At 39.3% G+C, this 72,089-nt stretch overlaps 2 protein-coding genes across 3 annotated transcripts; one reads left to right on the top strand and one right to left on the bottom strand.

Annotated features, from left to right (window-relative positions):
• Positions 1–27,590: 27,590 nt before the first annotated feature.
• PRD1 (putative recombination initiation defect 1) lies at positions 27,591–34,605 on the top strand. The gene is made up of 9 exons (XM_028236294.2): positions 27,591–28,141; positions 29,443–29,552; positions 29,652–29,827; positions 30,482–30,793; positions 31,052–32,015; positions 32,102–32,813; positions 32,892–33,172; positions 33,243–33,909; positions 34,098–34,605. Exons 1-9 carry the CDS (start codon positions 27,671–27,673, stop codon positions 34,323–34,325), a joined length of 3,921 nt encoding a protein of 1,306 aa, XP_028092095.2. The 5' UTR covers positions 27,591–27,670; the 3' UTR covers positions 34,326–34,605.
• A 2,432-nt stretch (positions 34,606–37,037) lies between these two features.
• Positions 37,038–43,315, bottom strand: LOC114292351 (uncharacterized). 2 transcript variants are annotated; one of them, XM_028236292.2, is made up of 5 exons: positions 42,858–43,315; positions 42,304–42,507; positions 42,016–42,210; positions 38,771–40,603; positions 37,038–37,862 (listed from the first exon to the last, which is right to left on the bottom strand). In XM_028236292.2, exons 1-5 carry the CDS (start codon positions 43,006–43,008, stop codon positions 37,294–37,296), a joined length of 2,952 nt encoding a protein of 983 aa, XP_028092093.2. In that variant the 5' UTR covers positions 43,009–43,315; the 3' UTR covers positions 37,038–37,293. The 2 variants fall into 2 exon arrangements, with proteins under 2 accessions (XP_028092093.2, XP_028092092.2); XM_028236291.2 differs by having other exon boundaries at positions 42,292–42,507; positions 42,858–43,099.
• Between the last annotated feature and the right edge of the window lie 28,774 nt (positions 43,316–72,089).

Here is a 72,089-nt window from a genome sequence, read left to right as displayed (position 1 = left end):
ATAAAACCATTCAAGATATTACCTATTACAATTGTGGTAAAAAGAGCCATTATTCTAATAAATGTAAAGTCAAAGAAAAACTTAAAGATAAGCTTAATCAACTACAAATTACTGAAGAACATCAACGTTAAATATTCGACATAGTTAAACTAACCACTACTCCAAATAAATCTCCTATTCATTCCAGTCATTCATCTAGCGATGATACTCCCTTTAATGATACTTCTACATATTATTCTCCTACTGATAATACTGACAATGAAGTTGAATTAGGATATAATGATACTTGTTGTAAACAAATTAATGTGCTTAGTAAAACCTAACAAGCAGAAGATTCCTTAATCAAATTAATCAGTAAATTAGACAATCCTGAATTAAAACGACAATATACTAATAAGTTAAAATCTTTAATCATCAATAAAAATAAAAAACCTTGTCATGAAAAACCAATTATTAGTTTAAATAAAACTTTAGAACGATTTAAAAAAGAAAAACGCAAAGAAATAACTTTACAAGACTTACAAAATGAAATTAATCAAATCAAAGTAACTATTCAAGAATTAAAAGACAAAGATAAATCTTTAGAAGATGAAATTGCAATATTAAAAATTAATAAAAGTCTTAATGATTTTCAAAATACTAATGATACATCTTCTGATGAATCTAGTTCTAGTTCTGAACAAAAACTTTATAAAGTTATTTTTGATACTAGATCAACCAAGTCTTCGAGTGACAAAGATAATCATTGATTAAATATAATTAATAGAATCCATATACAAAAGTGGCATTCGAAAGTGAAACTAGTCATTAATGACTTTGAAATAGAAGTTATCACTTTAATTGATACTGGGGCTGATTTAAATTGTATTCAAGAAGGACTAATCCCTACAAAATATTATCAAAAAAACTAGTGAACAATTAAGCTCTGCTAATGGAAGTCAAATGCATATTAAATATAAATTACCGAAAGTCCATATTTGTCAAACATCCTTTGTTTTAGTAAGAAATATGACAGATAAAGTTATTCTAGGAACTCCCTTTATCTTTTTATTATATCCATTTACTACCACTAATCATGGAATAACAACCCAAGCCTTTGGCCACCTGAAATTAAGAAATTAAATCAATTAAAAGATTGTTCTATATCCCAATCTATTAATCGATTAACCAAACAACTTAATTTTCTCAAAGAAGAAGTCAAATATAAAAGAATTGATAAATTTAAAACAAAGTTAGAAACCACAGTCTGTTCTATTTTACCTAGTGCATTCTGGCATAGGAAAAAACATGTAGTCACATTACCTTATATTAAAAATTTTAATGAACGCCAAATTCCTACTAAATCTCGTCCAATTCAAATGAATAATGAATTAATCGAAATGTGTAAAAAAGAAATTAATGAATTACTTCACAATAATATCATTAGTAAAAGTAAGTCACCTTGGTTTTGTCCTGTTTTTATGTTAATAAAAATGCCGAACTTGAACGTGGTGTTCCACGAATAGTTATTAATTATAAACCATTAAACAAAGTCTTAGAATGGATCAGATATCCAATCCCTAATAAAAAAGATTTGTTTTAAAAAACTTAGTCAAGCCGTTATTTTTAGTAAGTTTGATCTTAAAAGTAGATTTTGGCAAACCCAAATACACCCCAAAGATTGTTATAAAACTGTTTTTACCACCCCTTTTGGTCATTACGAATGAAATGTCATGCCTTTTGGATTAAAAAATACTCCTAGTGACTTCCAAAATATCATGAATGAAATATCCAATCCCTTTAGTCATTTTTCCATAGTCTACATCGATGACATTTTATAGACGCACCCCAAGGACCTCACGCTACAGATCGGACTCAAATTGTCACGGTTCTTAATCTGATCTTGCAATGTGCAATGCAAGACTGATAAATCACCAAAGAGACCAAATCCGGCAAATTGTTTTGGAAAACAATTTTTTGTAAAGAAGTGCCAAACATGGATTGCTTTGCCAGATACAGAGTCGCCACCTAAATATTTTATTATGGAAAAATTTAGGAAACCCTGACTCGTGCCTGAGGCCACGTGTCCGTCATCACCAAAGTTGCCTCAGCTCGGGAACTTGGGTACGATTGGGGAAGGTCAGCTATGAGCACCCCCGCTTGCTTGATCAAAGATCGGCCTGTACTAAACGTGATATCTAGTTTTTGAAAACACATACGTTCTTATTCCGGTTAATTAGCTAGAATTACTATGTGATGCGCACAACACACAAGTATAGACTAGATCGCCTAATTCGGAACAAAGCATCGCGTATCCGTTTGTTTGGAAAACAGTTTGAAAGTTTGTTATTCGCAAGTAGGCTAAATCACGGATTTCAATGAATTATCCCAATTCAAGCAACCCAACCTTCACCCACAGGCATTCAAGCAGTTTAAATCACGTAAGTAATTAGCCGCATGGCAAGCATGCTATCATGACAACACTTACACTCATGCAAGATGCTAAAGCATAAAAGCTTACCTAGTACTCTGAGCCAAAACAAGAAACTAGTTAGGAATCATGCATGATCCTAGTTCATGTTAAGATGGCTAATGCAACACATGCAAAATGCAACTAAAATAGGCTCGGCTATTCTAAGATGGCATATGAGATGCGACGATGCGATACATGTATTCAACTTGGAATTGAAATGCTATGCAATTAGTATGATGCGCCGAGCCCGGTGCGTGCAATACGAATGAATGTATGCAAACATGCTAACATAAGGCATGCTAATCGAAACATGACCTAAAACTAACCATCAAAAGCAGGTACGTAAAAGGGAGAAAGACGTGGGGTTAGAAGACATTCACACACGCACACACACACACTTATTACAAATTCGCTCTCTCGACAGAGGGTCCGAATAAATAATACAAACCGAATAATTAATCAACTACCCTAGTTAATTAAATATTACAAAACCCTTAATTAATTAACAAATTAATTACAAAACAGTCTAAGTATGAAACTAAAGAGGCCGCCGCAGCTCCGCCTCGGAATGATTGAATGATGCATGCTCGATCGCCTCACTCGGAAACCCGTTGCCATGCCATATGTTGCCTCTGTTTGCACTGCTTTGCACCTCTGAAAACTGTTCCAGCTTCTATGACGCTTCTGAACCACCTTGGGGACGTTCTGAGAGTCCACCGACCAAGATATAAGGCCACCGGCCATGGGAAAATGGTCATCGACCAGAAGCAAGGATCTCGGCCAGATATTGTTTGCCGGCCGGCACTGAATGTGGCCGACCGGCCATCCCTTCCTGCAGAATTCTGTTTTTTGATGCAGCAGAGGATAGACAGTGCATGGCAAGGAATTTACAAGACAATGTGTGCACGACCACCCTCTTTATCATGCTATGAACTCAAGGGAGTATGGCTCTCAACCCTCGGGCCACCAATCACGTATTTCGATGCATGATGGTCATAGAGGCCAAGTGTCCAATTTATATCAAATAAAATGCACACAAACACGTAAAGGGAACCCCAACCTCCATCATGGTTGATCAAGAGGCAAAGGATGAATGCTTAATGCTATGCAACCTAGGCATGCAAGCAAGCTAATGCAACATGAGCATGTAAACAAGCAATGTACAATAGACATACAACCTAGACGAATAAACATGTAAGGCATGTAACAACAATGCTAATGACAAATGTGCAACAACATGTAAGGCAAACATGTGACAACATATAAAGGGACAAGCATGCAACATGCTAGCATGCAACAATATGCAAGGTACTAAATACGCAACAAGCATGCAACAACATGCAAGGCAAGCATGCAACAACATGCAAAGGATGGACTTAAACCAAAATGGACGGCTCTCAAATAGGTCCAAATTAGTGGCCAAAATGGTAAGGACATGAGGGCCAATGCACATACAAACATGCATGCTAAATGGTCCAATACTTAAGCATAAAAGGGCAACTTTTAAGAACACTTAAAAGGAATGGAAAGTATGCAAATGTGACAACATTACATGCCCTGAAATGAGGCTAGGAGTGATGCCAAACCACATAAACAAGTCAAGAATGGCATGCTCAAGACTCAAGCCTAAGACTTGTCGAGGGACTTGAACCAAAGTTACACAAAACAAAGGGCATATGGCAAGTATGGCCCAAAACAGTCCTAAGTCATGCTAAAGTGAGCCTAAAACATGCGACGACCAATGCCAAAACGAGCTAAGATAAAGGGGGAAAATCATGAGGCATGCAAGGCTACCAAAGAGGTGTCACACTACACCTAATACAACCAAACATGACATGATTTAAGCAACCAAAATCAGAGTCATGGCATGTCAAAATGAGCCCCAAAATCCGCTTAGATGGCACCCCAAAGGCCTAAACATGGTGGCATACGCAATGGTCCAAACATGGAGCACAAAACAACAACTCTTCAAAGCATTAAAAGGATGGAAAATGCAAGCATACAAGCATAGAATATGGACTAAAATATCATGACAAGTGATGCCAAATCACTGAAATGGCCCAAATAAAGCATGCTAGTGACTCACATACCTGAAGCTAACAAGCTAGAATGCATGGAGGCTATACAAAGCATGTCAAGCATAACCAAAACAATGGAAAAATAGAGCTTAAGCAAGCTATAACAAGGCTAAAAGCTACCAGGAGTTGGGCCAAAATAATGCTAAAAACACATGTTACAACATGATGCATGTTAAGGCCAAATGATTGGATTACAAGATAAGTGTATGAAGCATACATAGCATGTCTAAACCAACTCAAAATAGAAGTGTATCATGGCAAAACAAAGTCTAATACATACTGAAATGAAGCTAAAACATGCTGAACACACATGCAACTACATAAGCCATTTATGCAAGCATTAAAGACAACAAGGAGAGGGGATGACCCTCTCCTATTTAGGGCCTCAAAACCACCTCTCCACTACTAAAAATCCTCTAAATTTCAGTGGTAGAGAGGTCATGCAAAGACTAAAACAATGGCCAAAAGGTATGGCCTAAAACAAGGCCTAACAAGGCCTTGGATAGGGGGGGGGGACAACCCCAAACCTCAAAGTGACCTTAAACAAAGTTCTAAAGCACACAAAATCAGAACTTTTTTCAGTTATAGTCGAAGCTTAAAACAATAAGCAAGAATGGCTAAAAGCTTAAGCAAGAAAGGGGTAACTAACGTAAGGATGCTCACCCTTGTAGACCTTCTTTAGGAACAAAGCTCCAGCACCTTTCTTTGGTCAAAACCAGTCCAAGAACCCTAACAACAACCTTCTAAGGCCTCAACAACCCAAGGATGGTGTAATGCTAGGTGTTCTAGTGCAAAAGTAAGACAAAACTCACTTTAGGTCACAAAACAAGACCAAACCAAAAAAAATAGATACAACACTGTATCTATCCTCTCAAGAACCAATTTTTCTGAACCCTTTAGGAGGGAGGAGGAGCTCCCTCTTTATAGAGGCTCAAATCCTAAAGCTTCTAAGATAAGCTAAACAAGAGACGAATCCCTCCATATACGTGTATGGAGGGGGTTAATTGTGGGTGCCAGCAGCTGGCACAAAATATCTGCGTAAAGTAGATGAACAGGGTTCGGCTAGCAATAATGGCCGATCGACCAACACAATGGCCGGTCGACTAAATATAGTGCTGATTGGCCAACACTTTTGGCCGATGGGAAGAAAATGGGGGCCGATGGCTTCAAGCCTCGGCCGGTGGGGTGTAGGGATGGTTGACAAGCCACCCTATTCCCCCAGAAGCAAAACACAAGTATTTGGTGTACAACCAAGCACAAAACGGGCAAGTCGAGAGGTCTTGAGGCAAGGCGCGCAACCGAAACCTCCGAGAACTCAAGACGAACACAAACATGAATGATCATCGAGTATTCAAACGATGACGCCCAAGTCTTGAGGACGGTCAAAAATGGGGTGTCTACAGTTGCCCCTCTTTGACAGAACTCGAAAGTCATAACAATGACGGGAGTGAGTGTCAAAGCCCAGAGACGTCCCATTTTTGACAAGGCCGAAGACTTAGACAAAGCATACAAGCTGGCAAGATATGTGCCTGAAGGCAGGGGCAAAATGCAAATAACATGCACGGTACCGAACATAACTTATGATCATGCAAAGAAAACTGTAACGAAGCAAAACATGCAACAGTTTTAAGCAAGTCAAAAACCAAACTACATTACAATGCAGAAAGGATGTAAAAGGATTATACAATTCTCACTATGTCTCACGCGGAGAATACAATACCTGTCCGGTTCATCTGGTCGCACCAACTTCAAATGAACCGTACATACAATATCGTGCTTGAAAAAGAAGAGAAACTTAATAGGTACAATATCGTTAGAAACATGCGTAACAACGCAAGTGAAAAGTGCGTGACAACGCGAGTGATGGTGGGTGCAAGACAATGCAACCTAAGTGTGACACATAACAATGCGATTCGAAACAAGCATAACAATGCAAGGAGGGCATGCGCGACAACGCAAGCCGAGTGGTGCATAACAATGCAAACCGAGTAGTGAATAAACACATGTAAGTAAAGCTTGCGCGACAACGCATACAATGTGTGTAACAAGAGAGGCATAAACACAAGTAAGTAAAGCATACGCGATAATGCATGCAATGTGTGTAACAATGCGGGAAGGTGTATAAACGCATGTAAGTAAAGCATACGTGAAAACGTATGCAATGTGTGTAACAATGCGAGAAGGGTGCATAAACACATGTAAGTAAAGCATACGCGAAAACGTATGCAATGTGTGTAACAATGCGAGAGGGGAGAAAGGTGCATAAACACATGTAAGTAAAGCATATGCGAAAACGTATGCGATGTGTGTAACAATGCGAGAAGGGTGCATAAACACATGTAAGTAAAGCATACGCGAAAACGTATGCAATGTGTGTAACAATGCGAGAGGGGAGAAAGGTGCATAAACACATGTAAGTAAAGCATATGCGAAAACGTATGCGATGTGTGTAACAATGCGAGAAGGGTGCATAAACACATGTAAGTAAAGCATACGCGAAAACGTATGCAATGTGTGTAACAACGCGAGAGGGGAAAAAGGTGCATAAATACATGTAAGTAAAGCATACGCAAAAACGTATGCAATGTGTGTAACAATGCGAGATGGGTGCATAAACACATATAAGTAAAGCATACGCAAAAATGTATGCAATGTGTGTAACAATGCGAGAGGGGAGAAAGGTGCATAAATACATGTAAGTAAATCATATGCAAAAACGTATGCAATGTGTGTAACAATGCGGGAAACGAAGAGAGGGGTTAGTAGGGGTTAGTTACGTCCATACGCGGCACGCGAGTGGAGAAAAGTTAGTTACATCCACATACGGCACGCGAGTGGAGAAAAGTTAGTTACGTCCACACGCGACAAGCGAGTGGAGAAAAGTTAGTTACGTCCACACGCGGCACGCGAGTGGAGAAAAGTTAGAGTGGTGCAAAACAATGCGCACGAATTATGCAACAATGCGAGGGATTGACATGCATGATAATGCAAATGGAAGATGCATGACAATGCGAGTTGTTCAGAATGCATGACAATGCAAACAAGAGATGCATGACAATGCACGTTGTTGAAATGCATGACAATGTGAATTATTGAAACGCATAATAATGCAAATGAGACGCGTATGATAATGCATGAACTGAAATGCATGACAATGCAAACTATTGGAATGCATGACAATGCAAATGAGACACGCATGACAATGCGTGAACTGAAATGCATGACAATGCATGTTTGTTTATTTTTTTTTTGAAATGCATGACAATGCAAATGAACTCAAATGCGTGACAACGCACGTTTTGAAATGCATGACAATGCAAATGAACTAAAATGGCGACAACGTACGTTTGTTTTTTTGAAATGCATGACAATGCAAATGAACTCAAATGTGCGACAACGCACGTTTGTTTGTTGAAATGCATGACAATGCAAATGAACTCAAATGCGCGACAACGCACGTTCATTTTTTTGAAATTAATGACAATGCAAATGAACTCAAATGCGCGATAACGCACGTTCGTTTGTTTGAAATGCATGACAATGCAAATGAACAGTGCATAACAATGCAAATTGTGCGTGTTACAACGCGTGTAGACGTGCATAACGATGCAACCTATGTATGTTTATCGTAAACAAGGCAAAACATTGTAATGCAACGCATTTTTTTGAAGCGGTTATTGAATCTCGCAAGATACCAAAGGATATGAAAAGGATACGCCTTGCGCGCACCGAGCATCGCATACAGAAAACACGGCTCGAGGTCAACACGAAGGTCTATTAAGGTTCAAAAGTGCACTTTCTTGCACTGCCTTGAGAAGTGAAGATTCCAAACCACATAACTGACCCAACCAAGGGTGTGAGAGGTTCACCGACCACAAGGGGAGGCCATCGGCCATCCATCAGCCACAAAAGGAGCTCATCGGCCAACTATTTAGCCGATCGGCTAACAATTGGCCGACCGGCCAAAAATGGCTGAGTCGGGGCAGTTTCGACATTTAGCCACGGGTCTTTAAATATAGGGTCTCAAACCCTATATTTTCACTTCCTCCAAGCTCGAAAAACCCTCCCCTCTCTCTCTAGGTGATTTTCCAACCTTCGATCCTCGTTTTTCTCGTGTTTTTGACACTTTTTCGTCGTTCGATTCGCGAAATCTTCACCGTTCGATTCGCGAAATCTTCACCGTTTCGCATATTTTGAACCGAACAAATCTTGATTTCGGTGCATTTTTCTTGGCTTCCACCATTTGGGGTTTGTTTTCCCCGAGTCATACCTTGATCTTCGTGCCTTTTCCATACGCCGACCATTTCCTCCCATTTTTCACGCTCTCGGGATTGACTTTTGGGTTGACTTTTGGCATTCTCGCCTATTTTCCACATTCTTGGACATTTTTGCAGTCTTTCTGAGATGGCAGACGACATACCACAGGGTGGGGCTCCTCCGGAGATGGACGTGGATTCCGAGGTTGAGCTACTACCTCTTCACATCCGGCCATTCGATTCGGCGACTTACAAGCCGGCGATACATGTGTTGCCTCCCGGCGGCATCCACCACTTCTGGAGCTATGCACGAGGCGCGCCACTAGAGCTTCTACTGCATGAGCCAGAGTCACATCTGTCCTTCGGCGCTTCTGAGGTACACTCTTCTCTGTTTCATTTTCTGCAATATAGAACATATAATTGTAATAGTCGATTCTGTTCTTTAACTGCTTAACTCCGACACACTAATACATCGCATGCTATAGTTCACTGCGAGCACACCCGCACCTGATACTTGTTTGAATCTGAACACGTGTACACACGTTGCATCCTCAACTGAACCACTCAAACACACTGATACATCATATGCTGTAGTTCACTGCGAGAACACCCGTACCCGATACCTGTTTGAATCTGAACACGTGTACACATGCTGTATCCTCAACTGAACCACTCAAACACACTGATACATCACATACTGTAGTTCACTGCGAGGACACCCACACCCGATATCTGTTTGAATCTGAACACGTGTACACACGCTGTATCCTCAACTGAACCACTCAAACACACTGATACATCACATACTGTAGTTCACTACGAGCACACCCGTACCCGACATCTGTTTGAATCTGAACACGTGTACACACGTTGTATTCTTAACTGAACCACTCAAACACACTGATACATCACATGCTGTAGTTCACTGCGAGCACACCCGCACCCGATATTTCTTTGAATCTGAACACGTGTACACACGCTGTATTTTCATCAATTCTGAGTGCATTCAACACTGTATTTGTAACACTGCTTCGCAACTGTTTATTTTGATCACAGGGAGATTCCCATGCCTTCCGGGGGTATGGGAACACTGCCGCCAGAGGTTGGTACATGGAGCTGCCCGATGCGGTCCGTCGTATTGTCGACCGGGCCAGCTTTGGGACTTTTTGCATGGGACTCTCATGCCTCACTACGAGTAGGCCCCTCCTTGCTGCTCTGGTAGAGAGGTGGTGGGACACCACCGACTCCTTCTACCTTTCGGCCACCGGGGAGATGACGATGACTCTCTTCGACTTCTCCATGCTCACAGGCATCGGAGTGGGGGGTGATCCGATCCCCTTTGATACAAACATGGACAAGTGGGACGCCGCTCAACTATACTTGCTCATTACTCAGCCACCTCTCGCTCGGGCAGGGTTCGTGCGATACTCATGGTTCGAGGATCATTTTCGGATCCAGGCGCCTACTACTCGGGAGGAGGAGGAGCAGTATGCTCGTGGCTTTATTATGTTCTTGTTGGGGACCACGCTCTTCGCCGACCGGGCGAACACCGTCACCCTCTACCTACTGAGCGCGCTTGTGGATGTGACATAGATCCGCCGCTACGACTGGGGTGGCGCGGGCTTGGCCACTCTTTACGGCTACATGAGCTCATCTTTCCGTCTCAGCGGGCAGTTACTTGGAGGCTACTAGCGAACTTGGGAGGTACATGTTCCCTTTTTTGTCTTTTCAGTTCTGTTTTACATTATCTACACTCTATACATTGCGTGTACGCAATCTGCTTTACACTGTTTGTACACTGCACACACTGCACGTACCGCACTTTGTGTTATCTGTATACTGCTTTATCTGATAAGCATTCTGGTGTTTGCTCTGTTACACTTTGCAGTTGTGGGTATATGCCTACTTTCCTAGGCTTGCCCCGGTACCAGATGAGGAGATGCCCCTCGGCGTTCCATTTTCTCACTGCTTCGATGTGAGATTTGAGCGGAGGCCACGGGAGTCCCTCGTATTCTTCTGCCGCTATTTTGACACCATCACCGCAGCCGAGGTATGTCAAACATTACAGTTTATTTAAGCTTCGCTTTACATTGTTCTTTCAATATCAGTAGGTAACAAACTGTGTTTTATTTGCAGATCACCTGGCAGCCTTGGGCTCCGTTGCCTGACGCGGTTCGGGATCGGTATGCCGGTGCTCGGGAGACTGCCCGATTCAGAGTTTTGCTAGAGGGCCCAGTCTGCCGTGCTTGGTACTTGGGTGAGCGCTTCTTGCGACAGACCCTCGGCTTACCGGAGCAGGTAGTCCCGAGGACGCCTCCCACCCATATGAGGCATACCGAGAGGTATACTTTTGAGGAGATGATGGATTACAGCATCGGCTGGGACTCCGAGGGCTTCAGAGATGAGGCGACTGCGCGGAGTACGTCTAGACCTATATTATGCGGCCTCTAACCGACGCTCACTGAGTTGAGAGAGAGAGACCAGCGGCACCAGCAGCAGGAGCAGGGGCACCGAGGGCACCTCCGGCCCGAGGCAGGAGTGGATCCCGGAGAGGGCAGTGAGCTGGATGGCCAGAGTTTCCCACGACGATCACATGCCGAGGGCAAGGTGGGGAAACTTGTCAGATTCCCTTCGCTCCTCCTCCGGCTGATTATAAGCTTGTCGGAGTCTATAGCTCCACCCCAGTATGCACTACTAAACTTTACATTCTGTACAGTCATTTCAATTCGTTTGATATCTCGCAGCATTATTAATAACTTCAACACTTTTGTAGGCTTCCGTAGAGTACACTCGGCAGTCCCTGGAGCTGACAACCTCAGCGGTAGGGATGTTGCAGCGGTGCATCGATTTGTTGACCATCTACAATATCCCGGTGAGTTCTTTCAACTGCAGTTTCAAACTCCGCCTAATCTGCTTCATACATAATCTGATGCGTCACACTATCAACACGACATTTGATACACAGCACTCACGGTACTGATACTCTGTAATCCACATACTGTTCACAGCGTTCAATACGACATTCATACACTGTGCTCACGCATTGCATTATGTACTGATATACTGCTCACAGCATTCATACACTGTACTCACACACTGTATTCGACATTCATACCCTGCTTTGCGTAGCATAACTGATGCATTTGCCCTTTGTCCTTTTCAGGCCCCATTTCAGATTTCGGCCGCAGGAGGTGCTCCAGCTGGACCATCTGTTCCTACTCGGGGAGGAGGGGGAGTCCGGCGTAGGATGACTATCCATAGTCGGGGCAGACATAGGCGTACTCATGCTGAGAGCAGTTCCCGAGAGCCCACTCCAGATGACGATAAGTCAGATGAGGAGGCGGTGTCGTCGTAGGGCGAGGCCGGAGATAGCTCAGATTCTGATTTTGGAGATGGCGGTAGTGATCCTGGACCCTCGTCCAGGAAGAGGACCGGGACTGACCCCGTACTTAAGATGACTGATTTTGATCCAGACTTTCTACTGCCTTTTTCTTCTTTGCTCTGTTCAGACATTTCGTTGCTTTTCTCTTCTCTTTTTTTTTTTGGTAGATTGAACACATTGTCCTGCCTGAGTCAGGTTTTACTTTCTTCGAAACTATGTATTTGAAAAGATGATGGAATGAAACAAGCTTTTTGTTGAAAAAGTGTTACATTTGTACGCCGCATCGCATCGCATCGCATCATATTACATAACAATGTAATCGAATGGAAATTGAACATGCATGTATTACCAGGTCAGGTAGACCAATGTAACAAATAAAACAAATTAACTCAATAACCAACAATAAGACCTTGACAAGTTTACAATTCGATAAGCAAAGAGCAACAACTCAATAGATAAAATTGCGACAACTTGGTAATCAAATGAGCAACAGCTCGATAGACAAATGAGCAACAACTCGATAAGCAAATTGAAGTAACACAGGTGTGACTTCGTCAAATCAACACTGGAAGGCACTGGAAGTGGAACTAATCACAAGTTCCCAACATGTTCAACACATAGACTGCTCATTTTGAACACACAGCTCGTAACACAGTACTCTGTTTATTTTGAACATATGGCTCATGCAGGACACTGCTGATTCTGAACACACAGCCCATTCTGAACATTGCTCACTCTGAACTCACAGCCCATAACACAGCATTCTATTCATTTTGAACACACAGGATGCAAAGACGAAATTTGCAGAAGTCAAAACAAACTCAGATGCTCTGAATCCTTCCTCTTTCCTTTTGCATCCCAGTATGGAACTTATAGCTTCAGATAGGTCCTGGTTCTACTGTTCTCACATGACCTGGGTTAAACCCTGCGGTTTTATGAAAGAACGAATTCTATTTTGCACAAATGTGAAGAATGGCACAGCACTCTGAGCACAGAACAACTTATTTTGAAATGCGAAATGAGTTTTTGACCGGATAGTGAGCCTACGACTAAACACAGCAAAAATGACTCAACCGAAAAACAAAGGGTAACAACCTAAACACATCAAGTAACACTCGAAATGACTCAAAACAAGAATCGAGAAAGAACAAAAAGACACGACACTCAGACGCACACAAGGAGCTTGTTTCCCCGGGTATTGTTTCCCACCCTTTCTCATTTGTGATTCTCACATCACTCGGCCCTCAGGCTTTGTTTTTCTGAAAAAGCCCTTTTCTCACTTTTTCTCTCATCGCACATCTCTTTATTCTTCTGTCTCTCATTTTTCATCCCCCTCCTGGGTGGTTGATGGATAAACAAGAAGCTGTGGGTTCATGTCCCAACACTATCAGCTCGCAGCTATTTCTTCTAGTGACGTTTAGTCGATGCCCCGGATGAGGGAGTGAAATGTCTCGATCCATCCCAATTCGTGCTTCGCACTTGGCTTGATACCTCGTTGCTTGGAGGGTATAAGAGCTTTCAGCCCTTTGTTGTTAACCTCAGTCGTGCCTTTCCTGGCGAATATGGTGCCCTTTTCGGCAAGTAAGTTGACAATGGGGGAAAAGACAAAACAACTGACTTAACTGTGCCCTTAGTTCATCATTTTGACCATTTTTTTTTGCTTTGGTTTTTTCTACTAAAACAATTTTGATCAATATAAAAGTTCGATTAACATGCTTGTTTAACTTTTCTGATTCAAAATCATGCAAGTTAGATTGTGAGCACTGAAAATTTTCCTTTTTGGGTCCAAGAAAATGGTCTAGTTTTGGAGAAATGGAATAATTTTCGAGAGAATTAGTTAGCCTCGGTAAAAATTCTCAAAAACTATTTTTTTATTTCCTTTTCTCTCTCTTTTCATTTTTTATCTTTCCTTTTTTTTTTTTTTTTTTTTTTTGCATTTTTCTTCTTTTTTTTTTTTTTTTCTTTTTCTTACTCTAACTTTTGCCTAGGTCGCCCTTCGAGTTTTCAGCCCAGCAAGCCTCTCAAGGGTAAAAGTATAGCTTTGTCCATGTCAAGTGGTTTTGAGATCTCGAAGCCATCTAAATCTAGGAGAATGGCTGTTGTTCGCTGATGATGCAGAAGTCCATCCAATGGGGGCTGAATTTGCCCCTAGTGTTGCGGATAGGAACTCAGTTGTCCTTCAGCAATAGTTTTTTCTTTCCTTCCTTCTGGGATTTGGCATTCCTGCCGATCTTCGTTAGCTTGAGAAATGTCCCAATTTTTCGCTCTTCGAGCACATCTGTAATTCTTTTGCCCATAATTTGAGGGGTGCTTCTGATCTAGCTTTGCAAGCATTCTTCTGACGACGTCTGACCTTCTTGATCTGACTTTCTTGCCTCTTGTTCGAGGGCTGCTTCGAATCTGGCCACACAGGCCTCACATCATGATTGACCTTTGAATAATCTGAATCAAGGTTCAAGGTTTGAAAGTAAAGGGGGTTGAGTCTCGAGGCTGAGAGTGATTCCACATAGGTCTTCGCAGGACGGCGCAAAACATTTTTTCTTTTTGAAATCTTTTAAGAAAGCGACTAATCGCTCGCGCTGAAGACAATGCGGAACCAATCTGGATCAAGTCAGGATCCTTTTCAGTACTCACGTTAACAAACATGATCTCATTTATCAAGGGCTTAGCATGCCTCTCTTTCTCTCAATTGATCAAATTTTTGCAAATCCAGAGAAATTCCTCCCTCTTTGTTTTCACCGCAGTGTTCAAAAAGAGTTTTGAAAAACTTAGGTCAATGCAATGATTTAAAAGGCACAGAAAAGTAAGTGAAAAGCACTGCCGTTTCATTCAAACTTTTTGGCACAACCGGCGCAAGACAAAAGCAAACACAAGAGTTTGAAAATCACTGCTATTTCATTCAGATCTTCTGGTGTAACTGGCTCAACGGCAGAAACAGACTCAAAAGGGTGTAAAAGACAAACACCAAAACAAGCAAGTGATGTCTGAGGTAACAACCCCGGGATCACCCGACTCCTATTCAATAGGATTGACTCGATACAACAAGGCAGACCTTTAAGCAAAAAGACTGACTCGAAACAAAGAGACAGACTCAAAACAAAACCACAGAACTGACTCAACACCCAAGTCAGAAAGTACAAAAACCAGCATTCGCAAATGCTAAAAAAGAGTGCGTGCCAAACACCACATCCGAAATAAACCAAGCGCCGTCCGCAGGTGGACCTACCCCTGATCACATACTTGTACTATCCTCGAAGTCCATCAACTCAGTGGTGACAGACTTTGCTGAGCTCGGTGGGAGAATGACCCCGTCATCAAACAGATCCTGTACTTTGTGGCGAAGTCGGAAGCAGTTGTCGGTGGTGTGACCAGTCTGTTGATGGTATGCGCAGTACTGAGTAGTATCATGTGAGAGAGGGAGATTACTCGAGAGAGGCCGAGACTCAAGAGGCTTGAGATGACCTTTTTCAGTGAGGATTCGAAGAGCCTTGGACAAAGGCATGTAAAGGGCATGAAAGACCCTGCGCCCTCGGGGCAGACACTTCGAAGTCTGTGGACCTTTACTGGATGTACTGGCAAAAGGATCGGCAGGTGCTGCCTTGGCTCTCGAATCTTTTCCAGGTGCAGGATTAGGGTTGGGAGGAACGGTTCTGGTACGACGGTCCCTATCTCGATTTTTCCTTTGGCTTGAACTGCTCTCAGTCTGAGTGGGGAAAGTATCATCCACAGTTTTTACAACAACAGCGAGCACCTGCTGTTTATTCAGTCTCGCGGCTTTCAAAGCCTCAACAACCCTCAGAAGTTGTTCATAGGGATCGGTGTCTTCCTTCATCTTGTTCTTTCCACTAGCCTCAGCTTGGTGGACGGTTTGGATTGCTTGATCAGAGTGGACCCTTGTTGTTGTTGACATGTCATTGCCGAACTTTGAGACAGCTTCAGGTTGGCTGAGCTCAATTACAATTCACCCCAGTAACGGAGGTTCCTTCGGCATGAAGTTCCCGACATATGATGTGGTTGGTGGCGAAGCCGACATCCCATAGGCTAGATCAGCCACAGATCTCTAGAGGTCGCCAATCATTTCCATTAACTCAAACGTGCTGGGTTCACGAGCTTGAAACAACTGGGGTTCCCAGATCGGGCGCGCGGCAGGCGACTTGGGCGGGTGTGGTATCTCAACATCGGTCTCACCCTGCAAGATGATTCCTTGGTTTAACGCGGCTGTCATAACCACAATTTCCTCTGAATTTTGTGTCATCATAAGTCTGCTGAGCTGAACGGAGGTGATGGGATTGGTGACTAACGAATCAAAAGTCTGCCTTGCCTCAGTGAAGGAGAACACTGGCTATTCTGAACTAAATCTCTGAACTGAAAGAGAAAATAGGCAGCATTTCAGCCCAATTTCATCAGAACTGACATAAGCATAGTTGAATAACTGTACTCTACTACTAATCACTGTTCCCCAAAATCACTGCCCCAAATTTGAATCTGATACCTGCAGATATAACTAATTCTCAAAACACTGACACTGATGCCCGCAGGCCTGATGCCCAAACTTGCAAACTGATATATGCGTTCCCTGTAGAGATACAACTCTAAAAAAGCACATAACAAGCAAATGAGAGCCAATACACCCCTATGTTGGGGTAGGATTTTCCTGTCCTAGTTTTGTCAAGAACTAGGGTTTCACTACGCACATAGCGGTTTCAAACAACCTATAATCGGGTAAGCAACCTGTCCTAGATTGGAATGGTCACAATGGATTCCAAATATGCACTAGGTCGAATGGTCAAAAAGGGTGCCCCGGTAAAAATCGGGGTTTGTGTTCCCATCGTGGCAGAGCCCGTAACCGGCCAGCCTTATGGCACGCTTCTCAAAGCGAGCCTCTAACAAACCGTTCAGGAATAGCAGATGGCAAACACGGTGTCCTAGGCGCACCAATGCAAATGCAATGCAAAGAAACACATAAGTGTAATCAAAACAAGATATCACGAGTTCGAGTCAAGTTCTCTAACTCCCCAGCAGAGTCGCCAGAAACTGTAGACGCGCCCCGAGGGCCTCATGCTACAGATCGGACTCAAATTGCCATGGTTCTTAATCTGATCTTGCAATGTGCAACGCAAGACAGATAAATCACTAAAGAGTCCAAATCCGGCAAATCGTTTCGGAAAATAATTTTTTGTAAAGAAGTGCTAAACATGGATTGCTTTGCCAGATACAGAGTCGCCACCTAAATATTTTATTTTGGGAAAATTTAGGAAACCCTGACTCGTGCCTGAGGCCACGTGTCCGTCATCACCAAAGTTGCCTCAGCTCGGGAACTTGGGTACGATTGGGGAAGGTCAGCTATAAGCACCCCCGCTCGCCCGATCAAAGATCGGCCTGTACTAAACGTGATATCTAGTTTTTGAAAACACAAACATTCTTATTCCGGTTAATTAGCTAGAATTACTATGTGATGCGCACAACACACAAGTATAGACTAGATCGCCTAATTCGAAACAAAGCATCGCGTATCCGTTTGTTTGGAAAGCAGTTTGAAAGTTTGCTACTCGCAAGTAGGCTAAATCACGGATTTCAATGAATTATCCCAATTCAAGCAACCCAACCTTCACCCACAGGCATTCAGGCAGTTTAAGTCACGTAAGCAATTAGCCGCATGGCAAGCATGCTATCATGACAACATTTACACTCATGCAAGATGCTAAAGCATAAAAGCTTACCTAGTACTCTGAGCCAAAACAAGAAACTAGTTAGGAATCATGCATGATCCTAGTTCATGTTAAGATGGCTAATGCAACACATGCAAAATGCAACTAAAATAGGCTCGGTTATTCTAAGATGGCATATGAGATGCGATGATGCGATACATGTATTCAACTTGGAATTGAAATGCTATGCAATTAGTATGATGCGCCGAGCCCGGTGCGTGCAATATGAATGAATGTATGCAAACATGCTAACATAAGGTGTGCTAATCGAAACATGACCTAAAACTAACCATCAAAAGCAGGTAAGTAAAAGGGAGAAAGACATAGGGTTGGAAGACATTCACACATGCACGCACGCACACTTATTACAAATTCGCCCTCTCGACGAAGGGTCCGAATAAATAATACAAACCGAATAATTAATCAACTACCCTAGCTAATTAAATATTACAAAACCCTTAATTAATTAACAAATTAATTACAAAACAGTCTAAGTATGAAACTAAAGAGGCCGCCGCAGCTCCGCCTCGGAATGATTGAATGATGCATGCTCGATCGCCTTGCTCGGAAACCCGTTGCCATGCCACATGTTGCCTCTGTTTGCACTGCTTTGCGCATCTGAAAACTGTTCCAGCTTCTATGACGCTTCTGAACCACCTTGGGGACATTCTGAGAGTCCACCGACCAAGATATAAGGCCACCGGCCATGGGAAAATGGTCATTGACCAGAAGCAGGGATCTCGGCCAGATATTGTTTGTTGGCCGGCACTGAATGTGGCCGACCGGCCATCCCTTCCTGCAGAATTCTGTTTTTGCTGCAGCAGAGGACAGACAGTGCATGGCAAGGAATTTACAAGACAATGTGTGCACGACCACCCTCTTTATCATGCTATGAACTCAAGGGAGTATGGCTCTCGACCCTCGGGCCACCAATCACGTATTTCGATGCATGATGGTCAAAGAGGCCAAGTGTGCAATTTATATCAAATGAAATGCACACAAACACGTAAAGGGAACCCCAACCTCCATCATGGTTGATCAAGAGGCAAATGATGCATGCTTAATGCTATGCAACCTAGGCATGCAAGCAAGCTAATGCAACATGAGCATGCAACCAAGCAATGTGCAATAGACATACAACTTAGACCAATAAACATGTAAGGCATGTAACAACAATGCTAATGACAAATGTGCAACAACATGTAAGGCAAACATGTGACAACATATAAAGGGACAAGCATGCAACATACTAGCATGCAATAATATGCAAGGTACTAAATACGCAACAAGCATGCAACAACATGCAAGGCAAGCATGCAACAACATGCAAAGGATGGACTTAAACAAAAATGGACGGCTCTCAAATAGGTCCAAATTAGTGGCCAAAATGGTAAGGACATGAGGGCCAATGCACATACAAACATGCATGTTAAATGGTCCAATACTTAAGCATAAAAGGGCAACTTTTAAGAACACTTAAAAGGAATGGAAAGTATGCAAATGTGACAACATTACATGCCCTGAAATGAGGCTAGGAGTGATGCCAAACTACATAAACAAGTCAAGAATGGCATGCTTAAGACTAAAGCCTAAGACTTGTCGAGGGACTTGAACCAAAGTTACACAAAACAAAAAGCATATGGCAAGTATGGCCCAAAATAGTCCTAAGTCATGCTAAAGTGAGCCTAAAACATGCGACGACCAAAGCCAAAACGAGCTAAGACAAAGGGGAAAAATCATGAGGCATGCAAGGCCACCAAAGAGGTATTACACTACACCTAATACAACCAAACATGGCATGATTTAAGCAACCAAAAACAGAGTCATGGCATGTCAAAATGAGCCCCAAAACCCGCTTAGATGGCACCCCAAAGGCCTAAACATGGTGGCATACGCAATGGTCCAAACATGGAGCACAAAACAACAACTCTTCAAAGCATTAAAAGGATGGAAAATGCAAGCATACAAGCATAGAATATGGACTAAAATATCATGACAAGTGATGCCAAATCACTGAAATGGCCCAAATAAAGCATGCTAGTGACTCACATACCCGAAGCTAACAAGCTAGAATGCATGGAGGCTATACAAAGCATGTCAAGCATAACCAAAACAATGGAAAATAGAGCTTAAGCATGCTATAACAAGGCTAAAAGCTACCAAGAGTTGGGCCAAAATAATGCTAAAAACACATGTTACAACATGATGCATGTTAAGGCCAAATGATTGGATTACAAGATAAGTGTATGAAGCATACATAGCATGTCTAAACCAACTCAAAACAGAAGTGTATCATGGCAAAACAAAGTCTAATACATACTAAAATGAAGCTAAAACAAGCTGAACACACATGCTACCACATAAGCCATTTATGCAAGCATTAAAGACAACAAGGAGAGGGTCAGACCTCAAAACCACCTCTCCACTACTGAAAGTCCTCTGGATTTCAGTGGTAGAGAGGTCATGCAAAGACCAAAACAATGACCAAAAGGTATGGCCTAAAACAAGGCCTAACAAGGCCTTGGATGGGAGGGGGGGGGGGACAACCTCAAACCTCAAAGTGACCTTAAACAAAGTTCTAAAGCACACAAAATCAGAACTTTTTTCAGTTATAGTCGAAGCTTAAAACAATAAGCAAGAATGGTTAAAAGCCTAAGCAAGAAAGGGGTAACTAAAGTAAGGATGCTCACCCTTGTAGACTTTCTTTAGGAACAAAGCTCCAGCACCTTTCTTTGGTCAAAACCAGTCCAAGAACCCTAACAATAACCTTCTAAGGCCTCAACAACCCAAGGATGGTGTAATGCTAGGTGTTCTAGTGCAAAAGTAAGACAAAACTCACTTTAGGTCACAAAACAAGACCAAACCAAGAAAAATAGATACAACACTATATCTATCCTCTCAAGAACCAGTTTTTCTGAACCCTTGAGGAGGGAGGAGGAGCTCCCTCTTTATAGAGGCTTAAATCCTAAAGCTTCTAAGAGAAGCTAAACAAGAGGCGAATCCTTCCATACACGTGTATGGAGGGGGTTAATTGTGGGTGCCAGTAGCTGGCACAAAATATCTGCATAAAGCAGATGAACAGGGTTCGGCCAGCTATAATGGCCGATCGACCAACACAATGTCCGGTCGACTAAATATAGTGCCGATCGGCCAACACTCTTGACCGATGGGAAGAAAATGGGGGCCGATGGCTTCAAGCCTCGGCCGGTGGGGTGTAGGGATGGTTAAAAAGCCACCCTATTCCCCCAGAAGCAAAACACAAGTGTTTGGTGTACAACCAAGCACAAAATGGGCAAGTCGAGAGGTCTTGAGGCAAGGCGCGCAACCAAAACCTCCAAGAACTCAAGACGAACACAAACATGAATGATCATCGAGTGTTCAAACGATAACGCCCAAGTCTTGAGGACGGTCAAAAATGGGGTGTCTACACATTCTTATTTTCTCTAAGTCAATAAAAGAACAATGGAAACACCTCTACTCCTTCTTTTAGATTATTAAATATAACGGTTTAGTTATCTCTGCCCTTAAGATTAAACTATTCTAAACCAAAATCAGATTTTTAGGTTACGATATTTACCAGAGTACTATCCGCCCAATTAGTCAATCCATTAAATTTGCCTCTAAGTTTCTTGATGAAATCTTAGATAAAATTCAGTTACAAAGATTCTTAGGATCCTTAAATTACATTGTTGAATTCTACCAAGACCTTAGGAAAACTTGTCAACCCCTTTTTGATCGGTTGAAAGATAATCCTCCTCCTTGATCTTCTACTCATACTGCTATTATCCAATAAGTCAAGAAATATGTCAAGACTTTGCCTTGTCTTGGCATTTGTACTGAAAATTCATTTAAAATTATTCAAACTGATGCCTCTATGTTGGTTACGGTGGCATCCTCCTTCAGAAAGTTACTCCTAAGTTATCCAAACAAATTGTCCGTTTTCATTTTGGCATTTGGAATAAAACCCAGAAAAATTATAGTACTATTAGAAAGGAAATTCTATCTATTGTTTTATGTATTAGTAAATTTCAAGATGATATTTTAAATCAAAAATTTTTATTGCGTGTTGATTATAAAAGTGATAAATATGTTTTAGAAAAAGATGTCCAAAATATTGTTGGTAAACATATTTTTGTCCGTTGGCAATCTATTTTAAGTATTTTTGATTTTGATATTGAATATATACATGGTAGTCAAAATTCTATTCCTGATTTCCTTACCTGGAAATTTTTACAGGGGGTAAATGGCCACTCAATTTATTTCTTACCATAAACTTAAAGTCACCCATTACAGACACCTAATTTACCAAACTGCTTTCCGAATTGCTTGCCTTAAGTCAGCTAGAAAGACCATACGTCGTGCTCAATATATTCAATTTCAACAAATTAGAAGTCGTCGTAATTTACTTGTTCATTATACTAACTGCTTTCATCACCATATGAATAAATTAGATATTCTCAGTGGATGCTAAATTTTGTTCATTTTCTTACAGATGTCTAGTCAAAAGCCTCAGAAACCTCCCAGCAAGGCCCTAGTTCCAACTAGTCAACCTATTGTCCTTTCTCCTATTGACCTGCTAAATCGTTACCAAGTCCTTGGTAATATTCCTAAACCTAGTTACACCTCTGCACTTGCTACAGACCCATTTGCTTCTTCTTCCCAGTCACTGACTCCTTATCCACCTAATCCAGTCAGAACATCCAGATCTGATTATGTTAAATTTCAATCAACCAATTTATTTTTCAAAGAACCTGTTCACAAAAACATCCATAATGTTTTTGACTTAGTTAAACAATACTTTCCTCCAGGATGGAATTTTGTTCCTCTTAATCTTGACAAGTCAATCTCCTTTTATAAGGATATTCTTTTTCATCACCAGTCCATCATTATTAAACCAATTAATGATCGAATCTACCCTAGTAAAATCCTTTATCATTCTCTTTATATTCACAATATTGTTTTCCTCAATGAATGGGGTCTTCCTTTCCAACTCCGTGATTTACTTGGTCATTCAATCCAATATGGATGCTTGGTTTAAAATTCTTTTGTACCGTCATACAGTCACTCTTGGTTTTTTCAATTTGACCATCAATTCAAGTCAGAACTCCCTACTTGGTTCCTCCGATGGTGGTCTCAGCATGGTGCTATTCCTGAGATCATTCCATCCGCATTAATGGAACAAGTCCATTATTTCTCTTCTGTGTTTAAACCTAGTCAACAACAAAACAATTTCCCTAGTTACTCATTTCTCTGTCCAAGTACAAAGTTCCTTGGATATTCAAATGGCAATACGGAATTTTTGATAACATAGTCACCAGACAACATTTTGTTAAATGGTGGGATAACTTTAAAACCCAAGGAATCATTGATCAAGTCCAACTCGAATTCCTAGTCAATATTCATGCTCCAACTCCTGCCATAGTTAAAGCTTAGTTGAACCCAACTGCTTCAGTCACACAAGGTAACATAGTCACACAAGCCATGGTTAAAGCTCAGCAGAACCCAACTGCTTCAGTCACACAAGGCAACATAGTCACACAAGGAAGCCCACTTCCTCTTGTTACTTGGAAGCCCAACAAGCAGTTCTTCCAAGCCCAAATCATCCAAATCCAAGTTAGCCAAGTCTAAACCCAAGTCAGCCACTGATGAATTGATCCAGATGGCCAAGTTATTGATGGCCCAAGCTAAGTCACAAATTGAAGATGAGACCTATGAAGATTCAGACTCCTCTGAGGCCTTTATTAATGTAACGAGTTGAATCAAATTGAATTTTTTCCTTATTATTATTGTTGTGGTGTCATGAACCATTCTATTTAAATTGGTGAAAATAAATTGAATTACTTTTTGATTTCGACTTCGTAAGGCCCGCTTGGCAAAATTATTTTTTTAGTTTAGTTATAGTGATTCTTGGGTCTTGAGTAATAAATGAGATATAAATTCAATTTTTGGGTTTTATTTGATTAGCCCATACTTAATCATTTTGGTTCATATTTAATTATGTGAATGGTGGGGACCACCTTAAGTCTTTTAAAGTTAATTTATACTTTAATCTCAGTTGAGAATTTATTTTAAATTATTAAACTTCATTTATTTTGGACCCAATTGATTAAATTGTGACCCGTTAGTAACCATGTAATAGTGTTGTAGTTTCATTTTTATTATTTGACTACCATAAAAGAGTTGTGAATATTTATGGTGTGTACCATTAAACGAAATATATTTTGTGGTGAGAAAATATTATATTTAATTTTGTCATTAAAGATGTTGAAATGTACTTTTTAATTGATATATATAGGTGCATATATATATAGTTAGATATTTGTTTATACTATATATATATATATATAAGTGACCAAATAGGATTTTTCTTTCAATTCTTGGAGTTCTTGCTGTGAGGAAACAAGAGAAAAGAGATTCCAAGTTGGTTTTTCTTAGGTTTGACATTTTTAACCCCTAGTGCTTTGGATCAAAACGTAGAGGGCGGAAAAGGCGTCGTTTAGCTCCAAAAAAATTTAATTTCTGTTGCCGAAAAAATTGAAAGCTTCTTGGCTCGAGGTAGGGATTTTTCTTACACTTCTTTATGTACTTTTATTTGATTATATGGAGCTTAGAGTTGTATATAATTTAAATAGAATTTTTGAAAAATTTGTAATTTATTTGCTTAAAAGGGAAATTTTGAGAAAAATAAAAAGTTGATGCTCAAATTGCAAAAGTGTAAACTTGGAATATGTTTGTAAGGTTATGAAAGAGTTATGTTTTAAATTTGAACAAAAACGGACTTCGACTCGATTGGTTTTGAAATTTTTACCGCTTTGTGATCAAAAGAGCATTTTTAAAGAAAACAAAGGAATTACGTTTAACTTTTGGGGCTTTTGATCAAAATATGATGTCATAGTTGAATAATGCTTGGAGAATGAATTTTGAAAGAAAATGATATTTTCTTGGGCATTAACGATATTATTTTGCTTAATGTATCTGTTGGAATAAAATGGACACGGTCAAAAATGGACATTGAGAGGTTACCGGACGTGATTGTGATATGAAAACTAGTGTAGTTGTTCATATTTAATGAGATGTGGAATATATTGTATTTATCAGAATTTTTGAAATTTAATTGTTTAAATATCTGTTTAGAAATATCTATTTGGGCTATCGGTGGAGGATAACCATGATTGTTGTAGAAATGCATGAGACTTAGGTAAATTGAACCACATTTCCTCATTTGTTGTATTAGACATTGCATTACATTCATTTCATTGGAAATGTATCTGTTTTTAAGAAATGTTTAGAAATGTATTTGTTTGCGAAAAGATGAATACTTGGTGAATCTGGGTAGGGGGTGTGCAACTGCGCGGTTAGGTGTCGAGCCTTCCAATTTACTGGTAAAAATGACAGTGATAGTGCATTAGGGCCTACTTACAGACACTCACCTAGAGATTCACAGAGCCTGTATTCGTGTAACAGATATGGTTTAAAATGGAAATGGTTTTATATTTGTTATTGTATCTCAGCATTGCATGCTTTATAAAAAGAGAGATAAATTGTTTTATCATGAGCATGGCATGAGCATACTCCTCTTTAGTCTTGTCATGGTCCATATATTGTGTAGTATATCTCTACTGGGCTGTGGCTCACCCTATAAGGGAAACCATTTCAGGTACAGGTGATATGCCTCCACCAAGACACTGACTTGGGAGGACTCGGACCTGAGGCTCCATTTTTGTTTTATTGTTATTTGTTGAATGTAAGCCCAAGGCTGTATTTGCGATGGGTTGAAACTCCATTTTGTATAACCAAGAATGTTCTTGGATAAATTTGTAAGCATGTAGGGTACTTATTATCTGTTTGGCTTCTATTTCATACTTGTTGTAAAATGCATGCTTGGGATTGGAACTGGGGCATTGAGATGTGAACAACATGTTTTTGGTATTTGGAATTTAATGGAAATGGATGTATGCAATAGTTAGCTATATATATGTGTCTGTCTAGCAAGTGGGTTTTGTTGCATAAATAGATATACCCTGCCTAATTTTCGGGGCGTTACCACTAATAATGATCCTTATGGACCTCAGTTCCAAGATGCTCAGGACCCATATGCTTAAACAGTCATTGGATTTTATATATGTACAAATCAGCTTCAATCACTACTCTTCTTTTGAGAAAAGCTGCTGTTTTGTATCTATATCGATTCCCCATCAGTCACATGCCTTTACCGAAAGTAATGAATAGTGGAAAAAAGTAAAATTTATTATTCACTATTCATCAATCAGACAATTCAATATAGTCAAAAGCAATAATCAACTTTTAGTCAATCACCGCAAGAAGCAGACAACACCCATGTGCCTCATCATGCTCCTTTCCAGTCATATTCCTTCAAGGCTCACAGTCATCTTCATTGGTTATAAAAGAGCCTCTTCAATCAGTTGTGAATCAGAGTTAGAACCGAGAGCAAACCAATATTTCTCTCATATACCTACTCTGATATTAAACTTATAATTTTATTTTAAGTTATGTATTTTGAAGCTATTCTTTCAAGCTACTTCCAGTAAACAATTGTAAATTTTATTTTAGTTATCTTTGTTTTAATAATTAATTATCTATTTCTGATTTTCTGATTTCTTTTCTGATTTCTGATTTCCGATTTCCTTGCTTCCGCCTATCTGTATTATTTTATTATAATATATATATATTATATAATAATAAATAAATAGTCACCTTTTGGTGACTATTCGTTAACAATATTCAAGACACACCACCATCCAACGTCATCATCATATTTAACAGCATTATCGTCTCTTTTCTTTTTCTTCTTTTATATTGTTTTTATTTATTTGTTTATTTTTGTAGAGTTTTAATTAATTTGGATACTATTATATAACTTAGATTTTTATGTAAATATGATTTTATCAAATTATGTGTTCGCTGGTCATGAATACATATTATAAACAATTTTAAAAAAATTAAATTTTGAGATTTATAAATAAATAGATTTAATACTCTGAGACCTTTGACTCATAAGGAAAAAGAAAAATTAAATAGTTTATAAAATTATATTTTGAGATTTATTAATGTTTCACCTTAAAATAAAATGTAAAAGGCAAAACAAAAAAGAAAAAAAAAAAGAAAAAGAAGAAGAATGGAGAATTAACATTCCGCTGTTCTTTCAAAAAGATATTAGGGACATATAGAAAAGTTCAAGTCTTTCATTATATTAATAAAATTTATAAATAAGAAAATTTAATAATAATGATAATAAATAAATAAATCATAGATAAATTATAAATATACTTTCTGAAATTTACTTAAAATACAGATTGTTCTTATAGTTTGACAAATTATGAATACTATAAGAATTTTTTATTTAATATAATTAATTGAAAAAATAAAATTTCTAACTATTCTTTCATATAATAATAAAATTACTTAAATGATTAATTGAAATAAATTTATGATATCATTATTAATTGACTTGATAATTTATTAATAAAAATAGTTATTTCATATTAAATTAAAAACTTCAAGAGATGAAATGAATGTTTAAAATTATAGGAGACAATTCATATTTTAAGTAAATTTTAAGGGTTATTTGTAATTTATGCATAAATCAAAAGGCCGTTTTGAAATTAACTCCCAAGATTGTATTATTTACAGAATTACCACAGCTGTTTACTCTGCAACTGAATGGCGCCCAAAATATGAACTCTGCAATCTCTCTCTCTCTCTCTCTCTAAAATTCTCATTTGTCCACACTCACAGCAATTCACACTTCACGAAGAAGATCATCACAGTGAAAAATGTACTTCAACGAGCCAGACCACCACCAATCGATCGAATTCGAACCATACACCACTCCACACTCATCATCACCACACCAATCCTCAACCTGCTCACAAGGCCACCGATCCTCTCTCAATCTCCAAACCCTAGAAGGCGGTTCTATCTGCTTGCTTTGCCTCTCCAATCTCATCTCCAACCCTCGATCTCCGACAATCCATGTCTCCTACGCTCTCTCTCAGCTCTCTCATGCCATCTCTCAGCCTCCTTTCCTCCGAGACCTCCTCAGCTTTCACCCTCACTTCCTCGTCTCTCCCCTCGTCGAAGCCCTATCGTGCTTCGATGATGAGCCCATCGCTCGCCAAGTGATCGATCTCGTGTCGGAGATGTGTAATTCGGGCGGTGATTTGGTGTGCGGTGAGTTCGTGGCTAGGATCGCCAGTCGGCTCTCGTCTGGTGCGTTGGCGTGGAGTCGTCGCCAGGTGTACGCGGTAATGTTTCTGTGGCTGTTCTGATGCATTTTATTGGTGTGAATTTGAATGCGAAATGTAAGAACGTATATGTATGTGTTGGTGTTTGGTTGCTGAGAAAACAGGGGAATACGATGCATCATGGACTTTTGATGAGGAAACAGAGTGAGAATATGAAACATAATGGATTTTTCTAATCTATGAGGAGCTCAACTAAGCGTTTATGGTATTTGATTTGTGTGTATGTCATGGAAAAACTTTGCTTAGTTTGAGAAAACAGAGTAATATGGAACAATAGAGATTCTTTAACTCATTTTTGTATTGTTTTTAAATAATATGAAGCACCTAATAGAAAGCTCAGTACATCAGAATCTCTCTCTCTCTCTCTCTCTCTCTCTCTCTAAAGTATTGAGTTTCGTTTCTTCAGTGTTCCTACAATTTTCTCTGAAACCAAACGAACCATAATAGATTAAGATCATTGGATTAAATTGGTGAACTATGCTTCTTTTCATGACTAAATTTTCTGAGTTTCTGTTTGGTTTTTCTTGCTGGAGTTTTTGTGAAGGAATTGATCATATGGAGATAAGGTGATCCTTCTAGTAACCATGGTAGTTTGCTGAATTTTCTGACTTCTATTGATGGGAATATCTGAGAAATCTAGGAATCACAAAGCGAATATCTTTATGGCATAGAGAAGTAGTTCAAAATTGTTCACACAAAATGGTTCTACAAAACTTCAACAAAAGGACAACTTAGGTGCAAATTAATCGTACATGCACTAAAACAAAAATGGAAGTGTCAATGTCACAAGAAAAACATAGTTATTATCTACCTGAATGTTATAGCTTGAAATATCTCATGTCTGATCACGAAACTTGGATGAGTCAAATGTTTAACTATATTCACCAATTATTTCAATAGGTAGTTCTACATATGAGAACTCTAATATATCACTTTTATATTGGTTTTATACCATGATAGATGAGTAACTTTTATGTGTTTGGTGCTTCTTATATTAATACATTCACATACAATGAACTTAAATTAGCAATAACAAAACAAAGATATAAAAGCTGTCCCATTAGTATCTGCAAAGCAAAGTTTTCCTCTTTACCGGTAACATTCATTAGAGGCTAATGGTCAGTCTCATACTACATATAAGCAGGTCTGTTACCATCTCTACTATGCCTAGAAATGGTTAGAATGTATTCCTTTACTCTCAAAGGATTTGCTAAGTTTCTTGGAAACCAAAGTTTTCTTTGAAGCGAAAAATAATATCCATATCCTTGAGTGGCTTTGATTTGATTTTTATTCAAATGCAGCTTCACTGCTTAGGCATTCTTTTGGGTTATCAGAAAAATAACCCGTATTCCCACATCAGTGACAAAGATGCCCTTATTTCCAACCTTATCACTGGTCTTCAGTTACCAAGGTAACAGCTGAAAGCAAACTTTCGTGTTAGATATCTCCTTCTGTAATGCATACCATATTTTACCTTTTTTGAAGTTCCGGTCATCCTTGTTGAATACAGTGAAGAAATTCGAGGAGAGGTCCTCTTTGTTCTGTACAAATTATCCATCCTCCAATATACATACAAGGATGATGATGCCACTGATGTTTTCTATTCCTGTTGTCCCAAGCTCTTGCACTTGTCACTAGAAGCCCTCATGAAGACTCAGAGCGATGATGTTCGCTTGAATTGTGTAGGTTTGTCAAGTTCTTCCTAATTTTCTTTTTATTTTTTTAAAACACTTTTCTGATGCTAAAATACAGCTGTGCGTGGCAGGATGACATGGTTAAGTCAGACTTGTCTTGAATGAAGTAAATTCACCACATGCTACAAAAATATTTTATGAGGATAAGCAAAGTAATAAATGTAGGAAAATAATCCATCCTTATAACAAATTGAGAACGTGCATACCATGATTCTGTTGGGCTAGTTAAGTTACCTGTGATTGCTACTGGCATAATTTGGCAACGTGTATTTTGGGTGCTGAATGTAAGGACAAATAGATTCATATGCAGTAATCTAGGACTGTTTCTTCTTGCAAGTTGCACCTTAATACCATGAAACTTAAATTACATAATGAATATATGACCTTTAATTGATCCCTTGTAGCACTTCTGAGTGCTAAGAAGTTACTATGCACAATTTTGTTAACTTTCCTTTTTCCTGGGTTGAACTACACAGTGAGACTATGTGAAACTTTGAATAGTGCATACCATATGTAGGACATCCTGACACAGCATGGGCATGCACTCATGTCTAGGTGCAATGTTTCTCCAGTCACATTCTAAATGCATGCAATCTTTTTTGTCATCATCTTCTACCACCAACTTGTAATCCGTTCACCTGTACAGCGCTTCTGACGGTTTTGGCTCAGAGAGGGTTCTTTGAGAATGCATGTGCAAGTGATACAAGCTGCAAGAATTCTTGTGAAGCTGACAACTTCATGCAAAAAACAGAACATGTAATAGATGGGCCACCTCTGAATGTCTTGTTTGCTGAGGCCGTCAAAGCCCCATTGCTTTCTTCAGATAGTGAAGTGCAAGTTAGCACATTGGACTTAATCTTTCTTTATCTGTCATGGGAAGGTGGTTCAGGCAACGAAATCCGAATATTGGTTGAAGAAAACATTGCAGATTATGTGTTTGAAATACTAAGATTGTCAGGTAAGCTTCATAAGCAAACACGAGGTACTAGGCTAGCTATTCATTTATGGCCTGGCCTTCCATTATAATGATAAAAAACATTGATTGATATTATAATTATGCATTTGATGGTGCAGTATCTTTCTATCAACATTTTTTTATCATTACCTGACTTTTTGAACCAATCTGTACAGTTCTTTCTAGTTATCCAAGAAAAAATGAAATAAATGATCATTTTATCTGGTCCACTTTTTGCATGATTTGATTATAAATTTACAGGTTGCAAAGATCCTGTGCTCACCTCTTGCCTTCAGCTTCTTGACCTTTTATCAACAGATGAACAGGCTTTCATACAAAGGCTTGCTATTGGATTCTCAACTCTGGTTCCTGCTCTGTGTTATGTAGCTGAAGTTCCTTTTCATCCTGTCCAAGCTCAGACACTAAATCTCATTTGGAACTGTATTTCAAATTGCCCTGGAATAGTATCCACTTCTTACATTGAAGAACTGGGCCTTATCTTGACAGGGATGCTTAAAAGATATACTGATGGGGAGACTGGTATGGTCACAGAGACATTCTCTATGGCCTGCTCAATCCTTGTAGCTATTATGAAATCTCCGTCTTCTCATGAGTCTTCAAATTTCTCAACATCAGTTCAAGATGCATCAAGACATGCCATTCTCACTTGTTTAACCCACCATGGAAAATATCCCAGCCAACTGTTGCACTCCCTCTATCTGCTGAAAGAGGCATATGCATACAGTTATGAAGGAAACTCCACAAACTCCTTTGATATGGAGCTAAGAAACTGTGTTATAAACATATGTAAAGCAAATTTATTGCCTTGGTTTGTAACAGCCATCAATGAAATGGAGGAGGACAGTGTTCTTGGTGTACTGGAAACTTTTCATTCGATACTGCTTCAGGATTCTGATATCCAGCCCACAGAATTTGCAAATATTCTGGTCTCTTCCTCTTGGTTTAGTTTTACATTTGGATGTTTAGGTTTATTTCCAACAGAAAAGATGAAATGGAGAGTTTATCTGACATTCAGTTCAATCATGGATGTTCTTCATGGAAATGACTTTGGGCAACCCATTAGAGATGTTGCTTTACATCTGCCGTCTGATCCTATCGATTTGCTGTTCCTGCTAGGGCAAAAGAGTTCCAATAATTTAGAATTGTTTTCTTGTCAAACCGCAGTTTTGTTGATACTATATACTAGCTCATTGTATGATGATAGGTAACAAGCTTGCAATTCTTTATCTTACTTCTATTAACATTTACTTTCCTGTCTCGTTTTTACTTCATTGATTTCTTCTTCCCCAGGCTTGCAGATGAGAAGCTGGTTTTAGCTTCTCTAGAGCAATATATTCTAGTTAACAGCAGTGAATTCCGATATGGGGCTTCTGATTCAGTGCCAATGGAGCTTTTGGTAAATCTTTATGGCCTGTATAGGGGTCTTGCCAAGAAGAGTTACCAAATTTCCTACAGTCCAGAGGCTGAAAGAATTCTTTTCCATCTAGTGACTGAAAAAGAATGGGATTTGCCTTCTTCAAGAATTCACTCGACATCGCTGAAATGGTTGTTTCAACAAGAGAAAATCTGCAAGCCATTGTGTAACCAGATCCTGAAGCTGTGCAGATGCAATAGCTCACAAGGAAACCACATCATCATGCGTGGAAACAGTAGTCAAAACATAGGTGTACATAGAATAGGGGAGTTAGCTGCATCAGGAGATAACTTTGCAGCTACACTTCTGGTGTATGTTTTGAAAGATCTCATAGAAGAACACCAAGATCATGACATTGTTTCAGTAGTTAGTATTTTGGCAGAAATCATCAACATTTTTCCAGCTGCTTCAGACCAATTATGTTTGCATGGGATAGGCAGTGTGATCCAGAATCTTTATTATTATTCAAGGCATTCTTCTTCACCGATGTTCATGGTCATCTGTCAACTTACTTTTAGCATTCTATATTCAGTGCATTCTGAATCGCTTTCTGATGATGATGAAGTTTGGCTTGCAATCACAATGAAGGTGAATAACCAAATTCTTCTAAATTGAATTTTGCCTTTTGTTCTGAGATATTAATCGATTATTGACCTTTTGCTGTAGTTGATGGACTACCTGGTCCCCTCAGTTGCTGCCGATAGGTGGACTGAAGAATGCCTGATAATAATTGGCATTTTTTCCTTAATTTTGAACCATTCCACTAAACAAGCACTGGTTGAAACTTCAAAAACTATACTTTTGAGTACTCCCTTGGTCTCCATAATTAACAACACAATCCATGTAGCCTGTTCAAAGGGACCTGCATTAATTGATCACGACGAAGGAACAGAAACAGGAGAAACCCTGTTATTTGTGCTTTTACTACACTTCTTTTCATTGCGAAGGTAATGAATTTCACTAAATATACAGATCTAATTCCTAGACATTCAAAAACTGATGTAGTTGTTTCATCAGTGTGCATGCTGTTCTACGAGGGAGTGTGGAATGGCAAAATTTTCTTGATCAAGAAAATGGGATGCAGCCACTATCCTTCATATGCATTCACTGCCATGATTTGTGCAGGCTGGTGCATTTTGGTTCTGCTCCTGTCAAGCTGGTTGCTTCGTATTGCCTGTTGGAGCTGTTTACCAGAATATCAGACCAGAAAAATGAAAAATCAGAAAAGTTAAACTTCACCGCCAGATATCTATTGTCTGTAATGGCTGTATTAGAAGGCCTAGTTTTCTGCAATGATATTAGAGTGGCCATGAATTGTAGCCTCTGTTTATCAATGATTCTGGGTTGGGAAAAGCTGGATACGGAATTACGAGCCAAGCGAAGAAACAACTGGTGCAGGCTGATTGTAGAAGAGCTAGCAATGTCTTTGGCAGTCCCATGTTTGGCATCTGAATCATTTATGATTCAGCACAAGCCTGCTGTTCATGTGGCAGTCGCATTGTTGAAACTGCATAAGGTTCCTGAGTGGATGAGTTATGTTTTTGATGATTCTTGTATATTTGGTATAGTTAACAACCTTTCAGCAAACAATGTGAGTGCTGAGATGGTGCTTTTATTTCGAGCGCTAATGAATGCCGGTTACCTGAAAACTGAGCAAATTGCTAGTCTAAATCGGGTATTCCAGGTGAGATTTCATGCCCTTTTGTTTCCAGCATTAAATTGATGAATCTCTTTTATTGTTTAAAACACAAACGTTCCATCCTCGAATTTATGTTGATCCAAAAGCTTAGAAAACTAATAACCAATGCTTTTGAAAGAAAGATGTCGCATTAGTATCAAATGTTAAACCTGTATTCTGCTTTTATATTGCAGGTATGCAGGAAACGTCTATATGCCAACGATACTCAAGATACCAAAGGAGAGGAGCATATGGAGAAGGTTGGAGCCATCCGGTATGATGATACAGGAAAAGTGTGTCAGTTTCTTATTAAGATCATGTCATCCGAAACATCTCTAGGTATATTCCCACTTAAAAGTAATAGATTGTTAGAAGAAATAGAACTGTTTTCAAAAAGCTTGATGGAAGAAGATGACATCTAAGGGGAGTTTTTAGATAACTGAATTTTACATTGCTCACTCAGTGAGAAAATGATCTGTCATTCTTCTAGTCAATGGCACTTGAAACCTTAAAGGCACTGTTTTCAAAGTTGAATAAAATTGTAGAGATTGAAATACGTAGACACAGTAAAGATTTTAAGTGAATAATTTATTAAAAATAGATGTCATCTTGAATATGTTCAACGTATTAATTAATGTTGTTGACATAGTCACGTACACATGTTCACACATGATTCTCAATTGAAATTACCTTGCTAGTAAAGCTGGTTAAAGCGCTACATTTACAAGATGCAAAATCATTTGTAACATGATAGACACACCATGGACCATGATTGGTTGGTCATTCCATAACTGGCACGTAAATTTGGTAAATGGATTATTATCCGAAATGAAATTATGACAGACAACAGGATGTGAAAACTAATCAAAGAGAACTTGAGTGAAGACTTTCCAAGAATGTCGGAAGTACAACTTTGTAGCAGAACACCTACCTTCCACCACATTACTACTGCTGCCTCCCTTGCGTTACTAAAAACAACACCGTTGTGCCTCCATACCCAGTTCCGACACACACACACACACACCATTCTGAATGTACCCAAGTGTGCAGATATTGTTGAGAGTTTTGTTTTGTATTTGATTGGAAATTTTTCTTTGTTGTCCCCCCACATTAAAAACATATCAAAACTTTAATGGGTTTAAATTGTTAAAAGTTTTTTTTATCAAACATGGGTAAAATACAATAGAACTCATGGAAGCTTATGATGTGCGTCATGCCCAGCATGCTTGCACTTTTCACATTGAAGAAAGGATTTCTTGAACATGAAAGTTATAAAAGTAATAGTAGTTTAAATCAAAAGTTGATAAAAATTAATGGTAATTTGGAAGAAAAATCATTATTTATTGGTAATTCTTCTGATTTTTTATCCTTCATTTATGAGATTTTATTGGGTGCTTTTATTTTCATACACTGAAAATTCTCAGCAAACCATTTCTCAATAAACAGCAAATGATTTCAAAATTTGATTTTCTATTCTATACACACTAACTCAAAATTCCCCCTGCCGAAATTAATGTAGACAGCAAGTGGGTGAAGGAGGTTAGTCAAGCAGAGATCAGAATGTAATAACAGAATGAATTATTTGTCGCAACACTTTGGCAATCTGTTACTCTTTAGCCAACAAATCACAATTTGTGTTGTTCCTCCCTTTAGTTTTGAGTTAGACTGAGTTAGGGTGGTTTACAGGTTTTGAGGCTTCAAATCTTCAAAGGGTTCAAAAAAATAAAGCAAAAATGTAAGTGTGTTATTTACTGAAATTTCTATCAATCTCTTTACATGGAGTAGGCCCGCAAATGCACCTCGTGTGTGGAGTAATTATTTGGTCTTTCAGAAATTTCAAAGTGGCAGTGTGGTTATCCAATAATAAAAAGCTGTGTACTTACATAGACCAAAAAAAAAAAAAAAAAGAATAGCATAAGAAAATGACAAAACATGATTAGTTGGGCACACAGCCACATGGTATTCCCGAAAGGCTAGATAATTTCTGCTCTTGATGGATGATAAAAAAAATTCAATAAAAAATCAGCCGTAGGCATTGTTGGTTAGAAAAATGCTCTCCGCGAATGCTCCAACGGTTACTCGATATCACGTCGAGTTGATCATGTTTGTATCAAGTTATTTCAAATTCATGTAAATTTTTTTAATTAATTGTGTCTAGGACACTAACTCAATTCGAGTGTTGGCTTGAATATGACAAAGATGATGCGATCAACAAACACTGGTCTTATTTATTGGATAATAAAAGTAATTAAGATAGGGAAAAAATTCAAAAATAGTATACATATGTATTTAATATATCTTTTGAGGGAACATGATATTTATTGAATACAGTGAGATTGACTATATAACAAGGATAATTCCTGGTAGCTCGAATAATTGGCTCGACTTTTGGCTCGAATCTGTAAAACGACGTCGTTTTACATTTTTTTTTTTTCCCTTTCTTTTTCTTCCTTTTCTTTCTTTCTTTTCTTCTTTTCTTCTTCGTCTTCTTCGTTGAAACCAGGAACAGAGGGGAAGAGGAGAGAGGGAGCTCCCCCGCCTTCGCCCGCCGTCCTCGTCGCAAGGAGCTCGTCGCCTCTGCCGCCTCCGCCCGCCGTCCCCGTCGCAGCACGCCGCCGATCGTCGCAGAAGCTCCAATTGTCGCAGCACCGCGCAGCCCCGCCTCTGGCCCCGACTCCTCCTCCAGCCATTTTTATGGCCCCCTCCCCTCCCTCCCCCTTCCTCCTCCTCCTCCTCCCTCCTCCTCCTCCTCCTCCTCCGACGAATTCGAGCCAAATTCGAGCCTCGAATTCGAGTTACGAATCATTGCCGATATAACAATTAGCTCAAATGAGTTAACCATGTCAAATTCATGTTGTACAAGTTTATCGAGTTTTAAAACTATCCAAGCATATTTATTTTCCATGCTATCAGAATATGTGATTTTTAAATTTGTGTCTGAAAACTAATCAATCTTAACTCACTAACTTCATGTTAAAAAAAAATAATAATTTTGTATCTACTAAGCTAATTGTAGTTTGTATCTACTAAGCTAAATGTCTCTGCAATATACGTGCAGTGTATTTGCATAAATAGAAGATTGATAAATGTATTGATAATATATATTTAATTTTCAAGACTAGCACACTAAAAAATAGATAAAAAGAATGCAACTGATTCTGGGGAAAACATATGCTTCGGAGTTTGTATACATATATATATCTGCATCAAATTAACTATACTAATAAATCTGTACAATAACTGCGAATAGTGATAATACCACACAAGTACTTTTGCAGTTCAACAGACATTAGCCATACTTCACCTGCACAATCTTCACTAAATTTACTGCCCGATTGCATCTCAATTATCAATCTCTCTCGGTCGCTAGCCAAAGGACTTACAACACACCTAATTCACTGAAGAACAACATCCAAATGGTACCCAGTACGGTCTCCCCTTGACTTTCCTCTTCTCTTTCTTAATCTCAGTCGGATCTTCACGATCCACAAGTGAATTCACACTAGTTTCCGAGGCATCATTGATTTTTGTGGCATTTTCATCTTTCTTAACCACACTTTTCACGGTTTGGTTCGAGTTAGGCAACTTTGATTTGGCTTCGCTCAGAAGGGTTTTCAAAGGAGTGTGTTGTTGTTTCCCGGCGCTCCAGTTTGTTACCTTGGCAATAATCTCTTCATTTTTCTTCTTTCCTTGTAAAGCTTCAGATTTGGGCTGTTGAGTGTTCTGCCCCGTCTGGATGTCCAGGGAAGCTCCTTTCTTGTCAACCCCACCATTTCCGCGTTCAACCAATGTCATGAAAGAAGGGGCCTCAAAAACATCTGATTGGTTACAATAGTGTCCCTCTGAAGTAGTTTGGGGCTTTTGCAAGTTTACTTTCTCTGATTGTGCCGGTGCTTGGGAAGCATTTGATGGTGAAAGTTCATCTGTGGCTGCTGGTGCATCTGACTGGGTGGAAAGCACTGCACCATCCATAAAAAACAAGCAAACAAAATGAATTTAAGAGAGTACCTCAATATATTAAATGTGAGCATGTATGAATTGAAAATTGAGCATCACAATATTCTGAGGATCAAAACAATCATAATGCAAAATAGACTGCTACATGAAACAGAATTACTGGTGATAACACTGCACATTGTTACGCTTTTTTTAGTAAATGTTATGAATCATTGTGGTAAATTTTATACAATCTTCCAATGATCTGTGGTTTCTGAAGTGAAGTTATTGTATGTTATAAAAATTTGAGATATAGTTGTTTTTACGGTAATGTTGTGTTTTTTTTTTTTTTGTTTTTTCATCAAAATGTCAAACAATAATAGATTATATTGTATGATAAATTGTTGAGTAACATTTCGATGAAAAAAACATAATACATAACTACATCACAAATTGATGTAACAATATCTTCACTTCAGAAATCACAAATTGTAGAAACACTACTAGAAGATTGCGTAACATTTACTAAAAAAATACGTAACAAGGTGTACATATTTAAGGGGGTGCATACCATAGCATTTTCCTAACAAAGGAGATCATGAATGCTAAATAACTGAAACAGAATTATCTAAATCATTGAAAGGATTAAAAGAATGTACATCAATAAAAATTCGTACATGTTCTGATGTGTGCATGCAGGGGTGCTTCTAAGTGTGACGACATGCTCAAATAAGAAGACCATCTAAATGTCAAGTCATTGAGTATATCTGATCACTTTCATACAAGAAGCAGCATGGACAGAAACTGATATTGTGCATGGAGAGGCTAGATAACTAAGATTCGAACTTTCAAATAAACCAAATAAGAAAAACAGTTCGTGAGAAAATTTCAATTGCTGATTTTTCGCATTTAGAGAAACATGTGAATGTACCTGAAACAGAACCCCAATTTCCTTCCAAACTATCAGTTTGGCTATCAACGGAAATGTAAACTGCAGAAACTTCAACTGGTTGTTTAGTGAACTTTTCATCACCCAGATCACCATCCTCGCAATGGTTATATTCGACTGTAGCAGAACTTTTCATAGTGTATTCCGACTCTAAAGGCAAATGCTCTGTGGGGTTTTCTGAGATTTTCTGTATTATTTCAGCATCATCATCATGATTTGATTTGGCACCAACACTCTCTGCCAGTACTTCATTCTTAATGCTGTAGTTGGGTTTTTTTGTGGCTTCTTGAGAATCTTCATCCTGGAAATTTTGTGAATCAAAATGAGTTGGTGCCACAATTCCCAAGTGGTTTGAATCAGGACCCACTTCACGTGAATTTGAAACAAAATAAGTGGTGGTTGCAGTATCTATTCTGTCCGATGCAGCAATTTGGGGTTCAGAGAGTCTGCATGCAGATTCAAGGGTTGGTTCTGAGCTCATTTCAGGTTTTTCCTCCACTGCCACCCCTCTGCTTTCGTTTCCAGCTAGATCAGAAATTTTAATTCCAGCATTTTCATGCTCACCGCTATTACCAGCTCCAAGTAAGTTGGTACTTTGATCAGCTTTCATTACAGAAAAATCATCTTTCTCATCAACTTCCCTGCTGGCTTTTCCATCTGTGTCACATTTTTCAAGTTTATCCATCTCATGATCATCAGCATTGACACCTCCTTTTAAGTTGGTTGAATGACCAACTTTATCATCCATAGATATAGGCATAGGAATCACAGCCGAGAGGCCCCTTATGGTAGGCTCTGGCAGATACTCCTGCGATGAATCGTTGTGAAAATCACGAGGTTGATGTCCTTCAAGATGGGCATCTGTTTGAATTTCCTGGGTCCCACTCTTGGTTGTCTCTGGAGGGGCTTCCACATCTTTGGGCCTGAGGACTTCACTGCTGACCTTTAACTCCGAAGTTTTAGCGAGCCCTTCAATTTCTGCAACTAAAACATCCCCTCTGCCTTTCTGTGTAATGTTATCTTGGTTATTATCTACCACAGGTTCAATTACTTCACCAAAGTCCAGAGGTAATGGAAGGTTTGATTTCACTCCTGTATGGTCTTTGAAATCTTTGATCATAATCTCTGCATGGTCTATTACAGGTATATCAGTAGCTACTGAAAGCACATGGACATATACATTCCCTTCCCCATTTGTGTAGGAATCCTCAACTGAATTACCATGACTACCAACATCAATATTCTTGACAGCCTCAATGTGTTCAAAAGATTTAACTTCAGGAGAGAGGTCACATAGAGAAATTGCGGGTCCCAATTCATGACTTTGTTCTTCCTTTGATTCCACAATTTGGTTTTCTGTTGCAGAATCGGAAATTTTTAGATCCATTTCCTGTAACTTGCAAGCCACCTCAGGTGCTTCAGTAGCAGTTTCACTGGGCGTGACAGAAAAATCAGTTAGGACTTTATCCACGTTGCTTTCCTCATTCCTCTTTACATCAGTCTCATGCTCAAGAGGAACTGTTGAATATTTCATGGCATGGTCACCAATATCTTCCTTCATGTGCTCTTTTGGTGCATCTGTCAATGTTTCAGATTTGCTAGGGCAGAAATCATCGGCTGAACCATTCACACCACCGATCCCAACAGCAAGTTCCTCAGTCATGTTTTTAAAACTTATCACCGAATCAGAGTGAGAGCTCAATGCAATATCGTCAGAGGGTGTGGCACTTCCCAACAGGTTGGTTGCAGTTTCGAGAATGTTGGGGTTATGCATTTGACTTCTCTCTGTTGAAGTGTTTGGTAGTTGAACAAAACCTACAAATAACTCAACAAATAAGAGGTGGAACTGAAATTGCTAAATATGTGTCACTTGTGTCAAACAGAAAAGTGGGGCATAATATATAGGTTGCATGTCATAGCATTGCAAAAGAAAAAAAAAAAAGAAAAAAGAAAAAGATCGATGAACTTCGCTTCAAGCCTTGTAGTTAACCCTTTCCTTTCCCAGAATAGGCTAACAAATGTAAAACAAAAAAAGGACTGCCATCTGGAAAATCAAACATAAATGACCAGTTCCAACTACTAATGCAGTGATTTATTTATCAAAAAAAATAAAAAAATGCAGTGATGCTTTGAAAAGAATAGGAGGGGCAATCAACACATGACAACTCTATTTGGGCATGACTACCCATTGAGGAGCCAAACAAGAGGGACCTAGTCTAGTCTGCAATTATGGGGGATTTGCAGGCGATCCACTAGTGTTCTCTCAAGATGGGTTGAATGATAGCTTCACCCTAGCACCATCAAGGGCATAGTGGCAAGGAGCTGGTGACCCAAGATTAATGGGCATGAGGCTTGCATGGTTAAACATGTCACAGGTAATAGACTAATAAGGTATTATTTGATGATAAAACAAGCAAGATGCTTTGTGGATGATTTAATTGGTTAGGTCCTGTTTGAGGGTTTGGTTTTTGTATTCTTTCGGCATCTCCTTGATGCTTTCTTAATAAAACTTCATTTATCAAAAAAATATTATCAGAGTCATTCCATTTGTTTTGCATGAGCTTTACAAAGACACTTTCTCGTTCCACTCTTTCTACAACTACATCTTCCATCTATCTGCGGAACTTTATATATTACATGGGAATAATCTTGCATGACTTTATGTGAACTTCCTTCACATTCTAAAAACGCCATCTATTTGCTAATGGAACTAACCATCCATCTATTAGGTATCCTAGCCCATGTTCCTCTCAAATTTTGCTGGCTCGTCATTCGGCTCATCAGCCATTCAATCCACACTTGAATGCACTAACTTCACGAAATTTAGCATCACCAACGAAATTTACTTGTAATGAATTTGCACATGATAGGTTCATACCCCTCCCACCCTTCCTATCTTCCCACAATATCCTTTCATGAATGCCGATCATCAAAGTTAGTTACAAATCCAAAGTACAAGTAGGTGAAACGCAACAATACTTCAAGTTTCAATGGGTCCAAGTGAAGGCATTTGTGAAGTACCTAAAAGCATCCAGCAACCATGGTCTCTTCTTTCTTAATTCATTTACTACCAACTATTCTGTACACTTCTTTTCCATCTTATGTTGTTAAGACTCTAACACAGAAGACAAGTAGCAACAAGTAACTAGGAAATGCATAATATAGTCATCTACAGGTATTAATTGTCAACTAAATGAAATAGTTATCAAATTACATAAAATCCTCACCAGTGGTTGCATCAACCTTTAATTGCTGGTTAGTGCCCTGATCACCCTCCACAACTTTTTCACTACCGGGACCAAACCCAGTATCCAAAAATTCAGTAACAGCATCTGAAAACACATCTTCTTCTGATCTATTCGATATCCCACCGACTCCACCTCTACTGAATTCCTTAGTCATCCTCTTCTCAATTTTGGGACCTTACACAACCATTAACCAAAATTAGCATTTTCTTTCAATAAAACAAATCAAACAAAGACAAAGTATTTAATAAGAACTACCAGAATTCTCACTCAGGGATTGCTGCCGATCATCATCGGAGTCGTGTTCATCATCAGAAACAGTCAAATTAGAATGATCTCCTGAATCAATCATGGTATAGCCCTCAATGGTTCCACAAATCTTCTTGTGGGCACGTCTCTGTTTGGCACTTGGGTGAGGGTTCGGAAAGGGCCAACCACATTTGTGACACAGATGAACCCCATGGTTCTCATGCCCTACAAATACCCACAAAAAAAAAAAAAAAAAAAAAAAAGAAAGAAAAAAAAACCCACTAAATTAAAACCTCCAACAAATGGAATACAAATGATAATTTTGAAAACCCACAAAGAAACAAGATACGTTAGACCAGGCAAAGATAAATAAAAAGTGCACACATTCATAAACTGAAAACAATTCTATAAAACATTGATGTCTTGTTGTGAATATATATATATATATATGTATATACATAGAGAACAAAATAAAATAAACCCAAGAACAAAATAAAATAAACCCAAGAGAAGAAAAAAATCAAAGAAGAGATCAAAACCCAATTTAAAGAAAAATGAAAAACTAAAAACAAAACCTGAAAGACTAGTCTGTTTGTGATGTTCAATATCCATTAATCTGAAAATCAGAGAATCGGCAGAAAATAGAGAGAGTAGACCGAGTAAAGTCGAAAGTCTTTTAGAGTGAGGAGAAGTTGAGAGCAAGCAAGGCAGGAGTCTATGTCGCATGTGAAAATGTGACCACTAGAGAGAGAGAGAGAGAGAGAGGAGAGAGAGAATAAGACAGTGATGATAACGGATTAACGAGTAACCCATGTGCGCATGTTATAATGGGGTCACGAGTCATGTTTACCAAACATAATTTCTTAGGTAAAATTACATTTTCACCGATAAATTATTATCCTTCTTCTTTCATTTTCAGTCCATAAATAAAATATTTTCTCATTTTGATCTTGAAATTATCAAATTCTCCTCACTTTGTTTCAAATTATAATGATTGTTATACTTGTGACAAAAAATTAAGAAATTATTGATTGGTCTTCGGATACTATCAGGTGATATTTTAAAGATATAGTAATTAATGAAAGAAATAAGATTTATGATTTTATATTAAATAATTAAAAAATATAAGTAAGTATAAAAATTTATAATTAGTAAAAAATGCGGTCACGTAACACCCACAAACACCAAATAATTTTTCCAAAAATAGCATATGGTTGCGGTTGACCTAGGCCCGACCTATATCCGGAGAGAATCCATGAAAATACTTTAAAATTACATTCCACTCTGAAGTATGTACCTTTTGTACTCTAAGCCTTTAAAGGAAAATACCCTCAAGTATGTACCTTTTGTACTGAAAGCCTTTAAAAGAAAGTATTTTCGTACTTAAGTTATCTAAATTTGGAGGGAAAAGAAATAGTTTCTCCTAACTACAAATAGTCAGAACCATCATTTCCCATTCACCTTTCGCTTCTCTTTTCAGATCTCCTCTCTATGTGTACCTTTGTCCTCTCTTTACAATCGACCTCCTCTACTCTCTTGTCCCATTTTCACATGGACCGCATCTCCTTCATTTTCCACCACTTTCATTTTTTCCTATTCACAAAAGTAATTTTTCTCAATACATAACCCTCCATTATAAACAATCTCCATCTACTACCTATCATGGCCTACTTTATTTCCATTCACTCAACCACTGTTACTACCACCCACTCAAGCAACCACTCATTAACCTTTCTTTCCCCTTACCTTACTCTATAAGCCATCATACTCTCCTCTCTCACAACCTAATCCACTTTCTCTTCCAACTTACTTTTTTCACATGTTATCTACTCAACCCATCCAATTTGAAACCCTAAACCCTAAATTTCAATTCATAAGCTCTTTAGTCTTCCAATGACACATCCATTATAATTTTTTTTTTTTTCATATGATATGAAGCTAATTTTTGAAATTAGTAGGGTTGGTGATGAGTTTTAAGGGTGGAAATGTTTTTAGATTGGCAAAGATTTAAATTTGGATTTAAGGTAGTTTCAAATTCCACTAAAAAAATCACCCTTTTTTAAAAAAAAAAAAAATGTGTCAAATTTTTTTTTTACCTTCCAAATCCATCTATTGTACAAGAATTTTAAAGTATATATAATTTTTTTTCAAATTCAAAAAAAATTCACTAAAGACAAAAAATAAAAAAAACAACAAAACTCAATTTGTATTTTAGTTAAGAATGCAACTCAGGCGGGTTCGGTCGGATTAGGAGGTTGTCCAAACCCAACTCAAATTGTGCCAAAACCTGCTCAGGCCTGAATTGTAACCCAAGGTTATCTGCCTAAGCCCGACACGAGTTAAACTCGAATTGCCCAAGTTATCCGAATTGTATGTGAATTTTAGTTTTTTTTTTAGCTAAATTATTAATTTATTAAAATTAGATTTTATTTATATTTTTTTTTAAAAAAAATTAATGATATCAAAACAAATAATTTATATAATGTATGTGAGATGCCACTATGATAGTCTTTATAATTTATGAGTCAAAATAAAGAATGTAAGATTTTGTGTTACTTGCGTGTATAATATATATTCAATAATATAAATGACTTTAACATCATGTGATGACTAATAATTTATATGTATATTTAATATTTTTATATATCTATATATGTATAATTTTGGTTTCAGAATTGCTCAGGTTGTTTGATATCTTTGTCCAAACCCACTCAAATTTAATTCAAGCTACTGAATTTTTGCCCAAGCTCGTATTAAATTAAAAAATATCTTATCCAAGTCCTAAAAAAATTCGAGCTCGGCTCGGGTGGCTCGGTTGAGCCTGCTTAAGTTGCATTCCTAATTTTAGTGGACTTTCTTTTCATTTTTTTAAAAATTTTATTATTACTGTTTTAGTTTGTTTAATCAAGTAGAGCCTACAAATATAATTTTTTTTATTTCAAAAAAAAGAAAAAATACTCAATACGAAAAAAACAAAAACAAAAAAGCCAATCACAGTCACACCATAAGGACTAAACTAAGAAAACTCGGCCCTTATTGGTTTCAATTTTGAAAACAATTTTTGAAAGCCCAAAATTGAAGGCTGATTTGTTTAGAATTTTCTCAAAACCATTCCAAAATTTTCACTATTACTCAAACTATTTCAAATCAATTCTAAATTTTTTACTATGACCAAAATTATTTCAAATCTATTCCCAAAACTATTTCAAATCTAATTTATCTCTATTATCAAAACTACATTAATTGAACCAATATCTATGTTAAAGTATGTAGTGTATCATATTTTTAAGTTAGTCGAAATTTTTTGAATGAAACTTTATAACGAAGTTATTTGTCAATTTATATAAAAATTTAAAGTAAAATGAATTTTTATTTCAAATTAATACAAAGATATTTTTGAAAAGGGTAAATTACAAACACACCCCTAAGGTTTACTTAAATTACAAATTATCCCTTGTGATTTTGGAAATTACATTATGCTCTCTAAGGTTGTCACGACCCAAACCCGGTACCAAAAGGGTCGGTGTCATAATAAGATAAAAATAAAATAATTCGGATAATTTTGTAGTCGCAATGCAAGCAGATAAATTAAATAAAATAATTGGATATCAACTGTTTATTTAAAAGGAAACAAAACATAGTCATTTGAACTTCATTGTATTACAAGAGTCTGATAATAAAAGATAGAAATCTTAAAAGAACAAAACAACACAACGATTCATTTTCCATCTTGATCCCGCTAAACCTCGTCACCTGAAAAGGGTAGTAACTATAAGTACATAGCAGAGTGAGAAATATACTGTGAGTGTAGGGGCACAAAATAGCCATGAATATTTATTTAAGCTAAAACATTAACATAATTTGAGTTGAATACACAAATTAATTCAGTGCCAGAAACTGAAATGATTAACTATAACCACGGTACATAACAGAACAGAACAGGGGTCACTAAGTGACAATCACTACAGGGGTCAATGGATCCATGACAAACAGGGGACCACAAAATGGTCAAACAGGGGCCAATGGTTATTTAAGTCTCCCAATGCGTGAGACTCCCGTGGTGGTATTTACAAAACATAATTGTATATAAGGTCATAGTCAAATATTTTTTAAAATATAAACAAACATATCCATGGGTTTCCTTTTAGGCAAATAGGGTTCAGAAAATAATCCACGTAACTGAAACTTTTATAAAACATAACTTTTATTAATATACTAATAAAACATAACTTGCATAAAATAGATTTTGGTAAGTCAAAACATAAGTAAAATACATTTTAGTAACTTAAGGTATAATATAACTCACCTTAAATTAATTTCTTTATTCTTTCTTTCTACCACTCAAGATTCTCACCCGTGCTGTCCTCTTTTCTACTTTCTATTTCTTTTTTTTTCCGTTCCCTTAAACATGCCAATCTTCCCTATTTATAGGAAAATAATCCGTGGGTAACAAGTTACAAAAAGTTCCGTATATTTGACGCGTGTAAATCTTGCTGATCATCTTGATTCACTTCGATCCACCCTTATCTATTTATTTATTAACTTGTTTGATTTTATCTCTTTACTTTGACCATTGACCATTCTGCTCTCTTAGGACTTAGGACTTATTTTGACTATTTTACTAATTTAAAAGTTATTACCTTCTTTGGTAATTCATGATGACTCTTAAAATTATATATGACTATAAGTTAGATTCATGTCTAAAAACTTCACTACCTAACTATAAAACCTCACTTACCACTTACTAAAATATTTAATGTGTGGTGTTTCATAACGTATTTCATTAACAATAAAATTCCAAATTTCCTAAATTATGCATTTATTTATTTATTTATTATTATTATTATTATTTATTTATTTATTTTTTAATTTCTAAGCTCTATTTATTGTAATGTTAAATTTAAAACATTTGGGTGTCACATTTCTCCTCTCCTTAAAAGAAGTTTGTCCCCAAACTTGACGTACCTTGGTTTTCGAAGAGGTGTGGGTATTTGGCTCGCATTTGGCTTCCAGTTTCCCACATTGCTTCTTCGACATGATAGTTTCTTCATAAGACCTTTATGAGGGGTATAGTCTTATTTCGAAGGATCTGATCACGACGATCGACAATCTGTACAGGTTGCTCTTCATTAGAGAGATCTTCTTGAACTTCTAGGTTCTCATGATTGACAACATGTTTTGGATCTCGAAGATATCGACGAAGTATCGAAACGTGAAACACATTATGGACATTGGATAGTTCGGGTGGAAGCGCAAGACGATATGCTACCGGACCAATCTTTTCGAGTATCTCGAATGGGCCGATGTATCGTGGTCTTAACTTTCCTCGCTTTCCAAATCGGATAACGCCTCTTGTCGGTAAGATCTTAAGGAATACATGATCACCTTTTTGAAATTCTAAGTCTCGTCTCCATGTGTCTGCATAGCTTTTCTAGCGGCTCTGGGCAGTGCGAATTCGTTGTTGGATGAGTTGAATTTTATTGCTCGTTATTTGCACGATCTCGGGGCCTAATAATTTTCTGTCTCCGACTTCCGTCCAACACAGAGGTGATCAATATCTCATTCCATACAGTGCCTCGTACGGTGCCATTCCAATACTTGCATGGTAGCTATTATTATACGCGAACTCCACTAAAGGTAGATGATCATCCCAGTTACCTTTGAGGTCTAGTACACACAAACGTAACATATCTTCTAAGGTCTGGATCATCCTTTCAGATTGTCCATCAGTTTGCGGGTGATAAGCCGTGCTAAACCTTAGAGTGGTTCCCAAAGCTTCTTGTAATTTGTTCCAGAAGTAAGACACGAAGCGGGGGTCTCTATCGGATATGATTGAAACTGGGGTGCCATGCAAGCGAACGATTTCCTTAATGTAGAGAGTAGAGAACTTAGAGAGGGAGTACATGATTCTGATTGGTAAAAAATGCGCCGACTTCGTCAATCGATCTACAATAACCCATATTGCATCATTCTTCGAGACTGATTGCGGTAGCCCGACCACGAAATCCATAGTAATATGCTCCCATTTCCATTCGAGAATAGGGAGTGGCTGCAACACAACTGTAGGTCTCTGATGCTCTGCTTTAACTTGTTGACAACACAGGCATTTGGAGACATGGTTTGCTATGTCTTTCTTCATTCCTGTCCACCAGAAGTGTTCCTGTAGATCGTGATACATCTTCGTATTGCCAGGATGGATCGCAACCCTCGAGCTATGAGCTTCTACCAATATCTTTTTCATGAGTTCTAGAAGGTCGGGTACGCAAATTCGATTTCGAAATTTTAGCATCCCATTGCTTATTGTAAAGTCAGAAACAGGCGTGTTTCCTTGCTCCTCGTACTTTTTCTTCAAAAGTTTATCTTCATATTGGCGGGCTCTAATTTCTTCAGTCAACTCGGGTTCCACGGTTATGTTGGCGAGCAACCCATGGATCTTGCGGGGAATGAGGGTACATGCCAAACTTTTGGTCGTTTTTCGGCTTAATACGTCTGCTATTACGTTAGCTTTGCCGAGATGATGATGGATCTCTATATCGTAGTCCTCCATAAATTCTAGCCATCGTCGTTGCCTCATATTCAATTCCTTCTGTGTAAACAGATATTTGAGACTTTTGTGATAAGTGTAGACCTCGCAGGCTACTCCGTAGAGATAATGATGCCAGATTTTGAGGACGAAGATCACCGCAGCCAATTCTAGATCATGAGTTGGATAATTCCTTTCGTGAGTCTTTAGTTAGCGGGAGGCATAAGCAATGACCTTCCCGTTTTGCATAAGAACGCAACCCAAACCATTGTATGAGTCATCGCTATAAACTTAAGCAAAATGTATAAGTTTTCGTTTGTTTACACCTTTGGTAAGTCAACTCACAAAAGGAGTAAGTGTTCATAAAAGGTGTAAATGATTTCACAGAAGGCGTAAGTTTTTAGAAAAAAGGTGTAACTTTTCAAAAATCAGTTATGCCTTTTTCTGAAATTCCTTATGCCTTTCGTGAAAATATATCCCTTTTGTGAAAACTTATACATTTTTTGTGACCATTTACACCTTTAGTCATATAATATATTATTTTATTAATTTACCTGGAAAGTGACCTGCTTAGCAGGTCACCAATGTGTAAGTTTTCAAATATTTTGATATAACCCAATACATACAAATGTGTAAATGCAAAATAGAAGAGTGTAAGTGCCTTGCATACCATATGCAAGGCACACTTAAGAAAAGTCCATTCAATAATATAAATTACTTTAACATCATGTGATGACTAATAATTTATATGTATATTTAATATTTTTATATATCTACATATGTATAATTTTGGTTTCAGAATTGCTCGGGTTGTTTGATATCTTTGTCCAAACCCGCTCAAATTTAATTCAAGCTTCTGAATTTTTGCCCAAGCCCGTATCAAATTCAAAAATATCTTATCCAAGTCCTAAAAATATTCGGGCTCGGCTTGGGTTGAGCCTGCTTAAGTTGCACCCCTAATTTTAGTGGACTTTTTTTCATTTTTTTTAAAATTTTATTTTTACTTTTTTAGTTTGTTTAATCAAGTAGTGCCTACAAATATATATTTTTTTTATTTCCAAAAAAAAAAATACTCAATATGAAAAAAACAAAAACAAAAAAGCCAATCACAGTCACACCATAAGGACTAAAATAAGAAAACTCGGCCCTCATTGGTTTCAATTTTGAAAACAATTTTTGAAAGCCCAAAATTGAAAGCTGATTTGTTTAGAATTTTCTCAAAACTATTCCGAAATTTTCACTATTACTCAAACTATTTCAAATCAATTCCAAATTTTTTACTATGACCAAAATTATTTCAAATCTATTCCCAAAACTATTTCAAATCTAATTTATCTCTATTATCAAAGCTACATTAATTGAACCAATATCTATGTTAAAGTATGCAGTGTCTCATATTTTTAAGTTAATCGAAATTTTTTGAATGAAACTTTATAACGAAGTTATTTGTCAATTTATATAAAGATTTAAAGTAAAATGAATTTTTATTTCAAATTAATACAAAGATATTTTTGAAAAGGATAAATTACAAACACACCCTTAAGGTTTACTTAAAGGGTCCTGCTTAAGTGTGCAACCCCTTTAAGGTTGCACACCATATGCAACCCAATTGTTAGCCGTTAGATTACAATAATTGATCAAGACCATTGAATTGTTTAATCGTGAAAAAGTTGAAACCGGGGCAACCGGTTAATGCTTGTATTTTCATGATTGCATCCCACTCACTCTCCGTATTTCGTCTCTATCTCTCTCTGTTCTCCTCTCTGTGTAAGGTTGAGTCAGTGTAACTGTTGATTTCCATTAACAGAGAGAAGCCCCTGTTGGGTTCGTTCCATTGACGAAGCTCTGTAGGGAACAGTATAACGGGCGATTTCCAACAACAACGTAACTACAAGGTTGTGTTGGTTCCATTGCTGAAGTGAAGCCCTTTTCTCGAACTAGATATGAGGTATGGAGCTGTCTCCCTCTCTCTATCTCCCTCTTTGTCTCTCTGGCCCGTTCACTTCAGCTATTTTCCCTCAACTAAACCCCCATCCTAACTTCAACCGCTCTACGCTTCGCTCCAACGGAAACCCCTCCATTGGCAGCTAACCTTTCTCTTTCTCTTTCTGAAGCGAGTGTTTGTGTTTGCACAAACAGGTAAACCGTATGAAAATGTCATGTTTGTGTTTGTGTTAACAATTTTCGGTCATCAAGTAATTGTTTGTAGTAATGTTATGTGCAGTATGGCCCCAGCGGAAGTTAAAAGGGAAGGTGATGATTATGACATTCCAAATGAAGCAGATGACATTCGTTTGATGAATGAAAGTCGGGCAGAACCTGATCATGGTTGCGAAGCTGGTCCGAGCAATGAAGAAGCAACCAACATGAACGTTAAAGATAGCGGAGCCGATGTGAAAAAAGAAATGGTTGACGATGCTCATCGCAATGACATGGTTGGTGATGTTGAACGTGCTATTCTGGAATAGAAATTTGATTCGGTCGAAGATGGAGAAGATTTCTACAATGCGTATGCTAAAGCCAAGGGATTTAGTATATGAAAATCCAGATTTAACACAAATAAAGAGGGAAAGGTCGTTAGTAGGCTGTGGTTGTGTTCAAGGGAAGGTCAGAGATTACCAAAATACTTGGACCGTGTTACTGAGAAGAGTAGAGCTCCCAAGGCACTAACAAGAGTAGGTTGCAAAGCCCAATTTCGCATACGGTACGATGTGGATGCTGGTGAAGGGGGAAAGTATGTTGTGACTCACTTCGTCGCAGACCACAACCATGAATTGGCGGAACAACACTGTGTGATGTATCTGAGGTCACTTCGCAGTTTAAACAGCGCTGACAAAGCTCAAGCAATGGCTATGCGCAATGTCGGTGTGAAGACTAGCCAAATCATGGACTATATGGTAAATCAGTCCGGGTCTTATGAGAATGTTGGTTTCATCCGTACGGATCTGCACAACCATATTCAAGCTGAACGTAGAGCAGAAGTTGAGGATGGTGATGTGCAGGGTGCGTTGGTTTACCTATGCGCAAAACTTGATGTTGATGCACGTTTTTTTTACAAGTATGATGTGTATAACGATAACAAGTTACAAAATCTGTTATGGACAGATTCAAAATTGCGGGCCGACTACACAAAGTTTGGTGATGTGTTGATATTTGACTCAACTTACAGAACCAATGCATACAAGAAACCTTTTGTCATGTTGGCTGGTGTGACTAGCCACTTTAGGACCACGATATTTGCATGTGTTTTGCTAGCTAATGAGACAATTGAGACATACACATGGGTTTTGGAAACATTTATGGAGGCGATGGGCAATAAAGCACCTGTGTCCGTACTGACAGATGGGGATAAGGCGATGCGAGAGGCAATCAGAAGAGTATTTCCAGACGCAAGACATCGATTATGTAATTGGCATCTTGGGAAAAATGCTGTTTCAAATGTTCACATAAGTGGCTTTACACATGCTTTCAAGCAGTGCATGGACATGGAAACGGATGAGACAAAGTTTGAGCATGGCTGGACGACAATGGTAAAAAAATTTGGACTTCAAACCAACAGTTGGGTGTTGGAGACATATAAGAAGCGTTATATGTGGGCTGAGGCATATATGCGTGGACATTTCTTTGCTGGGATGAAGAGCACTCAGCGCTCGGAGTGTATGAATGCTTATTTCAATCCCTTCCTCCAATACAAATTGAAGCTATATGAATTTGTTAGGCACTATGATCGGGCTCTTGCAAGGATAAGGTATAACGAGGCTGGAGATGATGCTGAAACAAATAACACTTTTCTGGTATTGATTACTCCATTGCGAGATATAGAGAGACATGGAGTTGAGCTATTCACCCGAAATATATTTAGAATGTTCCGTGATAAAATCTTAGAGGAGGGGAAGTTGAATGTCAAGGACGTGTTCCCTTTGCCGGATGGTCAGAAATGCTACTATATTCATAAGTACAAAGTGAAGGATAGATCATGGATAGTAACACACAGTCCAGTGGATGCTGCAATGAGATGTTCTTGCATGAAGTTTGAGTCGTTGGGGCTACCTTGCTGCCACATGATATGTGTTATGAAAGCTGAAAATTTAACGCAAATTCCCCCAACTTGTGTGCTGCATAGATGGACAAGGGCTGCAAGCAAGGATGACCAGCAATGGCCTCAACCCTCAATTGATAGCACTACAACACAGATGGCCCGGTATGGGATATTGTGTTCTTCCTACAATGAAATGTGTTTCTATGCCTCGCAATCACTGGAAGGTTTCAAAGAGGCTAGGGATGCATGTCTTCCGATGATGAGCCGGATGATGGAGTTATATGAGAGGAATTTGAACGGTGGGAATGGAGACAAAGGGAAACATTCATTCCGTCGACAAATTGAAGTAGAAGATCCTGATGTTGTGAAGACAAAAGGGAACCCAGGACGGGCCTCGTCCAACTGTCGAAGACCAAGAAAATGTGGGAATTGCAAATGCATTGGGCACACAAAGCGAACGTGTCCTAAGGTTCGGTTTAGCCAAACAGTGGGTACTAACTCAGATGCAGATACACCCCACATAACTGACCGTGAGTACAATGCGGAGTCATTGCCCGTTCGCTGCAAAACTGGGTTGGTGGATCCAAGTACACCGCACATTAAGCAACGGCGACTATTTTTCGATGTTTCTCCTGATTCCAAGCAGCCTGTGGGCCAATACGGTAGTGTTGAAGCAGCAGCGTGGAAAAATGATTCGAACACAATTGACGAGGTGAATCAGGTAATTGTATAATTTGTATGATTTACTTATTCCCTTAATTTATTAGGTAGACAGTACTAGCTATTGAAAACACATGGAAATAATGTATTTAGTTTTCATTTTGCACGGATTGCTGTACGTAACGTGTAAATAATTGGTTATGTACAATGCCAGGAAATGGCACAACGTTACTTATGTACAAGATCACGAGTTGTAAATTTCCCATATTGTTTAGAGTGATGTTGTCATTTGTGTTTGCAGTGACTTGTCATTTTCAAAACTAATTGAAGGTGAGGTGAGATATACATGGGTTGTCTGTGTATTGTTTTGGGTGGAAAATTGGCTTATGTCTGTATTCCAAGATTCCTATTGCGGGTTGCTTGTTTCTGTTCCATATTTGGTTGGATCTAACTGAAGGGTTTTTTGCGGTGTGGTTTATCAACTAACGATGTGTTTCACTTCGTATTGATTTGTTATGACTTGTGTCGGTAAATTAGTATTATATTTCGAGTAAAATACGAATTTTGTCCAAGTGGGTTTGCAAAATTACATACCAGCACATGCATTTTGTATATAATCCAAGTGGCAGTTAATTTTGGGTGTTACTTGGAGAAAGTAACCCAACGAACTCGTTACTTTATCTCCATGCCGATTGGTATATGAATTACGAGTTACGAACAGGAGTTGTGAAATTATTTAATGTTTACTATGGAAGTATGTGTTTATTGTTAGTAAAATTATGGTGGGCCTATATCGACAGTAACGAAGCAGTAATTTAAAGTTGACAAGTTCAAGAAGAAAATCAAGCAATTGTGGTATTGGTTCAAATGCCTGAAATGGATGAAGACTTCTTTCGATGAACTGATGGTAACAAAGTAGAAAGTAACAAAGTAAAAAGTAGAAAGTAGAAAGTAAGTTGTGTTGTTGTGTTGTTTGTAACAAAGTAGAAAGTAGAAGGGAAAAAACTACACAGAAGTTACAATGTAGAAAGTAAGTTGTGTTGTTGTTCATGTCCTCTCTCTCTACAAACATTCTGCCCTTTATAGCTATAAAATTCCCACGACCCCATGAGCAACTGCTTCTGTGCAACTTCTGTAACTGCACGGTCATTTCCGTGTATTGAAACCACATAAAAGCTTCACTTGTACCTGTCGAAGTGCATATAATTGAAGTTGCCACCTGTGCCCAGGTCCTTTTAGCCTTTCCTCGACAGATACAGACTCTCAATTCGTTCATGTTTCCTCTTGGAGGGTGGCCACTAAATCCATGAGCACTGCCAGTAACTGCTCCAGCTTGTAAGTCAGGTGGCATGCAAGATTCAATGTTAGTTGAATGGAGCAGCTGTTGGGAGGATGTGGGAAAAATAGGTGCAAAGAGGAATTTTTAATCTAATATCCAATCAGAATGTAGCTGAAAATATGAGTGAACTTTTTTTAAAAAAAAGGTAGTTCCCATTTTTTTGATTATAAACCCGAGATGTATATTTTGTTTTTGATATAAATAAGTTGTGTATTTTTGTTACGTAAAATGTAGGACAACAATTGTGTTTAAGTCATTACAATACAGAAAAAGGTTATTTCAAACATATTTTCAAGTTTACCGACATTGAATATATTTTGATTAAATTACAGGGAAAATTCAATATTTGGCAGAGTTTGATGATTCATAGTCAGGGGCAGTAACAGTGAGTGGCCAAGTGTTGCGGTTCATTGGCCCAGTTTGCAAGGATTGTGGTTGTGTTTAGTGGACAATATTCTGTCGATTTTTGTCTCATAATGATGAGGGACATGCCCCACAATGGTGAAAAGGAAGGTCGAAAGGGAAGAGTCAATATTTGGCAGAGTGGACTTGAAGATTCGAAGTCAGGGGGCAGTTACAGTCGCAGTTATAGTGTAGACATGTGGGATCATGCAATGATGGGCCACAAAAATAGTATACGGATATCGAAACCAACGATCTCCGTTCTAGGCATTCCAAGTATACTAAACCTCCACTTCTATCTGTCGATCTCCCTTTTCTTGTGTTTATTTCATGGCCACCAACTGTTTGAAACTTCTGTCGACAGAGCAAGGCTCCTGCTTTGTCTCATGCTTCCTCCTGAAAGTATGCCCACTAACTCATAATGATGAGGGACATGCCCCACAATGGTGAAAAGGAAGGTCGACGGGGAAGAGTCAATATTGGTTTTCAGGGGACTTGAAGATTCGAAGTCAGGGGGCAGTTACAGTGGCAGTTATGGTGTAGACGTGTGGGATCATGCAATGATGGGCCACAAAAACAGTATACGGATATCAATACTAAAGCTCCACTTCTATCTATCGAGCTTCCTTTTCTTGTGTTTATTTCATGGCCACCAACTGTTTTAAACTTTTGTCGACAGAGCAAGGCTCCTGCTTTGTCTCATGCTTCCTCCTGAAAGTGTGCCCACTAACTCCATGACCGGTGGTAAAAACTTCCCCTATCACTTCTAGGTGACCCACATGTAGAGAGCCCACTTTCAGGTCGTGGACATTCCTTCAGACTTGGCCACATGCCCTCAATTAAGTGGACCATCTGTCGACAGAGACTGGCAAAACTTGGTGCAAACAATGGCCCCCATGTTCAAGTTAAATATTGCGGAAGTGATTGAGACCCCCTCCAATCACCACCTGCACCACCCCCACCCCCCCTCCACACACACACACACACACACACGTGGGGGCTGCTGATTGGAGAAGGAAAAAAAATAAAAATAAAAAGTGGCCAATCAGAGAGAGAGGGGGTCATGGGGGTCCCCCCTTGTGGGGGTCCAAGTCATATGATATTTAACTTCAACGAGGGGGTCATTGTTTGGGCCCAATAGCAAATTTCTTAATACGAGCCCAAAACAAACACAAACTACAGCCCAATATAAGAGCTTTTAAATATACTGGCCCCATCATAAGCTATAAAAGACCCACCCTTTCAACTTCAAACCACTTCATTTCCCTCTGATTCGAACTCCCCAGACTGTACTCCTTCTTCTCAACCATTGCCGTTCAAAACCAGAGCACCACAAAACCCTAAGCCATGGCGCCGAAAAAATCTCAACCATCTTCATCTGAGGAGAACAATGAAGACCTACTCCGCTTCCCAGACCCTATCAAAGCACGTATCGCTCTTCTAAAATTTGCTGCAACCCTATTGCCCAGCATAAGCTCTGTCGCTAAGGCTACTCTAGGCCCTACCTTCGCGTCTTACTTCCCAGACGAGCTAGCTCCATACTATCCCCTTGGTAATGGTGAGAACCTTCTTCTTAACCAAGCTGGACTCAAGTGGACTAACTGGAATGTCAGCAAAAACCCACTCAGAGGGTGGAGGTCACCAAACTCTGATTGGCGAAGCTGGGCCAGGAGAATTGAAGGTCACGACGCTGAAGTATGGAAGCACCAGGGCATTGGTGAAGCAATTAGACTGTCGACTAAAATTTATGACGTGGACAAAGGGCTGATTGCTGCTGCTGCTGCTGCATGCTTTTGGTCTCAGTCTAGTAACTCTCTACTCCTCAATTTTGGTATGATTTCCCCTACCATCTTAGATGTAGCTCACTTGACTGGTCTCCCAATCTTGGGCAATCCAATTCATGCTCTCCTTGAGCCTCCAAAAGTGACATTTACTTTAAACACTGACATGTGCTATACAGATTTTGCCAAAAAATACCAAGGCAAGCCTGGTTCCCCTGTCGATGACAAAGAAAGAACTGTTTTTTACTTACTTTGGCTTTGTAAGTTTCTTTTTTGTGTCCCTGGGTACAAGATCACGAAAGAATACCTCCCCCTTGCCTTGTGTATGCAAGATGGCCAACTTATGGCTTTAGCCCCTTATCTTCTTGCCACCCTTTACAAGGCCCTATTTTCCTTTGTCGACAAGAAGATTTCTGGCAACTGTGGTGGCCCCTTCTGGCTCTTCCAGGCCTGGTTGTATGCCTATTTCCCTGAGGCACGACTCCCACCACCTAACACCTTGAAACCTGTTTGCTACTCCTATGCTGATCAACTGCTCACTTATAATAGCCAACCCATCCTCACATTCAGAAATCATCTTACCATGTTTACAACCTTCCTTCGCAGAGACCTTTCAACCTGTACATGCCATTTCAAAACTTTGAATTCTCCTCTAGTAGACTTCGCTTCCTCTTTACAGACCCTTCTGATTTACACAATGAGCAAGTCCAAGAACAAAATGAGAGTTGGAGATACATTCTCACCTCTAGACATGTCTTGGTTGGCTGTTCCATATCCTCCGCCAAGCTATCCAGCTGCAGTTTTAAGACATACTGTCCCAATCAATGGTCCAGGCAATTTGGTCTTTCCCAGGCTATCCCTTATCCTTATTTCCACCCAACCATCCATGAGGAGATTGGGTCCAGAATCCACTTCAAAGATCCTACACAAGCTGAATTCATTCTGACAGAGATCACCAAACTTTTCCAAGATTTTGGCCCCTTCTTCTTCAAACCAGCTTCGGACTGCTCGGCTGCTTTTGACCATTGGTGGGGACTTATGTCTGCCATTATTTTCTGCAAGCCACTTGAAAGCTGCCTTAACGATACTTGTATTCATATTCAGGGCCGCATATCCTCGCCTTCCAAGCTTAAGGCTACAGGTATCCTTCCTTCATATACTTCATATCCCTGACTATGTCATGCAATTTGTTTTGTTTTTTTCTCTACAACACTAACTTGTTTAACCTTTTACAGCCAAAATTGGGCCTGCTGCTGAACCATTGGTTAGGGACCAACGTAAAGGCAAGGATCCAATGGATGCAACTACTCAGACAAACACCCCCTCAGTTCCGAAATTAATGGCAGACTCTTTCGCAGCCGCGCAGACACAAGCACAGAGAGGAACTACCACCCGTACCCCTGCCGAGACAGAGGTCACGGCGAAGAAGAGAGAAGAGCCTTCCACTGCTCCTGCTCTAAGCACAGACCTAAGTGAGTGGGATATCCCTCTCAGCCAAATGGTTGGCCAAACAACATCAAATCCTTCAGGGCAGCTCTACCAAGTAAGCCTTCACTTTACATATTTACAGCATTTCAATTTCCATTCACGCCCGACTGATCACTTTTGTGCAGAGAAAAAGAAGGAGATTACTCCTTGCTGCTGCTGATGATGACGATGCTTCCACTTCTCCTCAACACATTCATCAAATTCCTAGTCCAATCAGCAATGTACCCACAGAACCCACTGTACAACCAACTCCACCACCACCTGAAGCATCGCAACAAACTTCCTTACAACCTGCTTCACAGTCTTCGCCACAGCAATCTACACAGTCTGCATCACAACATCCTTCCACTTCTCCTCAACACATTGTCTCTTCTGTCTCTAGCCCTCAACCACCACCATCCAACCCCTCCAATTCCCAAACGTCAAACAAAGAATCACAGAGGATTGAATTTGACATTTCAATCAACAGCCAATCCTCTCCAACAGATGACAACACAAAATCCCCTCAACCAGAAGTTCACCACAACCAAGGTAAATAGAAATACAAATGTTACTGTTCGTTTGGGAAAAAAAAACTTCTCTTTGAGTAACTGGTATTGTTCTCCAATTTACAGGGATGGACATAATACAGGACTCATCTCCACGACCAATGGGCGAGACGGAACTTGAAGGTCCTCATGACTTTCCCCTGTTAGCAGAACCAGAGAAAGAGCCTCAAGGCGCTGATGCTGCCATTTCATCAGTACCAGAAACAACTCGTCCTGATGCCACAACCATAGCTGAACAAGGCCAACCGTCTGCGTGCACGTTATCAGGACAGGTACTACTATTTCCAACCTCATCCTATTTACTCTTTATTACTTGCAAGCATATATTCTCACCAAACTATTAATGTTCACAGGCCGTCGGTCCATGCCAGGATTTTTGGGCCGAACTTTCTATTCTTCAACAAGATCTAGACAAAATATCCCCATTGCCTCAAAGGTTACATCTGTTTGATGCTGAAACTCAACAAACCTTAACCACCTTCATCAACCTTATTAACACCCCAGTTGAAGAAATCATTCTCCACAAACCTGATGAAACCTTGGCCTGTCTTTCTGCTGTTGTAAACCTCTCCCTTAATCCTTTCAACCCCATTCAACTAAAGCAATTGGCCAAGATCATCACGGAATGGCCAACCCTTTCAGAGATGGTTCAGACTTGCTCGAAGGATATTCAAACCAATAAGGATTTCCTAAACGAAGCCCACACCATATCTACTTCACTCAAACTCAGCCAGCAAACCTCTGCAGCCATTCTTCAGCAACACTCAGCACTTGAACTTGAGGAAGCCAAACTCATGACAGAACTTGCCTCTGTCCGGCAAACATGACCAGCTTAATCAAGAAGCAAGGATGATGCTCTCCCAAATTAGACATCGTTTTGCATCCATTCAGACAACTAAAGCTGAGTTGGACCAAGCCCAAGCCATGCTGGCAGATGCTCAATCAGAGTGGGGTGTTCTAGCCGTTCTGTTCCCCAAATCCTAGGCTAGTTTATATATGTATTCTTTTGTATTGCACACCTAGGAATGATTTGGAAAGGTAGGAATGATTGCCTTTTTAATGATAAGATTGTTGATGGGCCTGAATTGGCTGAGATGGTGAAAGTGAGGGTTGCACTTTGCTGTAAGCAAAGTTATAGAGGCCTACAGTATTCAGTGGACGACATATATTGTATTCTGGATAGTATCAAAGTCTGATTGAGGGGGTGGTGCTTGGTGTTTTTTGCTGCAAGGGTGCAGGAGTTTGGTCAATCTGTGGTATGCAGGATTTTGGTCAGTCTGTGGTATTACCATATCTTCTTGGTGGCTACTTTTGCTCTGCTGTGCTTCAATGTTGCTATGCTTTGCCTTATTTTTGGCTTGTTGCTCTGGCTTAGTTTATGGGGTCAAGCATGCTCATTTCTGGTTGCTGCTCTGCTGTGCTTCAACTCTGCTCTGCTATATATGTACTCTGCTGCTGCTATATGGGATCAACGAATAGGCTTAAGTCTGCTGCTGCATATTGGCCTTTTTGCAATTGTTTGAATGATGTTTTGGTGTGCTGTATTGGAAGTCTGCTGCTGGCCTTGTTGTAATTGTTGGTCTGCTGCTGTAGTTATTTTTTTTTTTGGAGGTTGAAGGATCAGGCTCAAGTCTCAATGGAGGTTGAAGGTTCAGGCTCAAGTCTCAATGGTGGCTGTATGGTCTGAAGTTTGTTCATGCTGCCTTGGAGTTTTTTCTGGTTGCCCTGTTATGTGGTTTTGTGAGGATGGGCTTGGAGTTACATTCTTATTGTTTTCCTTTTGTTTTTATTTCTTTTCGTTGGTCTCTCACCAACTAGGAGGTTGGAGCTTTTTTAGCTCCAACCTCCTTTTTGTTGATGTATCATTGACACCTTGTATGTGCTTTTTCACCAATACAGTTTTTTGTTTTGCTGAACAAAAAAAAAAATTGAATATCAATACTCTGTGTTTTTAATGGTCTGTTGTATGGTTGTTTTTATTTTTTGTGCAATTTTTCACCGTTTGTGCGTTGTTATGAAGTAATCAATTCCCCTTCAAAGTGCATTATAGTCACCGCTATTTGTTTGTTTTGTGGGCTTTTTTTTGCTTTATTTTGGACAAAATCATGGCATTCAAAAAAATCGAACAAACATAATTCATGTGGTAAAAGCGAACAAACATTACGACTTTCAACTTGCATTGCTTGTTGGACAAATATCACATTGCACTGGACAAACATTACTATAGTCATTTGGGCAAATATGACATTGCATTGTTTGTTCTGTACCCATAACATTGGAATTATGTGTATCACATTACGTACAGGCCACGATAAAAGCAAACAAACATTACTACTTTCCCTCATTTGTTCCAGTCCCAAACATTGGAATTATGTGTACAATCAATACGCGTGGGAAATTAGTATTATCACAGCTGCGACCTAAAAGTTGTCACGACAAGTTGATGCAGTAATCCAGTTGTGGTTGGGCATCGAAATTACACTCGTACTGGCAGGCCATGATAAAATCGCTGCCCTATTTGTTGTAATTGCAATCAATCACATGCACGAACGATACTCGCCCATCTTTGTATTGTTCACATCCATAACGAAGTCAAGCACCAACTTCCAGCGCACAGAAGGATGAAACTATGTACAGAAAGCGAATAACACAAATCAGGTACAGTTACAGCGGTAGGAAATAAACGGATTTATTTCGTAATTTGAAATTAAGCGGTATAATGTACCTTGTGTGGACCGCTAGGTATATCAGGACGCTGCATGTACTTGATCACAAACATCCCACAGTCGAAAGTGCTACAAATGAAATGTAACATTCAGTTTCTCGTAAAATATAAGCAGGTTCGTTAAATGAGTGATTCAGGAGTGAAGTCAATGTGACGCAGGGTTTGTGGATTACTCGTCCAGCTGTTGTAATGGCCTTTGTTCTAACATGCGGACCTCAAAGGTATGCACGTCTACAACATATTCATTTCCAAACTGTAGTTGCAGTAAGGCATGCATTGTTTGAACCTGTTGCAGAATGAAACGGTTAGTTTATGTGAAGGATGTGACAGTGTGGAAGTAGATTTGTGAAATTCAGCACGACATACCAACATTTTTGCCGCGTTCAGCTTGTTGGTGTCCAGTGTGGCGGATGCCAATGAGTCAAATAGGTACGCCACACGGTCTACCATATCTATTTTTAGGCACACCCAATGTACTCCTCTATAATTGAAAGGCATGTAAATCTACACATAAACACAAGTGAAGACATTGTTTAGAGGGCATACGAACATGTACGCACTTTCATATTTACATTGACATTCATGTAAATGGGATCGACATTCATATTACCGACGTTCATATTAAATCTACTCGCTTCAATGGGATGGACATTCATATTACCTTCTGACATGCATCAAGCACCCCAGTATATCTGTCATGTCCAAAATATGATTTGACGATATTTTCATGGTTCAGAGGTTGAGTTTTTTGATTTAGTATCAAAGTCTGCATGTTTAGTGTGTAAAGTTCAGTCAGCCAAAGTTTTTCTGAAAATATGTCTTCTGCAATACACAACCGACCTAAAACACTTACTTACCGACACATATACTGGAAAGAACCACGCAGTATGCCTCCCGTCTTTGTGTACTTGCCACTGTCTGTTAGTCAATTAAACCGCGACCAAGTTGATTGGCTGGAACATTGTAACAGACCAGGCAACTTGCGAAATAAGGTTTGCCATTTGTTTAAATGCAATACGAAATAACAATGTCCCTACATGGATATGTCCATCATGCAAATATAGTGGAAATAACATTGTCAGATGCCACGACTTACAGTGTCGGATAGCCATGCCCCTGGTTTCAGCGTGCGCATGTCACGTCGCGTAGCACATTCGCAAGGCATTTCATGCAGATTCATAGACACGACAATGTCCCTACATAAAACGTATACATCAACCAGTAAGAAGCAACCTACAGCCTAGTAAAACTTAAACGTATCTGGCTTAACTCTACAACATAAGATTAGTTTTTTCTGTTGTACAACTATGACAGATATTCCTGATTCTACTAGGCTCCAATCCAATGAAGATTAGTTTTAAGTTTTTAAAAAACAAAATGAAAAGACAAAGTTTTAGATATTACAACTTATGACATGTCCAATAGTATTTGCTAAAATAATATGTGAAAATTGAAATGCTCATTTACAGGTCAGCAAGTTAAAAAAAAAGAAACACGTTTTTTACAAACTGGAGCCAACAATATCCCAAAATGATCAAAATGGAAAATGTAAGCAGAGTAGAAGAAAATAGCTAGGGAAAATTACACTTCATTATAAGTTTTCAAAAAAATTTGCAAATCATTGGTAAACTTTATTAAGTTTCATAATTAAAATTATAAAGGTTTCCATGAATTTGTAAATATTTTTGTGAAAATATCAGTGGTTTGCAATTTTCCCAATAGGTACATGTGTGCAGGATAAGACCAAAAGAAGAAAACTTCAGACAGGAAATTTAGCCACTGATCTTTCCGTAGCCCACTGCATTAAATTCAAAGAAAATCCTACATACGACATGGATAAACCCATCATAAACCCATCAAAATCATATAGAATGAAAAATTAAAGAACTGATACCTACAAGAATCAAATAAACATAGCACGACACATGAAAATTGTAGAATTCAAACTTATTTCACAAATACTACGGAACAGGTTAATTGCGAGTACTAAACTCATCCGTACCTTTCATTGTTTCTGTCGTCAAGTACAGAGTCAACAACTTCATCTTCGGCCGTTGATAAAACCTCTATGCTCTCCAGTGTTATCAAGTCCTTCTATCAATATAAACAATCAAGTAACATCAACTCCTCCTATTAATATAAACAATTAACTAACTCATCACTGTTCAGAAATTTAATTTGCAAAGTACATAACACATCCTTATGCATTTAAAATTGGTGAAGCGATGTCTAACCTCTGAACGGAACCGCTTGTCCAACCTGTGCAGTTTGGACAGGACTTTGTCCGAAATCTGTAAGACAATTGTACAACATTTGTTACTGCAAACTTGCACTAGAATGACAAATATTAAATTACAACACAAATAATGGTTCTATTATGATCAGTAATGCTGTCGGCATCAATTGGTAATGAAACATACGAAAGGTGAAGTGATGTGGCGACTTAGGAATTTTTCGACAGTAAGTCGAGTACTTATTTTGCTATCGTTGCACGAATGCATATCCCCTACGTCTGTCGCTTCAACACCTCTTCCTCTTCCCTTTCGTGTGCCTGTTACAATTTGTCCCGCTCCCAATGTTTGGGCAACCTTACCAGCAGAAGGATGCACATTGTCTGCTTCTCCTCGCATTGGTGGCAAGGTTTGCAAATCATCAAAGGAAGATAAACTCTGTTTTGCAACGTTCTTCATGGCCAGAAACTGAACCGAAAGAGATTTGCTTTCTTCGCTTGCGTATGTTTCCTCCAACGCAAGGCCACGGTTGTTGTGCATGTCCCCAACTTCTTGGACGGCACGCAACTGTCCAACGTGCATATCAATTATCTCATTGGACAACATTCCATTCACATAATTGTCCTCCCAATCTACCCCCTGTAAATCTTGAACATCACCCTCATTTGGGCTACCATAATAATTTGGGAAGACCACGCCGCCATCATGCAACTCGACTCCCATGGTAGGGTCAACACCCTTTTCCTCTGAGCGAGGCAATTGTGCTGTTTCCGATAAACCTGCCAGCACTTGCTGCATCATTTGCTTCATTTCAGCAATATGTGTCTGTTCAGTAAACGGTTGTTTCCCAGACAATATAGCTGCAACCAGTTCGTTCAGCATTCCTTTTAGTTCACCAATGCTGGAGGATATGTTAATGTTACAATTTCTTTCAGTCGACTCCACCTAATCACACAAACACATACATTAACCTGCTATGATATTTCATCTTCAAGTAACCTCTGTGAACTGTGTGAAGCATGTGTACTGATTGCTTTTGCTTACCTTTGCATTGTCAACAGCTTCCTTCCCTCGGAAATTGAGCAACATGTCCCTTATTTCCGCATTGCTGTGAAGCACTTGCTTTATGGTTTCCTTCAGTTCACCAATGTCGGTCTCAACCTTGCTTCAACGAACATTATCAATCCGTGGTTTCTGTTTGTTATTGACATGGTGTGTGTCAATTGCGTCATCAATGTCGTTGCTTTCCGCTTTTGTTGGATGAAACTCCACCTAACATAGTTGTCAAATCGGGATTCAAATCATAAATGAAAATGGTAATGCACTGAATCGTTAATCGATCTCAACTGTGAATCGTAAAGTTTCGGTCTGCTTTCTTAAGTTGCACACAACATATGTGTACACAGTTTACGTATTAAATATATCTAATAAAAATTAATTACTCCATTTGTCTGAAATGAAAAAAAAATTTGTTGTAAATGATGCTCATCTGGTGTGGATAACAACTTCACAGTCGATCCCATGTTTACTACTTTACCTTTTCCCAATTACATAAACAAAGAGACACTTTCAATTACAAACTAACTAACAATAACTGAACGACAATGTTTTGACCTTTTTACAAGGTTAAAAAACCAAAATCTTCAAGCTTTTCCAAAAATCTGACTTCAAGGCTTAACCAAAATTCATTTCGTAACGGAAGTAGTACATAAAATTGAATTTGTAAGGCTACAACATCGTCCACATGGAAACTTCATGTTTTCTCCCCAAAAGTTCGAGTATTTCAGAGTAAATAGGGAGGGACAAACTGAAAATATAACGTACGCTAAGGAATGGGTCACTGTTTGTCACTGCTTGTCACCTAGTCATAGGAACACAAATTTTGTCTGTCACCGTTATCTATAACACAGGTGGGGCAATGCTGTCAAATGTGCAGAACGAATGGGTTGATTACCTCATGTTGCTGCAACATTTGCTTCCTTCCCATAAGTCGCCTCGTCTCCCGTATTTCGGCATCACCCCAATCATTTAGCCGAGGGATGGAGCGTGTAGTAGCCGACGTACTCTTACAGGGAGGGGCAAAATGATCCAAGTAAAATAGCTGCATTATAAAAGGGAAAAGATATTTACTATACACTTCCGAGCAAAATAATCCGTATTCGCTAACAATGCATACAACTTACAACACAATCATATGTATATGTTTATGTGTCTCGATGGTAGAATCCCCATGCAACTTTCCGGTTAAAAAGATAAGCTTTTCGTGGTTACAAAAAATGTGGCCCGTACAGGTATATTTGTCATGCTGTTCAATAACAGGTAAGTTTGTATTTCGCAACGACTGCCATTTTATTGAACCATATGCACAGCAATGGATGAAATATGTAATCGGCATGGTACAAACAAACAACGGTCGATTACGTTACCATTAGAAGGAAAACACATCCAGTTGCCTCGCGCTGAACTTTTATCTTATACTTCCGAACACCTTTGCCAAGGAATTGCAGTGTCACCTTTGCCCAATTACATGCCCCCATACCGGTCACGCCCTTCACGGCATGAACGAACGACATGCTCAACGCGGTCATTGTGGTAGGACACAACATGGCCCCCAACACGTACAGCGCAAACTTCCTCCGAAACTCGTCATTCGCACCATCAGTCTCAGTCAGATAAACTCTTAACTAGTTCAAAGGAATGATTCCCTTAACAGCTCCAACCTCTTCGTAGATATTGGGATATGCGTCTATTGAACCAGTGAACTGCACGTCATTGCCTTCTGACCGTATACCCAATAAGACATGCACTTCCTCACAGGTGAGCCTCAGGTGACGGCCATGAACAGTCAACGAACACGTGTCGTGATCGAAGTTCTGTACCAACCATTGGCACATGTTGTGATCTATATGGGTACACTTTAACCCGAGGAGGCCACCGAACCCAATATCAATGACTGCCTGCTTTTGTGCTTCGTTACACCGGTTCACGATATCAACAATTGCCTTCAATGATATGCGGACTTGCATTTTACTCTGCAATGTTATTAACGTGAACATTAATACAAAAAATTAACCAACATTGTGTCGATAGCAGGTCCTCCCCAAATGCAGTTACAAAAACACTAAGCACATAAGTACCTTTGCAGATTTCTTTGCAACTTCTTCGCCCAGTTCCTTGGCACTTGCCTTAGCCATGTCCTGAAACCTCTTCTTCTCATCACAGGGGAGTTCCTTCCACCTTTCCCCAATATCCTTTCGGCTCTGTAAGTGTTACACCAACGTGACGCACATACAGGACAAATAGGAGCTGTAAGTCCAAAATAATTGTCACCAAAAGTTGTATCACTCGCAATGTGTGCACATTTTCTGGTATTTACATATGTTTGCACATACAAATTACTATTTCGCACACAGTTGAAATAAAAACGGACATGGAATTTTACAAATAATCGGAGTTTATAAGAACATGCAATATGGCGTCTATGACTGCTGGAAATCGCTGAATGTGACACAATAGAAGCACATGACTGGTGTGCGCATGGAATAGAAGTCCATACTTTGCTATCACAGCAGTCACGTGTTTCCATCACGGTACTCTACTTACTACATGTCTGCACACTAACCATATTCGGTCCGGGGTTGTCTACTTCTCGTCTTTCCTTGAATTGTTCCTGGCTGCAACCATTGTCAATTTCGGCGCAAGTATATGTTAGATATGGATGGATATATATACATATATGTACACAATTTGTGACACAAACAAATTTGGTCCCAACTACATAATAATGCATCCGTAATGTCCAATTTTGGTTGCTAAAAATATAATAACCACATCATTTCTGCAACAACAATTATAAATGGTCCAAATTATTTTGGCCCTTACTTTTGGTTTCTAAAATCTTAATTTCTTGTGAGTACAAACTGAAATCTACACAGGCGCAAGCTATGAGTTCAAAATATGTAATGCACAATTGTGCACAAATACTGTCACACGTTTCTGACGAGAGGGATTCGTACTGTGAGCCGCTTTGAAGGACACGGATCGAACCTGTAAAAAATAAATGGCCCAAGTGGCCGCTTTCGACGAGGGGGCTTGGTAATGTCAACCCTTTCCATTCGTGAACCTTTGCCACTTGCCTTCAATGTTTTTCTTTGCCTGTAACAAATATCAGCGTAAATGAAATTTTGTTCAAGGCCAAATTACATCGGTGGTATGTACGTTTTGTGCATTCTATCATCTTCGTCGGTTAACTTTAAAGTTAGTCAATCTTGCCTTCTCATTTCAAAAGTTGTGCCATTTTCGTGAAATTGGTAACGTCGTTTTCTGTTGTCACCGAAAATTATGAATTGAAGTGGTTTAGTATACCTCAGTGAATTACGGATTTCACAAATTCTCTCCGCAGAATACGCGACATGTGCCGTATGTGCACATATTCTGGTAAGAAATTGACACAGTTTTAATCCATTACACGAAATTCATGGTGCAATTTGAGGCTATCGCAAATGTGTCAAACTCAAATCGCACAACCTCCTGATGGCAGTACATAACGGCACAATATGCCATACACGAACAGACCGTGGTATTTAGTAGGTACAGGAAACATAACCTTTCAAACCTAACTGTATCAAATACTGAACGACATAAACTCACAGTTGCTTCACATTGTCTGACATGTCGCCCATATCCAATTACGATAATTCCTGCAAAGAATTTCATGAAATATTCATAAGGATGCAGAAAGAACGTTACTCCCAAATTGTAACAAAACGAAATTGACTGTTAACAACTTACAATCAACGGACCATTGAGTCGTACGTGCTTTGTACGAGTGGTACTTTTCGTTTATTTTCAAGTATGATTTGTTGTCGTTAATTTATGCAGATATGGCATGCCACTGTTTTACGAAAATTAATTGGCCATATGTTGTACTCGTTTTATAGTATTTACGACTTCAAGCCCGAATCAACAACCAATGCGCACACTTGAAACAGGGCCACATCGGACATTCAACCCAACAACACCCATACGCAACTTACCTTCATGCAGAGAAATAAAAACCCGACTACACTGCTCAACGAAGATCGTTTGTCACTTTGGAACTCCTCAATGGCAATATCAGTTTGTTACCCGTGTAGTTTGTATACCTAATCGTACGTATGGTTTCAATGACCTAAGGAGGAAAAGTTTAATAGTTGAGAAATGGTAATGTCGTGCGAGTAGAACACAGTAGGTCATAATAATAATGTGCTCTGAAATAAAAAATAGACAGACTCACAAATGCCCAAGAAAATGGTGACTGTTACCGTTGGCGACCTGGCGCAGTCGAAATGGAGAGACAGAGAGAGAGTGTGTTACTAGAGGTGGATAGCAAAACCGAAATGGAGAGAGAATGAGGGACAGCAAAGTTGCCGAAATTTGTATGTGGGAAATGGAAATGAGTTAGTGAGATTAGAAAGGCTACGGCATGTGGGTCATCATGAAAAGTACTGCATCTGTGGGATTTCAAAAGCGCTGTTTGGCGACTTTGATTTTTGTTCCAAATTTGGGAGGGAAACGGAAATGTACGTGACACTACATATTAAGGCCAAGTTTGGCAAGTTGGGAAAAAAAATCAAAAAGTCAAAAAGTTATTACTATTCACAAAAAATCAAAAATTATGCCTACACAACTCCGAATTCTAATTTTTCCTTACACATTAATTTATACAATTTTGTAATACACATTTTTTCATAAAAGTCAAAAAGTTAACCCAAACATCCATATTTTTTTTCTTATTTTTTTCATCCACAAAGACAAAAATTGCACTTTTTTAGTCCAATTTTCCTCACTTTTTAAATATAAATAAATGTACTTTTTCACTTTTTGTGAAATATGGGTTCCGTTTGGGTTGGGGTTGAAATGATATGTGTGAGAGGTGATGTGACTTAAAATAATGTGATTCAAGTCAAAATAGTAACTTTTTGACTTTTGACTTTTTGTAAACATGCCAAACCAGCCCTAAAAGGTGGTTAGGAAGTTGCTATTTTTATGTTATTTTAGTATTTTCATATTTTTTTAAATTTAATTTTTTGTGTTTTCAAAGTAATAGATTTTGTTGTACTTGGATATGATGTTTGTGACAGGAAATTTGCACTGATTATATGTGTTAATGCTGTTCGTCCCAGTGAATGGATCAGACAGGTCTAAGCTCCTCCAGCCCGTGTCCAAATGATCAAGCCCACCAGATAACCTGCAGGCAAGTTCAACGGGGAACGGAGTAGTCCCCTAGCGAACTCTCCGATGCGCAAGTTAGGAAGAGAAGCAGAGTATATGGGAGAGGATTCGAGATAGAGAACTTAACCTTTTTCTTGTCTACAACATTTGCTTATATCCTTTTGTCATCATTTCGTTGTCCCTTCCGACCTGCTCTCCTTGTCGAAAGCCTATGCTGTAGCTTACCTTGCTCAGGGTAAAGGGGTCTTGTTCCGACGGAGAGGTGTTGTCGTAATAAATGCTGTGATGGACTGCATTAATGGTGATGCGTAGTGGCAATAACTTTGCAGATCTTTGTCTGTTAATGTGGCTCGTCCTCCACCCGCCGCGTGTCTGAATGCTGTTGGTTCTTGGTGCCATATTGGATTCCAGCTGTTCCGGACTCCATCGGCAGGGTTATGCATTGGGCCCCGAATGATGGGCTCTGGTTATTTATAGTGGTTCATGGCCTTTGTGGGCCTGTCTATGTCAGTAGTCCCCCATTCCCGAGTGCAGCTTCAGACCAGTGAAGGGAATATGCATGACGAAGATGGGTCCGACCGGGATGGGCGGCCGAGTTGGTGAGGCGAGCGTAGAATTGTCCGACCGTGGGGAGGGTTGATCCCGCGAAGGCCGAGCGGAGGGCCTACCGGCCGAGCTAAAGGGCTGACCGTGAAGAGGGGCGATCATGCGAGAAGGCCGACCATTGAGGGCAGGCCGACCCAAGGGGCCGACCGTGAGGACAGGCTGACCGTTGAGAACAGGCCGACCCAAGGGGGCCGACTGTGAGGACAGGCCGATCGTGCGAGAAGGCCGACCGTGAGGGCAGACCGACCCAATGGGCCGACCGTGAGGGCAGGCCGACCCAAGGGGTCGATCGTGAGGACAGGCTGATTGCGCGAGAAGGCCGACCGTTGAGGGCAGGCCGACCGTAGAGAGGGCTGATCGTGTGAAGGACGGGCGGATTGGCGCGGGGCTCAAGGGGCGGCGTGGAAAGTGATGATTGGAAGTAAAAAAGACAGGGTAAGGGGGATGGACAGTGCATCGTGGCCGTACACGTGGCCACATCCCGCAAAAGGGGAGAAGATTACGCGTTGGATCAGAAACGAAACGTTAGGTCATTGTGGGTGTTGAAGAGACGGTTTTGGCGGATGATTTTGAAAAGTTTTGAAACTGGCGAAAATTAATTGGGAGCCTTGGAATACGGGTAAACCGTGGGCTTTTGGCATTATTCGATTCACCTAGCTGTGTACGAAAAATCAAAATATTCCAAGTGTGAATTCCTTTGTTGCTCACAATACACCTCTGCAACACTTTTTCAATTTCCTTGTTCCTGCCGCCGAAGCGATTCGCAGACATACCATAGAAATGGCCGAAGAAGGGAGTGCGATTGTCAGGGTGGACCCGCTTGGAGATGACGATGCTGTGGAGCTAGCGGCGCAGTATAGGACAGAGAGGGTGGGGGAGCCGGTGGTACGATCCCACGGTTCCACCATGATAGCAACTCCAAAGCCAATTAGCCAGGCGGAACCAGATCATTGGCACACGAAGGCTGACAAATCCACGATTACTGAGGCAGAGTTGGAGGCTATCCGTGAAAAATACTAGATCCCTGGGGATGTGGAGTTGTTGCTACCGATAGCAACGGAAAGGCTGTCTGATGCCAGGCCAGGGGAGTTTTCCCTTTATGAGGAAGCTCTGAAGGGTGGACTGAGGTTACCACTGCCGCAAGTGGTGGTGGATGTGCTTAACCGTCTGGAGGTAGCACCGGGGTAGCTAATGCCTAAAGCATGGAAGATCCTGCTTGCCTGTGCCAGTGCGTGGCCGAAGGCAAATGAAG

The sequence above is a fragment of the Camellia sinensis genome, chromosome 7, assembly GCF_055761805.1.
Source record: "Camellia sinensis isolate YWXY chromosome 7, ASM5576180v1, whole genome shotgun sequence".
Lineage (NCBI taxonomy): Eukaryota > Viridiplantae > Streptophyta > Magnoliopsida > Ericales > Theaceae > Camellia > Camellia sinensis.
This window is presented reverse-complemented; position numbering and strand designations above follow the sequence as displayed.

Excerpts from the sequence above, each read along its gene's own strand:
- PRD1 (XM_028236294.2), top strand. The coding sequence starts at position 27,671 with ATGTACTTCAACGAGCCAGACCACCACCAATCGATCGAATTCGAACCA. Across the intron at positions 29,828-30,481 it reads TGTTCGCTTGAATTGTGTAG|CGCTTCTGACGGTTTTGGCT; the intron begins GTTTGTCAAGTT and ends TCACCTGTACAG. Across the intron at positions 33,910-34,097 it reads GTCTAAATCGGGTATTCCAG|GTATGCAGGAAACGTCTATA; the intron begins GTGAGATTTCAT and ends TTTATATTGCAG.
- LOC114292351 (XM_028236291.2), bottom strand. The coding sequence starts at position 43,008 with ATGCGACATAGACTCCTGCCTTGCTTGCTCTCAACTTCTCCTCACTCT. Across the intron at positions 40,604-42,015 it reads AAAGGTTGATGCAACCACTG|GTTTTGTTCAACTACCAAAC; the intron begins GTGAGGATTTTA and ends AGTTATTTGTAG. Across the intron at positions 37,863-38,770 it reads AAATTGGGGTTCTGTTTCAG|TGCTTTCCACCCAGTCAGAT; the intron begins GTACATTCACAT and ends TGGATGGTGCAG.